At 38.5% G+C, this 56,393-nt stretch overlaps 1 protein-coding gene across 12 annotated transcripts; it reads right to left on the bottom strand.

Annotated features, from left to right (window-relative positions):
* Window positions 1–1,188: 1,188 nt before the first annotated feature.
* ZNF438 (zinc finger protein 438) lies at window positions 1,189–49,043 on the bottom strand. Of its 12 annotated transcripts, none has more exons than XM_050708608.1 (8): window positions 48,949–49,043; window positions 47,720–47,801; window positions 47,171–47,224; window positions 27,708–27,833; window positions 20,513–20,569; window positions 11,767–11,871; window positions 5,239–7,105; window positions 1,190–3,720 (listed from the first exon to the last, which is right to left on the bottom strand). In XM_050708608.1, the coding sequence occupies exons 5-8, from the start codon at window positions 20,538–20,540 to the stop codon at window positions 3,114–3,116; spliced, it is 2,607 nt and encodes an 868-aa protein (XP_050564565.1). In that variant the 5' UTR covers window positions 20,541–20,569; window positions 27,708–27,833; window positions 47,171–47,224; window positions 47,720–47,801; window positions 48,949–49,043; the 3' UTR covers window positions 1,190–3,113. The 12 variants fall into 12 exon arrangements, 9 of the variants coding, with proteins under 9 accessions (XP_035401092.1, XP_035401093.1, XP_050564565.1 ...); XM_050708609.1 differs by lacking the exon at window positions 27,708–27,833 and adding an exon at window positions 23,060–23,475; XM_035545197.2 differs by lacking the exon at window positions 11,767–11,871.
* Window positions 49,044–56,393: the final 7,350 nt, after the last annotated feature.

The raw sequence follows: 56,393 nt of genomic DNA, 5'->3' as shown, positions 1-56,393 counted from the left end.
AGGTGATTTAAGGTCTGTTTTAAATGATGAGCACAATCAAGCCTCTTTAATGGGTTTTGCCCAACTCTTTAAAATGCATACTTGCATGATGGGAATGAACTTTCCTTTGATTTGGTGTTAACTATGGGAAGGAGGGATTGTTCTCACATTTCTGTTTCGCAGAAAACAGCAAGCTCTGATTTTGAAAGTTAAGGGCTTAAACAAAGAACACAACACACTCCTAAATGTAAACACTCTGCTACATTAAATACAGTCTCAATTTCATGTGAAACACTGACTTTAAAATTAGCTATTCCTTTCCAGATATGCCTTATCTTCTCTTCCATCTAACTGGTGAGGGAAAATAAATTTCAACACCTTGTAGGCATTAAAAGATGGGTGTCCCACAAGCATAAGAACAAACAACGTTTTAAAGCAGTTCAGCATACAAAGCAATACCCTAAAGCAATGAAACAAACAAACAAAAAAAACCAAACAAACAAAAAAACCACCACAATTGTGTATTTATGAGAACAGATAGTAAGAAGGAGGTTGTAAAAATTGTAAAAATCAACAGGGACTCTCCCACTTCACCAAGCAGCCCAACCCATGACAATTTTCCTTTTGTCTTTTACTTTTCTCAACTCGTCTTGTAGTTCAACACCAGGCAAAACACCATGCCACAAGAAATGACATACAAAGCTTTTGGCTCATCAAAGCTGCCTTTACTGTTTAAAAATAAAACACATACACAAAATATCCCAACAGCTTCTGGAATCCCATTTGAAGTACCCAACATTTGTAGATCTCGTTCTCACCAACACAATTTCCACAAAAGCGAGGCCACTTGGGGCATTTTAGGAAGGATTCTTTCATCACTGCAATCCCTCTGTTACAGTTTGACCACAAGATGAAGCAAATGGAGTTTGAAACAGCATTGGTGTACTTTTCAGTTTGCCCTGATATTCTCTGATTTCTGCTGAACCACGATCAGTTCACAGAGCCGCAGGGTGGCTGAGGCTGGCAGGGAGCTCTGGGCCCAGCAGGCCCAACCCCTGCTCACGCAGGGCCACCCAGAGCAGGGAGCCCAGGGCCATGTCCAGGCGGCTCCTGAAGGTCTCCGAGGAGACTCCACCGCCTCTCTGGGCAGCCTGTGCCAGGACTCAGTCAGCCTCAACATAAAAAAGTGTTTCCTGACGTTCAGAGGGAACCTCCTGTATTTCAGCTTGTACGCATTGCCTCCTGCCCTGTCACTGGGCAGCACTGAGAGCCTGCCTCTGTCTTCTTCACACCCTCCCTCCACGTATTTATAGATGTTGATAGGATCCCTCCTGAGCCTTTTCTCTTGGCTAACCGGTTCCAGCTCCCATATGAGAGACTCTCCAGTCACTTCATCATTTTCGTGGCCCTTTGTTGGACTTTCTCCAGTACATCCACGTCTCTTGTGCTGGTAGGCCCAGCACTGGACACAGCACTCCCGGTGCGGCCTCACCAGTGCTGAACAGAAGGAAAGGATCACCTCCCTCCACCAGCCCTCAATAACCACTGACCTTCTTTGTGGCAGGGGCATGTTGCTGACTCATGATCAACCTGGTGTCCACCAGGACTCCCCCCAGGTCCTTTTCTACAGTGCCGCTTTCCAGCTGGGAGGCCCCCAGCATGTCCTGGTGCCTGGGGTTGTTCCTCCTCAGGTGCAAGACTTCACACATCTCTTTGTCGAGGTTTCTACCAGACCATCTCTCCAGCCTGTTGAGGTCCCTCTGGATGGCAGCACAGCCCTCTGGTGTATTGCCACTCCCCCCAGTTTTGTGCCATCTGCAAGCCTGCTGAGGGTAACCTCCTACACTGTCCCCATTACTGCTTCCAAAATAATTCAGATGAACATAAGGATTTAAGTAACAGCAGTTTAAACACAAATTTCAAACCAGATTTAATGGCTTCAATGAACTTTTCATAAAAAATGAGCTCCAGAACTCCATCTCCTCACAGCCTCAACTTAAATTGTCTCCTTGGGGATGTGCTGAAGTGGTCCATTAGGGGGAACACCACATCCACTAGAGGTGTGTATCCTGGTAAGGAAACTGCTACTGGCTCCTGATATTGGAAGGTGAAGGTGCTGCAGGCCAATCCTACAATACGGTAAATCTGGCAACACAAGTGAAAAAAGCTCATTAGCTGTATCATTGACTCAGAAGCAGGGGAACAATTTTCCTTTGAAGCTGAAGACTGGGCCAACTGCATAGGTACAAAAAGAGATATACCAAGAGTGTTAAAGGCAGAGCCAAAGGTGTTTGCGCTGCTGTCACAGGAGGTGCAAGGAAAATGCTTAAAGTTCAATGTGAATCATGCAACCTATTGCAGAGTGTCAAACTTCCCTGAAGTAACAAACTCAGATTATTTTTAGAACAACCTCTTTTTCTTTTTTTTTCTTTATTTTTTTTTTTTCATAAAGCAGTCAAGCTTTGAGGGTTCCATCTTCACAGGTGGTGACTAACTCTTGTCTTCAATGCAAAGGGCTACAGGCAAAAAAATACATGTAGATTTTTCACTTTAAAGTCCAGAGATCCCTGCTGTTGTAAGGACAGAATATAACTCCTAGAAGACCTGGTGGCTGAAAAGACTGAAATCAAGAAAACAAGATTAAAAGCTTTTAAATTACAGATAATAAAGCTCCTGAACGTAGGCTGCATATATGCACCTTCAAATCATCTACAGAATTGTACAGAAATACCAGTTTAGCATAAAATCTGGAAGCACAGTTGGGACTGAAATTACACTTTCAGCCTGGTTTGCCATTTCATTCAAGATCGGGATTACTTTATATAAACTGATTTATTTCTGCATAACGTACAGCGTAAGGTAATTTGAGTATCTTCTTAATTTTAACCAATAGCATTGAGTATTTACTTCTGCTAAGTTCCTCATACATGAATATTAAATACAGTATTTCATAACCAGCCTGCACGTACCCATCTGGAAAGACAGTGGATGAATACATTTTCTATTCAACAAAACAAAGGTGAGCAAAGACTGTAATTGCTAACCAAAGAAACCACCATACCAAACAAACCTCTGAAGCAGTAAATCTCACGAGTCAGTTTAGCAATACAGCATAGTAAAACTGCACTTCAATATTAACCATTATTGGAAAGTTCAATAATTCCTTGTTTCGAGACCAAACTAAAGATTGTCCATAAAATAGAAGGGTCTTCACAGTTATGATGACTCTGCCAATGATTACAAAGATCCTCTTTCCTTCCAAATAACTGTTTGCACAAAATGCAGTTATATCCAGCTTTAGACCAAATTTCAATCTTTTTGCTTGGTGTACCACAACCTACATTTTGCATCTCCTTGCCTGCTTCACTGCTTCCTGACTGAGTCACTTCACTTTTAGATAACATATCAGCATTATTCTGATGGTGAAAGTATATCTGTCTTTTCAGTTTTGGAAAAGCATAAAACTCCTCCTCACGGGCATTGCATTTTGCTAAATGTCTTCTTTCATTGCGCTGTTTCCAGAAGTGTGTTGCATGTTTGATGAGTTCCCCCTTAGCTCCTTTACTTCCTTGCAAAACCCCTTCCTTCACTCTTCCCTGGATCTCTTCTCCATGAGAGCACAATAAATGAAACTTCATTTCAGCAAAAGACTGTGCGATGAACTGGCACCGACCACATCTGATCTGTAATTTAACCTCTCCGGCATTATGGAACAGGTCTTCCAAATTGCACTTGTTTCCCCTGTTAAAAACAAAACAAAACAAAACAAAACAAAACAAAACAAACACTATTTCAGCATTAGCCATACACAAAAGAGCTGATAGCTTCTGTCCATACAAGTTCCAAGAAGAGATGACATCCACAAAACAGTCTTTTGATTAAAAACAGGCACTGTTGCTACAGTATCCAATTTATTAGGAACAGATAAAAAAAGAAATAAAATACTAATACGGTTGATTATGAAACAACTGAAGCTGAATGTTATTTGACACTGCTGAGTTTAAGAATTGCCTCTAAAATGGCAAAAAATCTCTGTAAAAATAATCTTTTATGACACTAACCTTTAAAAAAATGTTATTCACCTTTTATTAAAAGTTCCTGACTTAGTGAGGTCAATCCAAATACGCCTAGCCCTGTGCTAGAAAAGTACAAGTGAGAATTACCAGTAGCTGACTACTCACAGAAACTAACTTGCTTGTACCGATTGATCTGAAGTCATTTTAAGCCAAAACTACGGGTCCCACCTCCCACTCAAAGGTGGAAGCAATAAAACTTCAGAGCTTCTTTTCTTTTTTTTTTTTACCTAAAAGTTTGCACCACAGTTTAAAAAAGTTTAAATAGGTCATTTACAACCGGACAACCCCTCTCACTGATTCAGGACAGCTCTGCAGTGTAAAGGGAACAGACACATATAAGAGCTAGCATGTTCCTTCTTTAAGTTAAGGCAATCAAAACCAAACAAAACCAAACAACACAAAAACCTTCTCAAGAACTCTAGGAAAAGGCCCACATATTGCTGTTTATTAATACACATGTAATTACAATAAAGCGTACTTCAATCAAAGCAAAGCACAGTGGGGCAAACAAAAAAGCTAACATTTATACTGTGCCAAGAAAATTCACCTCAAATTCATAATGCAGAAATAAAATAATGCCCTATCCATCTCAATATGGTATATGCTAACTTTTTTACTTGGCAAAGTGATTGCAGAAGCAGAGGTAATCAAGGCACAAGACAGATTAGCTCACAGCACTCCAGAGAAGGAAATGGGATAATGATATTTAATAGTGTAAACAAACTACAAGCTAATACTGGAATATGAATTGCTTTTCACTTATTGCAGTTGGTTTACTTATCTTCTGGGGAAAAAAAATCACAAAATGGGTAGAATAAAAAGGTTCAAAAGACAGCGCAGATTAACAAAAAAAAATAGGAGAAATCAACTGATCAAAATAGCTCTGCTGGTGGCTTGGGTATTACTAGAAGATATGCAAAATTACTTTGGACATTACAGTGTCAGTAATAATTTTTATTCTACAAATCAGCTGAAATATATTGGATTATCTAACGCATTGACTAGATTCCACAAGAGAATATTCAAACCATTAGGAATCTCACTTGGGCAAGAAAACAAAAACAAAACCAAAAAAAAAAAAGGGATGAAAAATCAACAGTTTTCATTGTGGTGATGTTTATGAATTTCCACTGGTAATCTGAAATCCCATTTTTATTAGCATTTAATCAGTGAAAGCACTCACCTTTCTGTTGCTTCTTCTGCCTCTTTTATATTTGTGTCTCTGCTCCTCAGAGCATCTTGCAGCTGTTGCTCACTACTGGAGGGCTCGGTGCTGATAACAACCCTGTGTACTTCCCTTAGGTGACCAAAATAGACTTTTGCATGGCCGAAAACTTTAGCACAGAATTCACAACACACAAGCTTTTTGGGCTTGCCGTCGTTGTGGTGAAGTTTCATGTGCGTGCTCAGGCTTCCAGAATGAATATACGCCTTCCGGCAAATTCGGCAGCTGTAAGGCCGTTTGTTTGTGTGCGTGTTCATGTGGTCCTGAAGGTGGTGTTTGAACTGGAAGTTATGGTTACAAACGTGACATTTATGCCATGGCTTGGGTACAGCTGAATAGGCATTTCTACCTAAATCGATTGATTTAACCGATGTAGTGTCATTATGCTTGTAGCTTAAATATTTACTGGCAAGTGAACTGTTTAAAAAAATATCTCGGTCTAATCGGTCGGGAGACTTTGCCTCTACTACGGCTGCAGAGGTCAGTGGTGCGATAGCCTGCACAACCACCACTGGTTTTGGTCTAATACTACGGTATTTTTTCACTGCCTCTGCTTTTTTGTCTTCAGGTGGCTGAAGATCAGCTTTCACCCTCTCTTTTCCTTCTCGAAATTTATTAACGATGCATTTCCTTCGCTTGGTCTGAAAAGCCAATAAATCATCTGGGGCTCTTCTCTTCCTGCCTCTTCTTTTCGACGGTGTACCATTCAATTTTTTAAGGCTGTCAACATCCACTTTATTGGATGGAGAGAAAGTATTTTCTCGAATGGTTTGTTTGGGGGCTTGTGTAAATGGTACAGCTAATCGTTTATCAGATCCTTTAGAAGGAACATGAAAGGTTTTCACCGAAGCTGGTGTCTTTTCACAGTCAGATCTTATCAAAGGGCCGGATACATCCATAACAGTAGTACTCTGCTTAGATTTACAAAACACTGAATTTTTCATTCTTGAGTAAGGCAAAATAGGAAGTTTTCCTTTTGGTGTTGATGGAGTCATCTGTATCGGACTGCCAAAAACTGCTGGTGAAAGGACAGTAACAGAATTTGCAGAATTTGTGGGTTTTTCTTTTAGTTTCTCAGACATAATGAATGACTCCCTTGTGGTTTCAAGTGCCGTCTTCACAGAGTGCAGACTAAGTTTCATGGGATTACTTGAACTCGCTGGCTTGCTCAAAGAGTCTTTAACTATAGATGGTCCAGAAACGTTATCGGCAGCAGTTTTTGTTTTGTTCACCGAAGGAGATCCAGATTCCACAGAATTACTTTCACTCAGTAAGGTGGCAGCTGTAATTTCAGATGAATCATGGCCTGACAGCATCACTTGGTCTGATGAATCTGAACTAGAACGAGTTTCAGGACAGTCTTCACCTGGGGTAGTCATGGGGGAAGTCTGTGATGAGACCTGTGCTTTGGTAGGAATCTTGTTCTGTGTACCCAAAACAGAGACTTGAGCTGGTTTTTTGTCACTCAGCAGTTTATTTCTCACAGACTGGTACCTAGGGATAGGCAGCTTTAGGTTTTCAGAAAGGGCCATGTTTGATGGCTGGATCGGCTGCGTTACGGCAGGGGTAACATACGGCAAGGCCAAAAGAGAGAAAGTCCCCTCGTGACCAGCAACCTGCATGACGGCGTAGTTTTGAGCTGGCACCATCAGTGGCTTAGAACCTGCAGCTGAAATTTTTGGTGGGTTTTGTTCAGGCACAGATGACTGGAGACAAGAAACCACTCCAGATGTTAAAATTTTTGGTACCATTTTGGGAGCGATGGTCCTAAACTGACCTTTCTTCTGAAAACTTCGTATTATATCCGAAGTAGATTTGTGTTTATCTGTAATAATAAAATAATACAGACATGTAATAAAGCACATGATGTTTCATTTTGAAAAATTACTGTTGCAAAAATAAAATGGCTTACAAAGGATACTATTACATATAAACTTATTAAAAATATTAAGCACCTAAATGACCAATAAATTAACTTTAGAATTGCAGAAGTCCTGTGGACAAAACAAAAATACTCCCTGAAGCATATACATAGGAATATATGTGAAATATATAATGAATATATACATAGGAAAAAAAAATATCTTAATCTAATCTTAAATGTATCTTCCATTCTAGATTAAAAACTACATGACATTTCAGAATGTATGTGCTTATAAGCTTCTTCTGCCCTGGAAAATCTGAGCTAGCGTGGTGTCAGTATTCATTTGGAAGAACTGACTGGAAATGGACAGTATTTAAACCTTTCATGATGCAGAAACTTTCTGAGCACCTGCTCGTTCACGCCTTTTCACTGGCATCATGTTACCTTTCAAAATTTCTTAACATTTAGAATTTGTGGCTTTTATAAGATACAGACTAAAGCTTACCTGATGAAGTTGTTAAAAAATTGTCACTATAATACATTCTAGTGTGCAAAAAAGGACTTAGGATTTACCATTGCTAAAAACCCAATCACACACATTGTTCATACGTTTTTAATGCACACTAGAAAGCACACTAGAAATATTGTTGTAGTAAGTTATTTTTTTTTTTTTCTTGGAATATGCAGTTTATCTAAGTTATAAAACAGTTCTTTGCTGTTTCTACTTGTGTTGGTAAATGTCACAAATATCTGTAGTAGAGAAAAACATGAGGATAATTAAGGAAAACCAAAACAAAAGGAAAAAGGTGTAAGATTTAATCCACACTCAGCAGCAGAGATAAATGCTAACCTTTTACACACTCCATAAAAAAGGACTTGATATATAGTTAAATTGAACTGCTACCATATCATATAACAGCCCCATTACCCACTCTCAAATAAATTCAATTACCAATGCTTCCAGTTCTCAAAAACTGGGATAGGTTTTCTGAAAAAAACAAAAATAACCCAACAATCTCTCTGAAAATTCATCCACATAGACCCCAGCCATAAATGCAATTTGGGAAGGCAATAATGTATTTCAGGATTAAAAAATAAATGAGAGAAGAACCACATGTGAATAGAACATGTCAAAATAAATGCTGGAATCCCAAAATATTGCAATGAGATACTTCCATAGAGATGTATTCCTTATTGTTTTAAAGGTTTGTATTACAAATGTATTTATACATTCTTCCAGAACTGTGAATTACCACCAGCACTGGAAACTCCAGTAAGTTTATCTTAATACTGGATGTTCTTTCCAGACCTTACACAGCTCGCAACGCACGCTGTAAGTTACAGAGCTATCGCATTTCATGACCACAACTCCTGGACAGACCCACGTGCGCACACATGGTGTGCACATGGGCAGTAAAACCACCGCCTCCAGGACACGCCGGATCGCTGCACAATCCCACAAACGGCCCAGCTCCTCCACAGCAGGTCTGATGCTTCTCCAAAGTCTTTGACCTACAGCATGTTCATACTGTAACTGTGCAGAGCGCGGTGCTTTGATCCTTTTATTGCTATCCAGAGCATCAAAACCCAAGTCTATTATACATCACCTCAGTGCCCCCAATTAAGGGAAACTACCAGGCACCAACTGCACTTCATTCTGCTGGAGGCCTGTAGAGATGTTCAGAAGTTCCAGATATCCTACTGCACACATGAAATCCTGCACAAATACGAAGAGATCCCTACACGTGGGGATAAAGCCAGGCCTAGAAAGTTTGTGTAACCCAGAAAAAGCAGAGACAGTCTACTTTTATTCTCCAAAAGCCAGAAGCACGCACTGTTTTTCACTAAGAACATCTATTTTGTTAATCTTCAGTCACTAAATACATAAAAAAAAATCCTGATCTTTTTGACTGCTAAGATAGCTAATAGTACTGAGAGTTTTTCTGTACCTTCTTGTTGCTGCTTTTAAGGCAACATCTTTAAGAGCTTCTGAGAAGTATTATAATGAAATATATTAATACGAGTATTAACCAAACTGCTTTGGTTAATGTAATGTAAATGTATTAATATAAGTAGTAACCAAACTAGACCCCAAATTTCAAAGCTAGTTACAGGTCAAACTGCACGGCCTGAATGCAGAAGATGATCAAACACGTGTAGTTTTCTTTTAGGGATAGAGTCTGCTCTTATTTTCCAGATTATACTTGCCATTTACTGATATTAAAGACTCTGTCCAAACCAGCAGCTATTTACCTCGCCACTCTAATCAAGATGGAGCAGGTTCCTCTTCTTGTCTGGCTTTGGCCTCTCCCTTTATATTTCAAAATTTCATTCACTGATCTTCATAAACTTTTCAGCAAAGCCAGGACTTCAGCAGCAAACTCCACGTGCTCAGCAAATAATGGAGAATCGCTGTGGATGTGCCACCTCTACAAAGGTGCAGAAATGGCAGCTGCAGCACCATGAACTTTTAATTTGTGGTTAGAAGGAAATATTCATAGTAATAATGCATTACACTGGGTTTGAAAATAAGTATACGCTTCTCAAATACATTGACTTGCCTACTGCAAATTCAGGCAGTAAAATCACTTTTATTTAAAGATATGCATTATTTCCTCAGTAGTCCACAAGAAAGTACACTCGGGAAAATCAACCACAAAACGTTGTTTTAAACAAGGTCCATTTAGATCAACATTCTTCTTCCACAGTTAATATAGTGCTGAGCATTGATATAACTATTTCAAAAGGGATTTTTATACAAACGCTCCTTTTCCGACTGGTGTAATTTTATCATAAATACTTTTTCCAGGCAGGCCATGTTTGGTATCAGCCCTGACTACTTTTTTTTTTTTACTTTTTTTTTTTTCCAAGTTTACATTAGACCGTTTAGTGCAGAAATATTCACTGCAGTGCCTCTGGTATGCAAAGGATACTCAGCTCTGTATTTCCCTCACATCCCACACAGCTGCTGTAGTTAAACAGCTTAGCCAGTGCCTAAATATAGAGATGGGCTAGATGCAGGCTAGCTGTCTGATGATCTTTCAGGCTGCTAAGACTTTGCATGTAGAAAGCTAATTGGAAGACCTGGTAGAAGATTATTTAGCACCTTGGATGAGGAAAAAGGACCCAGCCGATTCACAGCCTGGAGGTCCTACTGAATGCACCAAGCGTGGAAGTGTCACCAGTGACCTAAATTGTTTTTTCTCCCATTTATACTTGGCTAGAAGATTCAACAATACCCCTCAGAAACAGATCACTACAATCATTCATATCTTTGCCACTCTGACACTGAAGATCTTGAAAGACTGGGACATGCTCTGGCTGCCACTGTTCCAGAAGACCACCTGGACACTTAACACACATCTTTCCGTGTTATTCCACCTCTGTTCCACACCACCTTCCAAATTACGTCCATCAGTTCAAAGCGCTCTTTTTTGACAAGGACTTGGCAGTTGTGGCCTGAGGAAGAACCTCCATTCCTATGCAGACGTGAAGTCTTGCAAATAAGAGGGAGAACTGGCAGCTAAGCGAGGCCCTGCATTGGCATTCTTGAGGATGAACCTTGCTTTTAGACCACATTACTTCTACAGGCACATCACCGAAGGCAGCGATTTTTATACTTTCTCCAAAACAATTTCATTAAGAATAAAGGAAATGAATGAACACATTAGATTTGTTATCTGAATGATGTGAAGCTCACTTTAACTGATGTGTTTTCAGTCTTTCAAACAGGCATGCACTTGGAGCAGTAGGTAGACACTTTTAAATAATTAAGTACGAGGTTAAATCAAATGCAATTCAATCCATTTGCTTTAAAAGTCTCTGCTGAAAGATTAATAGTTACCACACTCATACATGTGAATATCAAATCACTCTGATACTTGCAGGATGTCATAAGCTTTCCCCACTTTTAAATTATCTTAAAATTGTACAGGACTGGCCAATGATACACCAATAAAATTCAATGATGCATCAAAGTCTCTGATAGAGCCATGCTGGGAAGGATTCTCTGGAGGAAGGAAAGCCTTCCACAGGGCTGCTGCTCATTCATGGTTCCCTTTCCAAGTCATTCAGGTCTACTTTAGTCCAGCCTAGTTTGCTTCTTTTTCCATTTCCTTTCGTTCTCTCTATACGTACTGCATGCAACATTGTTGAACTCAGACACTGCAGAAAGCATCAGAAGAAATCCTATTTCCCCCCGAGTCTCATCTACTTCAAACATTAAAAAAGTATCAGAATTCCAGAATTTAGAATTAACATCAACACAGAGCATTCCACTGTGTGTTGAATGTTAACTGCTTTTAAAAACCTCTGTAAGCCCACCTCACTTGCTCAGGTGTGTGCTTCATTTGTGTATGAGTGGACAAGTGGCAGAATACACCACAGGAGAAGGATCACCCTGATTTGAAGGGAAAAGCAGAATACAGACCAAAAAGATTTGTGACATTTCAATCTGCGTTTATGTTGCTGAGGCTTTTGCAAACTTCAAAAGGAAGAATATCTGTTCTTCTGGAAAGAAAAAATGTGTAACAACTTTCTAACACAGTAACGCAATACGAGATTTATTTCTGTCAATGCTAGTTAATCACTCATTTTGCCAGATCTCCATACACACTAAATACCTGTGGATACTGTCTTTCCAGCACAAGTTTCTTGTTTTGGCTGACCCAGCATACTTTGTTGGACACAATGTTTCTCTGCAGGATTAGCATGCAAAAAAACACCACCTGCAAAAGTGCTTCAGTCAGTTATAAATAGATGCCAGCAAGAAAGAAAGAAAAAAAAAAAAGACAATATAAAACATCAACTTTCAGTTAATGCATTAAGAAAACTACTGCTTCTTGCTCTTTGCCATTTTTCTATCCTCAAAAAAATGTTTTAAAATCTAATATAATACACGCTGAATACAAGGCAATAGTTTAATAAAGGAGTAAAGATGTTTGATGTGGTAAATAGATGGGATGCTTTAGTTTGAGTGTCATGGCAAATAGTCAACAGTACCAAAACAAAAAGCTCAGAAAAATGAAGTTTCTGTAACTTTACTGAGATTTTTAAACATAAAGGGCTAATATAACATAAATCCTATGCTGACTGACACTTTCCATAACCTCACACAAATCAGAAGTACTGCAGTCACTCTAGAAAACAGATTTTGGCCTTCATAGAGTCATAGAATCATTAAGGTTGGAAAAGACCTTCAGTGGTCATCTTTGATCATCTGGTCCAACCATCACCCTACACACCTGTAAGATGGGAGGTTGGTAGGAAAGCCCACAAGTCAGAAGTGTCCAACACAAAATATTCTGTAAGAATCAATATTCGGTTGTTTCTCTTTGCCAAATATTGACCATTTGGGTAGAAAGTTCCATCATGTGTTTTTGCCGCAGATACTTTATTAAAATTCACTTTAACAGAAAACATCAGCCATCCCCAGGTATGACAACATTTTAAAAAAAATCTAGTAATATTGTACTAGAGAAAGACCTTACATTTGACACAGCAATGTCTCATCTTTCTGAAAAGCTGCCCAAATTCAGCTCAAGTTGTTAAGCTCCTGGCGTAGGTTCAACAGATACTCCAAGCACCTAACTTCTCCGATCACTGCCTTCTATTGAACGCAGTCCTGCTTCAGGCTGACGAGGGTTTTTCCTAGAACTATAGCTTTGGGTCCAAACCCCCAAGCTGGAAACAAAGAAATGGCCTCTCTCTCATTAGCTTTTAATTGCTGGGCTTACACAGTGTGGAAGAAACTAGAATCTAGAGAGGGGCAGCAGGAAAAGGAGAAGAAACCTAGAAATAAGATTTGGAAGGCATCTAGGGCAAGGAATCAGGCTGTGATAGGGAGGTTTCTTCCAACCTAGATGATTCCATGATAAATGGGTAAGGAACATTACTGTTACACGCGATTTGGAGAGGAGAAGAATTTAAACCACAGGGATAATCTTGTATCTTCTATTTCTCATCTTTTAGTGCTTGATTTTTAATGAGTCATATAATTATGTCTACATAGGAGGCCTTTTATGCAATTTAAAATAAATTAGAAAAATAAACAACCTAAGTGTTCTAACGCAAGATTGGAAAACCTCGGTACATCATTTGCACAAAGACTAAGACACAGAATGTACAAATACATCCAGAAAACGTGTCCTGGCATACCATAGGAGGAGCAGGACGAAAAGAGCTTGTTATAATTCTAAAAGGGGAAATGAGACCTCTTAAGGCTATATACAATCATTTTTGATTTTGGCCTCAATATAGTTTGCTAGTTGTGCACTACGCATTTTGCCATTTAGAAAGGCCTTCTTTGCTTTAAACTCTGTAGAGTTTATTATTTTCCAAGATTAAGATTACAGTGGGACACTGCCTGGATTCCTTATGTAGTCTGCAAAAGACTCTTCTGAGCAGAAGAGAGCGTTACTGCAATAAAGTTGCAAAATAAAAATGTATTCTGACATTAACTTCGTTAAAGTGGACATTCAACATTTTTCAAATGTGGGAATAAGCTAAATTGATTTTTGGCATAAACAGTGGTAGTCACGTTGGAGAGAGTTCACGTAGTGATCCAAGAACATAGGTTCATATTTAGGGAAGTTCTTAGCTTTCCTACTTCTTTTTTTTTCTCCTGACAGAGATCCTTGTTGCACTAACAGCCATATCTCAATAAATGCCAATGTTTATACAGATCTACTTCTCACTAAATTAGTACCTGACATAACTAACACACACACACACAAAAAAGAAAAAACAGTAATCCATTCAGTATTCCCAGAATTGTTTTCCTCTGCGTTTGAATGTAGGAACTAGGAACTGCTTCATGATTTACGATTTCTTTCTGCCAATACAGCCTTGCCAGCATCTTGGCCCCTGTATCCCTGTCCTTAAAGAAAAGTGTAATATGAAACAATAACCACACAGAGCAGATCTGTTAATCAAAAGTTAACACATCAAGAAATTATTGCATCTAGATGCTGTATTATCAGCATTAGCAACACTACTAATAAAATTGTTTTGGATTTCTCATAGATTGGGATTTCTTACTGTAGAGTTTTAAATGTTCTGCAGCAGCCTTGAACGTTTACCTCTTTGTATTATCCCAACACAGGTAACTTTTAAAATTTGCAAGAAATCCTATTTCTGTGGGGAACAGCAAGTGGTCAACAACTTTAAGGTAAACTTTGGGTTTTAATTTAAATTGATAGGCCACATCTGGGTAAATCAATATTCAAAAGCAACATCTTATGCAAAACGTGGCCAAAGCAAGGCTTAACACGACCTCTTATAAAAAAGCCATTTATGTGCTACTGTACAAAGGCATAAAGTCTTGAAGTCTTTCCTAAATGTCAGAACATACACAAGAGATTTTTAAACACTCATTTGCAATTAATTTTAAACCCGTTTATTAACAGATCCATATGTTCTTTTAACACCTCTCATACTGTGTTTGGGAAATTCAAAAGTTTTCATTTATTTATTTATTTTTTGAAGGCATAGTCTTTCAGTTTACAAGTTACCGATTTCATACTAAGGTTAACGTAATTAATAGATTTTAAACAGATCACAACATTTTCATATCAAGAAAGGAAAACTGCCATGAAGAGCTAGACATAAAGCATCTGTTATTTGTAATAACTTTCTCTACAGCTGACAAAATCACACATACCTTTTTCTCTCTAACACAATAAGCATTTGGGAATAATGTTTATGTGGATAAATCCATGGGCTGAGATGGTACCTGGCCTCCTCAACCACAAAAAAGCAAACAAACAAAAACAAAACAAAACAACAAAAACACACCAAAAACGAAAATATTATTTCTTCTCTGTTTAAGAATAGAACACCTCTGTCTGAGAGATGCTGTTACATACATTATCAGAGAGAGCGTGTTTCAGCTTCTATATGCCTCTGAACTAGTTCCAACAATCAACCACATCAAACCTAGAGCGTGTGTTATCCAGCAACCATGCTGCTCTGACATGGCTCAGTTAAGCAGAAGAGAAATGATTTTGGTAACAATGCAGTTCCAGTGTTTATCTTTGTTCTTTTTGCTCAGTCCTGATGTTCAATGCAGGATACCATCCCTGTAGATCTGCAAAACCAGGCTTCAGCAATGCAACCACCTGGGGGAACTAATTGTTCAGAAAATAGATAAAGGGAGGGGATGCAATCACTGGTCATAAACTCATAATTCATAAACCTTCAATCGCATTGTCAATATTAATTAGGTACTCTAAGAGGTGGGGACAAACATTAGTTTCAAAATACTAACTGGATTTTTTAAAATTATTTTCTGGGAGAACGGCCAGTTGAAATTTCTTTAAGTGAGCATCAAGAAAGATACAGACCTAAACAGTAACTCTCATTGTGAAGTTGATGTCAGATGTAAAATACTTTTTAAAACGACTATCAAGATGTCATCAACCTGGACAAAATCCCAATATGCCTAATATAAGTGGCAATTAATAGACTTATTTTTTCGTTAAGTGCAGGAAACAATAATGACCAGGTCTGACTAAAAAAAAAAAAATGAAGACAGAACTCTTCAGAAACTATGCCGCACAAAAAGGTCAAGTAAAACCATTTTATGAATAAGTCATGAAACATCTTCTGACTAGACTCTTGCTCCCCTTTCAAATAAGCTGAGAACAGAATCAATCTTCTTACCGGGAGTTCAACCCTTCTCCTCTCCCTGCGTGGGACAGAAAACACCTACTTCTGATTTCAGTACGGGAATTAAGATTCTTATTCCACAAACATTTTTTTTCCCCCCAAATACTGATGTTCAAATGCAGAGCACAAGAGTGAAATTGTTACTCGTTTTATAGAACATCCATTTTTATGGGAAAATCAAGAGCCTTTATTTCTGAACACAGCCTTATGTAAGACAATACAAATGATGAATTCATCACTTCATCTTATGGATTGTCCGTAGAGCAAACTTATATTACTTGAGACATTACAAGCATCTGTATGGTGACTTCTGTGTTACAAACCTTGAAAAGTGATCCCTCACTGAAGATGAAGAGAGGATCAGAAGATGATCAGACAGGGCCTGGTCTATTTTCAATCTTCCAGTATGAGCGGGTATGCCCCAAATTTATGACCAGAATATAGCACACTTCGTTAAACTTGGATGATTGTTGGAGAGTAGATTCTGAAGGATTTTATAAGGAGTTCATTTCTTTTGAAAATAACCCAAGCCATTTAACTTTTTGAACGGAGAATCTCTAAGGGTTTTACTTGGTCTAGGTGTTCTCGCTCTTCTTTTTTCACAATCAAAATTTCTTCAGAAGACGACTCTATGGCTTTGGTTGAAATATGCAAAAACATTGCCACCTGTAGTCAATTCCACTAATCTTTATTTTTGTTTTAATCTTTAGAGGATCTCCATGGTCCTTTAAACAGATATGGATATATATATATATATTTTTTTTTTTTTTTCAAAGACAAACAAGCCCTGTAAAGCAAATGAAACAAACATCTTCAGGAAGACAACGGTCCTCCTGACTAAGACATTACTTTTCATAACACAAAATTATCATTTGTTGCAGAACCTGAATGTGGCTAGGCCTTTCTGGCAGTAGGATGTAGCAGAAAATATTTAAATTACAGCACCTGAATGCCTTTTTTTTTTTTTAATCACCCACGTGCATAATTCAAATTGCAATGCTTATTGACATTACTATGCTTGCCCATCCTAGCTGCTGTGTTACGTAAGGCAGCACTGGTTCTCAAAAGAACACACTGGGCATGCTGTAAAGGAATTGATTGAATACATTGCTAAGTGATACTGCATCAGCAAACGCTTGTGATGGGTGCCACCATGCAATGGAATTAAAATAGGAACGTAGTCACCAGGAATGTGGGCCAAAGATGACATCCTTAGTTTGCTGTGTGCAGAAATTTCAAATTAAATTCATGCTTAGCTGGAGTGCTCACTGTGCTGAAAGCAGCGCGACGGCTCTTGCGAACAAAAGGAGACCCTGGTTGTGCGAGTCCAGCAGAGGGAGTCGGACGTAACACAAAGCTGCCTCCATCCATCCCTGGAGCTGGGCAAGTCTGTCGTAAGCACTGAAGTCTATCTGAGCCAGTGGGGTTTCATTTATTTATTTATTTAGATATGCAATTCATGTCAAGTAGCCTACGGTAATTTTCAAACCTGTAGGCTAGCCTACAGATCTAATTATTTTGTGACACTAAATACGACTTCTACTGAAAATCCCAAATGTCACGAAATCTTAACACACAGCCTTTAAACAACTTTCCAAAGTGCTATGTTAGTATGGCAAAATATTCTACTGTGCAAACCTTTCACCCAAAGTTTTGTAAAGTCTTGAGAATGTGTGAAAATCTTAACAAAAATTTAAGGCTTCCTGTTAAAATTAAACTTAAACTATCTTCTGTAGCTGTAGTATAATTTTTCTGCAAAATTGTTTTTTAAAATAGTTCAGTGATTGTTTTAATCTAGTTACTACCCTAAATACGTCCGTGTTACTAAACACATCAGTAAATATAACAGATGCTCTTTTTTTTCCACAGACATCTGAAAATGAACCACTGTTACCAACATATTTTCTCATCCCAAGCACTACCCTGAAATCTTTGTCAAACTTCCTTGCTTTCATCATTACTCAGCTCATCACACAAACCATCTGCATAAATAAAGATGTAAGCATCTGCTGTATGGCAAATGGTCTCAGGGGCAGATGTTTTTATCCTTGCATTCATGTCACTGGCTTGGATACATTATTTGAACAGATGTACACAATCTGAAAGTGTCGTGTCCCACAGTGAAATGTCTCCAACTGCTTTCTATCAAAGTGCATAAATGCTATTTGCACCTGCATTTATGTTAATGATAAAAAGGCAGCAGGGGTTCCAGCAAAGTGAGAGTTGATGCTAAGAAAACACATTTACATGGTTAATTGAAGTTTGAGATCTTCTAGCACCAAAAGACCATACTAACACTGATATACAGTGTATTAAACTATACAATGACTTCTTGATATAATGATTTTTTTATTAAAATAAACATATCTAAGGAGCAAAACTCTTATCAGCCTGTTAGTACACTCTTTCAATGTATACTAAAAAAAACAAGTATTAAATCAGTTCCTAGATAAACCAGGACAGCCTTCATTTTCAATAATTGTACAATATACACAATTAATTCACATTAGAATCATTTAGCAGAAGTGTTTTATAAATCTGACTGTGCCACTCATCCAAAGGTATTTTAGACCTCTAAGACTTAATGGTATTGTGTCATTACAGAGCAATATAAAAAACCCCAGCACTTGCTCAAAAGCAAATATCAACACGGGTGTGAACGACAGAACACGTTTCCATGATGATCTAATTTTTTTCCTAGCAATTATGAGATCTTAGAAGTTAAATATTTATCATTACTCAGAAAAGTGCATCTCTTTGCACTGCGTTTCAATTCATCATTATATACATGATCATCACCTTATACAATTATTTTAAGCTGAGGAAAATCCATGTCCTGAAGGGGTGTGTATCGCATGACAGAACTCCTGCTATTACGTGACAAACAGTAGCAGTGAAGGGTTTATGTTGTCACTCAAAGAACTCGCACTAACCATTACTTCCACACTCAACTGAAAAATAAAAAGCACTCACAGTACAGAAAGGCTGACAAAAATGCTATCCTGAATGTAACTAACTGATGGATAGGTTCTACTTCCAATACCATTCATTTTCAAACCTTTTATTTGTAAGAAATGTACCAATGTTATTGTTGCACATAAATCATTATAAATTGTTAATAGCCTCAATATTTTCAGTGTCATAACATTTAAAGAAGCAAGGGTTATGCTTCACACAAGAACAAAAAAGAGTGGTAGTCAAAGAATACAAAAAATATACTGAGATTAATACATTTGTAGACACCATAATTTCACAGTGATATAGCTCTTGGTTAGGATCTGGTTATGATTTCCAACATGACACCCCACTTCCAAAGTTTAGAACATGGCTCTTATCATTCACTCTGGGTGAAAGTGGGTAACAGGCTACTAGCTGGCGTGGATTTTTCTTTAAAAAATGATACATTTCTTTCTTTAAAAACCTTGGAGCATACGAGTCATCAGTTTCAAGTTTGCAAACAGCTTCACAGTCTATATTCTCCTCCTGTTATTCAGAAATTACGTCAACATATAGGTAACGTTCAATTTGACTACATGGGTCAAATTCCTTTAAATAAAAGGAACAATAAAGCTTTTAAGTATTAGAATCAAGTATTTCAGTCACAAGCGTATGGTTGTAGACCCTGCACTGCAGGCTGGATGGCTTTACACGACAGTACGTACTGCTTCCCTTGAAAGAATGGTCCCACTAGGCACAGGACTACATCAGCTGAGATCAATTCACATGGCATCCTCCTGGATTAGCTTCCTCAGAATTATTACAGTATCATAAAAATGCTCAGCCTTTGCAAAACAGGTGAAGTATTAGCATACATGGCAGCAAAAGCTCAAGCTTCCAGATAAGTAATATAGAGTGCTTGTCTTAATTAACGTAAGTACTAACAATGGAAATCTAACTGACAGCCTAAAATGGTTCTGAAGGGTCCATTAGAGCTTATGTCATAAACACCAAACATTCACTTACATTTAGGAATTATCATAAAAATGACATCAAGTTAAAAATCATACTTAAACATTAGCACTGCAACAATGAACAACAGGGAAAGGAGATTATAGTTATGGCCAAACATTTATTTAGAGGCTTGGGTATACACAGTTGCAGTGCAAATATCCTCATCAAAATAACAAGGGAAAAATTCAAGACGCTTACTCTACTGAAAAGTGTATCAACAGAAGATGACTTCTGAAGAGACAAAACACAGAAGAAATGTAGTTGAAAACGAGAACTAATATTAAGGATAGGAATGCTGGAGAAAATACACTTAGAATCTAAAAATAAGTTAATATTTTTTTGTATATGTTAGTTTTAAAGCACAACTTGCACATAGATCTGAGCCCACACTGTATGAGGGTTATTTTCAAACATATAAGGATAAAAATAATTGTAATAAAACCCGAATAATTAATTCTGCTCAAACAAGAACCAGAGTTATAAAGTTTCAACTAGAGGTGGTAACAGCAATTAGCAATGTCCTAAAGAATAAAAAAATCTTAGTTACTGAAATTGTTTAAAGTGGTAAGTATTATTTATAACAGCTTAGTCATAAGAGCTTTGGTTTTTTGAAACCCAAATTAGGGTAGAACAGTAGGCATCACTTATACCTATTATTTAGGCATTTATTAATGAGGATATGATATTATTCCTCCATATTTTGAACTACAAATGTCTAATTTCTCAAAAAGAACAGAAAGTATACTATACCTGCAGAAAAAGTTAGAGGATTCTGCATTATGCCCTCTAATAGATACAGCAACGTTCCTGGAAAGAAGAAATAGAGATACTGAGAAGTTCCAATCCACTTTTAGAAACTAAAGAAAGTTACTAATATTAAAGTATGAACAGACTTGCAAAAATAATCCATTTTGGAGGAAATTTGTTTTTGGTAATGCTCAAGTTTGAATACAGAGAGAACAAATCACATGTAAGGAGGTTACTTATTTTCATATACACAATGGTTTTGTTTGTTTTTAATGTTATTTAAAGCACTTTTCTGTAGTGGCAAATAGATAAAGAAAACGTTGTATTCTTACTTTGAGGTCTCAAACTAGTTTTAAAAGCACTGCATAAAGAAGAAAACTTATCACTGTAACCAAAACGTATTATGAAAGTAATGCAGTCATTCTTTTGCATTTTCATACTTTTTCTTAATTCAATTTAGTGCTTGTAGAAGGTGTCAATGGCTCAAATTAATTCTGATACAGAGAGTACATTCATGGATCAATACAAAACCAAAAACCTCCTTGTATGCACCTTGAACTTGGTGTGAAAGGCCAATATTTGCAGGTGATACTTTAGCTTACTTTCCTTTCATTCACCTATGCAACGAAACGTTCAACGTTATACCAGGTGTTGTACTACATCCAAGCCTTACAAAGCATAATCAAAGACAACAGTGAAGAAAACACAAATCAATTGCATAACGCTGAAAAGTAATTTGATTAATTCAGTATACATTTTCTTCCGACTGCTCTCTTGTCATGAAGATTGACAATTTTTTAGTTACTGTTAACATCCTGTAATACACAATGCAAATGTAATGCCATCACATATGCTATTTCAAGCAATAATGCTACATGTTTACCTTACAGATTAAATATCTCAGAGTGATGAAACTTTATTCAGATGGTGGTAATTTCTGGGTATTAGCAGCTTCTGCTGAAGTGCAGGGATCACGAGCAATGACTCATTTCCACACTAATCTTTTGATTATCCAACTGAACAAAGTAAACTTAGAACGAGCGCATTCAGCAGTTCCGTACTAATTCAGCCTTCAATTTAATTTTCAAAATATATTTAAGTCTATATATGTACTAAGAATGCATTTATGCACCATTAATACCTTTTTCTTCGACAATTCTGTTCTGTACACTCAAAAAAATTAGCCCACTACTGCTATATAATAATAATACATTTTCAGACGTTAAGCTGGTTCATTCCTAAAAACAGAAAGCAAAAACAAAAAGCTCCCTTAAAAAGAAATCAACATTTTTCACCCCTTAAGAAAGGCTGGGTTTCTGTAAAAATAGGACAACAGAATCAGTTTTCCAAAATTATGTTTCAGTATGTAACCAATGTGTGCCTATACCTCATGCAAACCACACCTGAATTTTAAACCAAGCGTTTCTCTGAACTGTTTACATGCATTCTCCATATTTCAATCCTGGGTACAGTTAACTGAGGTTTCTTGTAACTCAACACCCCTGTTAAAGCTGCAGAGGAGGCACCATGAATTCCAACATTCAAACACATTCTGAAGATGCACAGACAACGTAGGACTAACCAACTATTTTCCTTCAAATGTCATAGAGTGGCTTGGGTTGGAAGGGACCTGAAAGCCCATCCAGTTCCAACCCCCCTGCCATGGGCAGGGGCACCTCCCATCAGACCAGGTTGACCAAAGCCCCATCCAGCCTGGCCTTGAACACCTCCAGGGATGGGGCAGCCACAGCTTCTCTGGGCAGCCTGTGCCAGTGCCTCACCACCCTATGAGTAATATCTGACTGCAAGGATTCCCTATAACTGACTGATAAGCAGAATCTTCCATGGATGCTACAATGAATATCAGCTTGCATTTGTGAAGCAAATATTACGCTGCCACCTCTCTTGAGCTTGACATTGGTTCTTATCACAATAATTGATACACAGTTTTTGACATAATAGAGCATTAGATCAAGCGACCACTCAGTCACTGAAGAGCTGCCTATTTCTTTCCAGTGTGATTTCACAGTCAAGAATGAAAGACATAACATAATATAATTACAATGTAAAATTACGTTATTATCTACTTAGATTTTCTTTGTCATAAAATGTTCTGGCTTTTGGAACAGCTGCATCATAGTTTGTTTTGGCTGAATACGACTAGCACATTAGAGACAGGAGTCACACATGGTAATACAACTCTAGTCCTCCTGATGCACTTGGAGGCTTTGGAAAGTTAACAGACAAGTCCACTGACACAGATGGAGCTCAAAAAGCTTTGGGGTTTGTTTGGATCAAGGACTTCCTACCAGCACATATCCCTACCATTTCCCGTGAGCAGACCCAGCTGCGAGAAGATGGCGTTTGTTTATTTTCATGGCCAGTCTAACAGCCAGTACAATCCCACATGAAGAACTTTCCAGATGTGCACTCAAGAGCCCCCTTATGAGCGTAAGTACAAAAAGGTTGTTTTGGGATAAATACAAAAATAAATACCAATTCTGAAGCAATCACCAACCACAAAAATAAGTCTTGATGATGTTTCCTTACTATCATGCAAACGGCAAAAAGCAACGTTGAGGTTCCCGGCAGGAGACGACGGCTCTGTGGGCAACAGCAAAGTACAGAAGAGGCAAAACCAAGGCTGTTTCTAGGATGCTCAACACCAAAGTATGAAAGAAAACTGAGTGTGGCTGCTCCGAGGAGACCTCTCACACAGCGAACAGGTGATGCTCTTTGGTACCCACATCTTCTGTGCTGAGGCACATGCAAAGAAGCTCCTGCCCGTCAGTCAGCGTCTCCTGGCTCGGCTTTGCTGACGAGCGGGAGCAGGAGCGGCTCAGTGGGCCTCTGTCCGTGGTGCTTAAGCAGCCAACCGCTCCTCGGGCAGATGCAGCACACGAAGGGTTCGGCTCAGCTGAACGCAGCTCGGTGCCCTGGTACCACAGACACAAGCTCCTCTGAACCTGCAGGAACGAACGGGCCACACCGATGGAATCTGGGAATGGGAAAACACTTCCAGGGACCAGCGTGGATTTTACATGATTACATTATTTTTTATTTTTTGAATCAACAGTGATCCTTCTGATCGCCGACTAACGCTAGCCCGGCAACCAGTCCCACCAGAACTGTACTATAAATACAACGATAAATGTTCCTCTCTCATTGACAGTTTCTGACATTTTTCAGTCAGGCTGCAAAATGTTTAACAGCTACTCAATATCTAAACACATTTGGTGGTGCCCTACATGTATCCTGCTATCTGATCAAAATGCTCTGGAATTCTGAATGAACAGTACAGAAATTTAAGGGTACAACATCTATACAGCTATCTATACCTAGCCTCAGCAGAACTTTTTTTTCATCTGCTTCTAAGTTTAATTTGTCATGCCTACTTCCCTACAAAACATGCCAATGTTCAAAAAAGCCAACCTTAAAAACAAACTTATTAACTGAATTTTGTACCTGTTTTACACTTGTACACCCAGAGTAAGTTGTATGTTGGCCACCACTTGAGGATATCCCATTGTTTTTGTCGAATAATGAAACTGAAATCATTCTTACAGTCTTCCTTGTTTATTAACGGACTTTGCAGCACTCATACAATACCAATACCAGTTCTTTTCCAACACAAAAGATGATATCGAGTATTTCTATGTGGCATTATCATCAATTTTACTCCACCTAACCCAACGATAAAACTTAAAATTCTATATAATCTTAAAATCTGTTTTGTTCAGCTTGTAACCTTACAATAGGACAATAAAAAATAATCTAAATGCAGTACTCCAAAGCTCAAAATAGTTCCTTTGGAATCTGCTGTTGATGGGTCAGAGATAAAAATCTACTACCAAGATTTTCAAGTAAGTGGAGTTAAAGTTGGACAGAATTGAAAAATTTAATGCCACAAAATAAGCTATCAAGCTACTACTCCTTACATTACCTTGGAATGAAAAGATAGATACCAGAAGAAACAAAAATATCAAATAAAGTGAAAAAAAATCTTAGAACTACCCTGTAAATTAGTCTTTAACAATCAAAGGAAACAGAGCGTGTAATAATTTAGAAGTAATCTTCACAGAAAGATACCCACAGGTCTTTTATATGAAATTGGTGTCCTGATAGACACACTGGCTCTGAATATCAGGTGAACCCAATTAACCTAATTTGATGCTTGTCCATACTGGGACATTTATTTTAGATGTTACACAAAATCCTTTAGGATACTAGAGAGAAAATGATAAATAGGCTGTAAAGGTTATGACATTAATTTTACTGTCATTCTCATGCTTTAAGCAGGCATCAAAACTAAAAATCTCATCCTCTGGGAAGGGAGAACTATCTGAAAGTAATTACAGTACTTATTATCATAACAGTATTAAACTAAACCACTGTGACCCTAACTGAATTTATTTTTGGTACCTTTTGTTAAAAGAACAAAGCTTCTCGATGATGACTATACCTTCCAATGCAGTGAACATTAGTTCAGGTACCAGAAGAAAGCATTAACTCAGATCTTATAATTTCATATTAGGCTTAATTACATGCCTAGTTTTAAATTAAAACTTGCAAAGAAGCATTAGTTAAATAATATTAAGTAATTTCATTTCAGAAGGAAAACATTTAGCCAAAAAGAAAAAATTAAATATTTAACACAGTTTAGAAAATATGTTCTCCTAACAGAAGCCTATGAAATGTCAAATTATATTTAAAAAGCAATTTCATTCACTTCATTTTTCACACCTGTTCTTTCCCATACTGTGCCATCTTGTAAATGACAGTTCCATTCAATCATTATTTCCCAAAATTTAGAAACTTTTTAAAAACCAAGTTCCCCAGAAAGTATGAATTAGTAATAGCTTCCAGGAAATTTAGCAACATCTGTAAGTATTTAAAGGCTGAGTTAGACCTGAAGTAAGATTAAACCATTGAAGCTATGAAATATGACAAAAACGCTGAGGAAATAAAAATGACACACACAAAAATTGACTAGTGTAACACACAAAGGTATTTGTTCAAGCAACTGTTTTTGCCAAAAGCCTACAGTGCTTGGCTACTGTATAAATCATATGCAAGGCATTAAGCCAATTTGTTTTTTAAAAAAAGAAAAAAGGCCAAAAGACAATAGCTAGGCAATAGACTATTTGCATTTCTGAAAACCTGCAAAAATATTCCGTATTTCACTATCCAAGTCTTCAGTCACATAAGTCTTATTTGTTCTTATTCAAAATTTTCTATTTTAATTGTATTTTCACAATAGGATTTCGTCCTACATCAGTAGCTCCTCATCCTACAACTATATATCCAAAGAGATATACACACACTAAACCAGCAGCTTTCTTACAAGAGAAATTACACACTGCTTATGTTTCCATACCTAGGTAATTAATCAGGGCGAAATGTGTGTCTGTAGCAGAATTCTTTTGGCTGAGACCATTAGGTGACTTCAGCAGACAGCCAAAAAGAAACAGAAGCCTCACTGCAACTGGTCATTTTTCCCAGTACAAACCCATCAGAACTTAATCCCAGGCTATTTTTAAATTTTTGATCATCCTATGTGATGGGCCAGTCAGAGCACGTTTCCTGAACTTCAAGCCTTACATGCACCGAATGCCTGGACAAAAATTCTTCACTTCATACCCTGTTACGTGATCTATATAATGGTTCTCTGGCACGCCTGCATTATGCCCATCTGTCAGAGTGGAACTGTGCCTACACAACAGGTTCCATGCTACTTTCAATAATATCGTGTTGATAATAAAAGCTTACTTACAAAACAATACAGCGCATCTTCAGCTTTCAGCTACATCTTTTGGCTTAAAAGAAAAACCAAAGGAAGGTGATTGTTTTCCTTGAGGAGGGAAATCTTTTCAAACCAACTTCTTTTTCAATTGCATGAATAAAGACTAGCGCACACACTGCTAGCAACAAGGACACTCCATGATTTTATTTATTTAATTTATTTATTTATTTATTTTTACTGTTGCACACAGCTCAGGAGTCACAATAATTCTGATTTTACAATTATTACCACCTCCAAGAGAGCAAGCTCAAGGACCTGAGAAGAATTATACAGAAGTTTCTTGAAAGTGTGCATGGGAGAAGACAGCAACATCAATTGAACGAAGGAGTAATATCGGTTCATCATTTTATGAAATGTGGACAGGAGAAATCGTAGCTGAACAGTCTTTACGACTGTAAATTACCCTATTTTCCATTTGAAAAAACAGCATTCTGAAAAATTAAAAAGAGCAAAGAACAGCAAGGTTGCTACTATGCCTAGCATTAGACAATTCACAGAACATCAAGAAATAATGCTTTGCTTTCCTCTAAATTTCCACAGATTGCCATTTCGTATTTTCAATAGTAAACTTCTCAGTAGTACTGCTTTGGACACCGTGAACTGAAGTCTGGATGTAGAGAGACACCTTTGCTATAATGCTCTATTACAAAGTTAAGGCTTCTGATTTTAAAGTAGCCCTGGATCTTACTGTTATGAAAGTAAATGTGAAGTGATGAATCAGTAAAAATTGCTACACTTTGTCCTTGATTCTGAGGGCAGCTGGAAACAAGTCTTGGAAAACAAACTCATTTTTGCAAGATAGTACATGAAATCTACACTGTCCATATTTCTAACAATATACATTCAAATTATTATTTTTTTTTAAATCAAGAGAGACAAACATCTAACACTCTTATTTGGCCACGAGTACTCCAGAATTTACTTTGAAATTCAAACTGAGCAATTCTTTCTTCTACTGCTTCCCCCTGTGTTATCCTAGCCCTTAACTAACTCATTTATTGTTTTGGTCCAAATCTCTACGACGTTTTGCCACAGTTCTCAATAATGCAGTTTCACAAGACAGAATCTATATATCTTACTGTTCTGTTATTAATATGTAACGTCACTCACGGTGGAACTGCAGTACACCGTTACGGTTTTCAGCCACAATACAGTTGGCAATGCCTGATTAAATTGTGAGACTTTTTGACTTTATTGATGTTCACAATTAATGACCGTTTTGGCCAAATAAGCACAGAACACATCATTTATTTTCCACTACGTATTTGTTGCAGTACCTTTGCTTTGTTTTCAGTTAAACAATATCGCAAGTACTAAACAGTGACTGCATTACAGTCAGAGCACAGCTTACACAGGGTCAGACGAACACCTGTCATTGTGCACACCGGTACTCACAGGATCATCCGGGCTGGCAGGGCCCCGGCAGGTCATCCAGTTCGACTCCCCTGCTCAAGGCAGGGTCAGCACAGAGCTTAGGGCTTTGTCCAGATGAGTCTTGAAAATCTCCAGCTCAACAGATGCCTTTCAGAAATTAAATGACATTTACCACTTGACCACAAAGGATGACCTGAAAACCACAGTAACATTGAGCCTATGCCTATAGGACAGATTGTTCCAGCAATTCCTGCTCCAAGGCTTTCACCACGCTTCAGAATTAGCTGTAAAGGTACTCAAAAATTCCTGCATTTCACGCTATGCTGAAGGATTACATAGAATTTGACTTTATGAGAGGCAGAGAGAAAAGAAACTTTGTAATAGTGCCACATCTACTTTTTTTTTTTGCTCTTACACTAAAGATAAACAGGTTATTTTAAAGACCAGAATGAGGTTAATGTGTGACAAAAGTACTAACAAAAATAATTAAAGATTACTAAAGGAAAGAACAAGAAAACTGAACTTGCATACTACTTGCTCACCCCAGCCCTGCCATCTTCCTCAGCTTTGACAGCGGAGGAATAAACTATTACTGGCAACTTAATAACACTTTTCTGGTGAAAATTAAGTTTTAGGATGCTGTTAATTATCAGTTTAGATTACAGAAATAACCAACTATCAGTTTAGATTACAGAAATAACCAACCAGGGCTGTAATTTTCAGCATTACAGAGCAAGGAGAGCAAGTGTTGTATTTCCTTAATTTGGAAGTCCTGACATATTTTGGAGATATTTGATACCTCACAACGGACTCACACAGTCAAAACGTATTTGAATGTTTCAGATAACAAAGCCATAAAATTCCATTAATATTCTATGGATTAAGACATGAGCGTAGCACATTCACCTGCACAATCCCTGACTGAAGCTTGAAACATGACGTGAAAGTCTTCGCAGAAACGTAGCTGGCCCTCAAATTAGGCGAGGACTCAATGAGAAACAATCAATCCCTAATCACTTCTTCTATTTGGACTGTGGTATTTTGTGTCCTTTGGACACTGCCCTGAATATAACTTGTTGTGCCATTCCGGAAGGATTCTGTACAGGGGTTTTGTTATTTACAGTCTGGAGATGTTGTTGATGCTTTCCTTAGAGGACAGATAACCAACAGCTGACAAAACTTGAGCAAGCAAAACACCACTCCGAACTTCGCAAGGTGAAATGCTTTTGCAATTCTGACTCAAATAAGGGAGTTATTTCTGACTTTACAGCTCCGGGGCTGAATAGTACTAAATTTTGCCATGGTATTACCTGTATGTAAAGTTAGCATCGTTTACGGTTGTTTCTGTAAGAATTTCCACTACGGAGTTTCTTAAAAAAAAGTCAGCTAGACAGCTTCAGTCAGAAAGGTACTTTCTCTACCTGACAAAAACATTTATAACGTTTATGCAGCAACATCCCTCACACAGAAAATATAGTACATTTTTTAAAACCAACTTCAATGTGTCCTATACAAAACAAGCATTCCAGAGCTAGGGAAAAAAAAAAGAAAAATAGAAGGAACATACCATTATATGGAAAAGACGACAAATTGAGAAGGCAAACCTGTGTCTGATCAAGCAACAGATTACCTAGGCCAAGGTGGTATATATCCCCAGTATGTTAAAATTCAAATTGCCTATCAACTAATCACTTTTAGGAGGTTTGGTTGTTCAAGATCCAAAAAAAGGGCTCACCTTATCACCAAGCACACTACATCCTACACACTACTAGGCTTTATAGTTTCCCTCAACAAAAAAGCTCTTAGTAAAAGTTATGTACTGGAGCATTTGGTTTCTTATTTTGAAGGAGGCACAGCTGGTCCTTGCAGATTACACTGCGCTGAAAAATAACCCAGGTAACTGATCAGGTGTTGTACTAAGAACTGCTTCAACTGCTTTCATGCTATGCTGATTCCACCTCCAAATTTTGTATACAACATTGCTAACCTGGACTGTGCTTCAGGGTTAAGGACCTTTTTTCTGGAGAGCTGAGTGCCTACTACACTTTAACACTACATACTTTCAAAACCAGAGATGCAAATATAATAGTTGGATTTTCTTAACGATGCAGAACATTAAAAACATCGTCCAACTAGGAATTATAACCTATGTTTCCTAAACACAGTCCTATCACCATTCACCAGAAAGAGGGACTTAACAGACCACACTTGGTGACTGGCCTAAGCAACTCAATCCCATACGAATTCCACCTTTTCTGTTTCCTCAGCATATAATAAGCTATTCTGCATTGGAAGAATCCAACGTTAAGTTTACAAATTAGAACAATCTCACTGAAACACCCTCTCAAAACTCACAGTTCCAAATTTAATGCAAAATTAAAAGGCTAGGTTGTATATAAATCCTGTGATAAGCACCTGTTGTGGGTTAATCCCAGCAGACACTCACTTCCTCCTTAACTAGTAGGACCAAGTAAGAGGAAAAGAAGAATAAAAGCAAGAAAACTTGAGGGTTGGGATAAAAAATTTTTAATAAGTGAAGAAGTGGAATGAGAAGAACACAGAGCAACACAAGTGACGCAAAGGCAATCACTCACCACCTCCCACGGGTAGACAGACACCCAGCCGGTTCCTGAGCAGAAGATGGCAGCCTCCCTGAGCTCCTCTTCTTCCCCCTTTTCATTGCTCAGCATGACGTTACATGGCATGGAATATCTCTCTGGCCAGTTCGGGTCACCTGCCCAGTTGTGTCCCCTCCCAACCCTGCATACCCCCCACTCTACTCACTGGGAGGACAGTGTGAGAAACAGAGAAGGCCTCGATGCTCTGCAAACTGCTCAGCCACCGCAAAAACACGGCTGTGTTGGCAGCATTGTTTTGGTCGCAGATCTAAACCACAGCCCCATACAGGCTGCTCTGAAGAAACTGAACTCCATCCCAGCTGGATCCAGTATAGCATTAAAGAGCACTGCATAACTTCTGTTGTTGTAGATAAAAAATCCCCAACACACAATAGATTTATTCAAACTTATTTTGCAAATTTAAGACCAGTTCAACTTCCACAGCTGCAGAACCCTGGGGAAGATCACAGCAAGAGAAGCAACCACCCAGCTGTGTGCTGAGCACATCCAGAGGCAGCAGCACCCTCCCTCCCTGCTGCTGTACCCAAACCATTACATACAGACCCCAGCAGAGCAGTTCAGCTGTTGTGCCTGCATTCTTTGCTCAAACAGTCACATCCATCTCCTCTTCTGGGAAAGGACGCATCCCTTTGAAGGATTCTCCCGCCTGGAACGCCCCAATTCCCTCATTTCAAGCTCCCAGAGGTCTGATCCGACTGACAAAGCAACTGCTGGGCCAAAGGGTCTGATATTTATTTTAAGAGCATGAAACAGTATATTTTTTAGACAACCTGGTATAAACACATTTCCTAATACCAACTGGAAAATGTAGAGAGACAAAAATATTCCACGGGCTTATCCAGGTTTGGTGATGTTGCGTGATTGATTAGCATCCAGGAGCAGCACAGAACAGCATCTGTTGTTCAAACTGGTGAGCCACTCGCCATGTAGCGTGCAGGACAAGATTTGCAGACAAAGCATAAGCATGTTCTATGAATTACTTAAATATCCTTTTTGTAGGATTTATAACCGTCTGTCAGCACGTTACTTACTGATGAAACATACCTGCTCATTACAAAAAACCTTCACGCAGATAAACACGCAAAAGAATAAATTGAATTCTAACCTGTCCTACTTCACTGCCTTCATTCACTTATCTTATGTTGATTTTATTGTGCAAATAGTCCTTGCCAATATCATTTTCATTTCTGTATCCGCCACCCTGCTTGTTGATTGAAAAACATTAAAGGCACAAAGCTTCAAAGGCAATGGGACATCCTTAATGAAGTGTCCCCCAAACATGCTCATGGAGGGAAAAAAAAAGGAAATAAACATGTCAAAATTATTCCTGGCCACTGTCCCAACAACCAGCTGTGGTGCTCAGACAATGCTAACCCTGGGAACATTCTTCTTTCTCTACGGGCCTCCAGCTTTGCCTTCTGTTCCTAAGGATATCTGTATTCCTAACTCACTCAGTTTAATCTCAAACTAAGCAAGACCAAGCTGAATTAGTACTTCAAGAGAAAAACAATTAAGCATGACCAAGATTTTAAAGCAACCAGGCTTTTGTGGCGTGACAACCAGTACATTTTCAACCATTTCTCACAAAAATCATGCTATTTGTGGAACACCTATGCTGCCTAAATCATTTCAATCCTTCAAGTTCTGAAACTGAACTTCCACCTGCTTAGGGTAATTAAATATATATATTTTTTTGATAGTGGGACTAACTCCCATGTTATGACCAAATTCAAACTTTGATAGTGATGTTCAGTGTCTCTAAGTTTCATCAGAGTTTAAAGTATCATACAGATACTTTACAGATACAATCATAGAATGGGTTGGGTTGGAAGGGACCATAAAAGATCATCCATTTCCACCCACGCACCCCCCGTCATCCCTGGAGGTGTTCAAGGCCAGGCTGGATGGGGCTTTGAGCTACCTGGTCGGGTGGGAGGCGCCCCTGCCATGGGCAGGGGGGTTGGAATTACACGATCTTTAAGGTCCCTTCCAACACAAACCATTCCACGATTCTCTAAAAGACAGTTGTGTTCTGATTTTTTTTGGGGGGACAAACAGCACGTATTCTGAGATTCTCCCATCAGGCGTCTTCTGACCTAGGGTAAATCCAAGAGAACTGGAAAAGTCTATCTATTTTGAGCACCAGTGGTAAATAACCTAAGTCTATCAGAATGCTAGTCAACATTTTAGCAGTACTTGAATTATACATAATAAAATATCAAGTCACTCAAAAAAGCAACATAAAAATTGCAAAATTACAAATCTAGTCAGAAGGCACTCTGTAACTAAACTTCAGTCTGCAAACTTTGAAAGTGAGAAACCACTGCACCTAAAACCAAAATGTGTGCAGTTCTACAAAGCATGCCATTACACCTGCTGTGGTATGTTTGTTTACACATTACTTTTTATAGCCTGTTTCAAACTGAGGCAGGTAATATTGCCTTAGATAAGTTAAATGAATTAATTACTATCAAATCCTAGACGTATGTAAATTACTGTTATGACAAAATGCATACATGTCTACTCAAGGACAGAACTTGCAGAACTCTGAATAAAAACACAGTTGACTACATTGTCTGAAAGCTTAAAAACCCATCTAATTTGAATTATTCCTTAATTTTATTATAGCTTGTTAAAACCAAACCCACCTTTTCTCCTCACTAAACACACTGAGATTAGGCCCAGTTCTTCCCTGCATCACAACCACGTGCATCACTTGGCCTCCAGCATATTGGAGACATCTAAATCAAAGTTTTCTTTAAGTTAAACCACTAGAAGATCAACATGCACACACACAGAGGACCACACAAGGTCAACATCATGAGTGTACATCCTTTAACTTGTCTTCTGCACAAAAAGCAGGATGTAATTTGCATAGGACTCTGAAACCACATTCTTTTCAAAGAAAATTCATCACTACTGAGGGAATTTTCTACTGCAAAAGGTGAAATTTCTAATGGAGAGCCACGTCCATTACAATCTCAGCACTGCACAAAGTAAATTCAAAACAGGTTACCTTTAATTACAATACAACATGCAATTCCTCACTGTCTTCATCTGAGCAGGAGTGAAATTAAACAGGAAAAAGGAAAGAAGGTCTCTACATCCTATCAGACAGCAAACAGGCTTGCTTCACTACAGTTGTACTCACTTTCAACTGGGTTCACCGGTTTTTTCATAACAAAGTCAAAAGCAAGCCGTTTTGAAAAAAAGCTTTAACCAAAAGCACCACCTTGCTGCACAGGACGCCCAGAACTCCTGCCACGTGTTTAACACATACCCAAGCACACGTGTTAAGCAAGCACTCTTCAGATGAAATTTCCTATGAAATCTCAGGCACCTGGAGATCAAATAAAGGCAATGATAAATGGGAAAAGGTTTAATTTCAAGATATCAGCAGTATCTTTGACCTGTTTAGTTATACTCACTTGGTGCTTTATGGTCCCCACCCCTGTATAATACAGTAGCCATATATATGACTACCGTATCAATAGGTTATGCCGGAATCTGTGTTTAAGTAATACATGGGTAAGAACCTCTGAGCTCCACAACAAAAATATGCACATCTGATAGCCACGTTACCAACTACCTGACAAAGCAGTTAAGAACTGGGCGGCATACTGACTGCATTCCAGTTATAACTACAGCATCATACTCATGAAAACTTCCCAATAAAAATTAAAGGAGACATTTCCATTAAAATACACTCATCTTAAACTTCACTAGCAGAGCAGCACAGTTAACAGGAACACCAACTGGTCTAACTTCTATTTATATAGAAAAGCCCAGGCTTTGGTATGTATGAGAAAAACTAAGAAAAGGGCTGGAACTGCTAGCATTTATTACCTTTATTTATTTCTTCCAAGTATAACTGCACTGAGCTCAAACACAGTTATGCATTCACCATACTTGTCAGTCACTCAATTACTGGGAAAACTTCTGATTATCTGAGTTACAAGCATAATACTGCATCTAAATTAAGCAGAATTACTTGCAGCCTGAGAATTTCACACAGCAGCCAATTAAATGCATGAAATAATACAACAAGGATTATAACAAAGAAATGCCTGTAGCAGGGTAATAAGCTAGCGCTCTTGAATGAAGTATCAGAACTTGGGTTTATCATCAACCCAACCGTGCACAGAACCTCCAGCTACCATCTCTGACATTGTTATTAAAAAAGTTTCTGTATCAGCACATTATAACTCCTCACACCCTAAAACACCACTTGCATCTTGCTGGACACTGAGAAAATGGCATAAAGGGGATGGACAGCAAGCTTCACTCGCATTCTGACAGGTGCCTCCTCCAGGTGAAAGCTGAAGAGCAGCTTGAACCTAGCACACAAACTTTCAGTGCCTTTGCAGAACAGATCACTTCAGATCCCACACCTCTGAAGCCATCATTTTTCAGCAGTACACAGTTACTTGTATTAAAAAGGAAAAGAAAACCTTGTGTTTACTGTTTATAAACCTCAAATTGAAAATCAGAAAGAAAATCAGAAGAAATACGGGATAATTGGACTACATGTCAACAACAGAACTGAGTAATATCCTCTAGATTTTTTTTTATAAGATACGCAGCTACAGCAAAGAAATCAAAAGCAAAAAATAATCCTGAAAGCTCAACTAAGTAGTTCTACATTTAAGCAAGCTTAAAATGATTTGCCAATTACATGGTCAGAAGTGAGACGCTACAGTCAAAATCTGTCTTTTTAATATCATAACCTATTTTCCAAATGAATTAAGAAAAGAATATTTAATGTGAACTAGAAGTCATTCAACGAAGATTCAGCAAATTCTAAACCCACACACTTCATTTGTCACGTATTTGGCTGCTAAATCTGACTCTGAAAGACTGATGTGTTACCTTATTATTATTTTTTAAAAGGATTTCTCTTGGGATTGCACAGCAAGGAATGAGTGTGTAGCCTATCTTACACAGGAAGGAGAGATTTTTATCCTTAAAAACAGGAGGTTCGCCCACATGATCACCTGGGACAGACTTGGCCAGTGCAAGCAGGCTAGGAGGTTATAGGAGCCTGGGAATGTTTAACATCAAGAAAGTAATTACAGCCCAGCAAGATCAGAAGGAATTACACAGGAAATGTGAACAGTAACCCTTTCATGCCAAAAAAAATCATGAAAAATAGAGCTCTCTGCTGCCAAACTACAAGGCTGTACAAACCTATTGCAAAATGCAGGAATGGAAAAAACACTACATATGACTAGGCTATAAATTCCCAATGATGTGATAAAGCTATACTTCCAAGAACAGAAGAAAACCTCTGGCCTTTCCTGTTGCCATGCACATGCTCTGTAATTAAAGCTCAGAAGAAACATGAAAACATTTCCAGCACCACGTAAGAATGGTACGTTGCCTCTTCTAAATTTTTTCTTTTAATTTGATGCTGACCAAACAGCCTCCTCCCTAGAAGGTGGTCAAACATCTTGTTCTTATTTAGTCATGGGAAACTGCCTTCCAAAACAAATAGCACATTATCCAAGCAAGAATACTAACTCTCAGTTATCTATTTTGTAAAACTCAATCTCCCAAATTCTGAAATACACCCCATAGCTCAATGCAATGGGTTCAACTTATCCTATGCATTTGATGGTAGAAGGATTTCTATTCTCTAGAGACACAAATGGAATTTGAGTAGTCTGAGTGTAACGCAATCCACTTACAAAGCCTTCAAGTGCCAGTTTGGAAACTGAACAAGATCATACATATGAGCTCTTCAAACAGACCTGCAAAACATTTTTATTAAGGAAGAGACTTTTTTTTTTTTAAGCTCTCCACTAAAGAAAATTGTACTACTTTAGATCTATTAATAGGTAATGCTACAAAGTATCAGCAAATAACCCTGATCAGACAAGAGACAAGCAATAAATCACCCAAGCGTGGTTTTTTTTATGAATTTGCTGATTAAAAGTTATGAATATATTTTCATTATATTAAACAAAAATAAGATCCCCTACAGTGAGTATGAATGTATAACATATCTCCCCAAAAATGGGATATAAAAATATTTTTCTGATTTAAAAAAATAAATCTATTTATCTTATTTACACAACATGCTTCTTTGTCATTTCAGTTATGAATCAGAACAGCACTACCACTGTGATCACAAACTACATTTGCAGTGCATCTCCATACCAGCACTTTAGCTTTTCCTCCATCTTGTCACCCAGATAATCCCCTCTAGTTCCACTTATTACAGAAGTCTTTCTTCATCTATTCTACTTTATTGTCATTTTATTTCCTTTTCCTTGCCTTCAACTCTAAGATGTGTCTTTGTCATCACAAAGTGCATGAAGAACCAACTCCTTCATGACTGATACCTATCTTCAGCTGACCGTTCAGTGGAACCACTAACTAAACAAACACAGCTTATGGAAACACCAAAATATTAAAAATAAATACACAAGTACATGAGAATTTTGAATTGCGGGCATGCAAACAGGGCATATATGGTGTAAGGAAGAACTAAATCAAGGCCAAAAAGTCATTGCACATTATGGTTTGCACAAGTAGCTAACTGCCATCCTTTAGGAGACAAAACTGAAATATGAAACAATTATTTCCTATTTTACTGAGATGGAGGCTGAAAAAGGAGCAAGCACCATGGCCTCATTTTGGAGGCAAAGGACACTACAATAAAGTTCCACTTTCTCCTGTGCAAAACCTAATCCCACTTCTAAGGGTTGGTGATTTGCAAAACCAAGCCAAGCTCTCCCCAGTCAATACACGTTCTTCTGAGATTACAGTCACTGCTCCTAAACGTCTGCCTCCACAGAAGACTAATTTGTCAGCAGTACAATGTCTGTACAATATATTATCCAAAAAAGTGCAACCGTAGATGCAGCTACACTAAATTTTCCATGGCTACAAACTTGATCCAAATCTGTCCACAACAGATTACACTGCAGATCAGTCAGAAAAGTATTTCCGTATTGCAGCAAGACGCTCTGTCTTCAAAAGGACCTGTGCACATCACGCACAAATATTTCCAGCGATGCTGCCATCACTTTTTCAGCTGAACTATGACAGTGCCAACCTGGATAAAACCTCTTGGTAGTCCAGCAAGGTTAGCTGACCAGGCTGAAGGTCTGCTTGCTGGAAGCCAAGAGCCAACTTGTAGGCCTCTTACCATGCAGATGAACTGATGGCGACAGCGCTGGGAAACGTTTCCTGGACCTCCCTCGTGCAGGCAACACAGCAGAAGCTGAGGATCCCCTTCAATACACACATCTTTAACTGACTCTTCTCTGGACTCTGAAGCTGCGTTGTGGCTCACCAGCATGCACTGCTAACAGGAAATTCTTCTGCAAATCAACCCAATTTTCCTCCTGACCTCTTTAGAGGACCTCTTTAGAATTTTTATCTGAAAAGCGGTAATTTACCACCGTAAATGGAGAGGTTACTGGCATTCGTTTTATTTCCAGAAAGAAATACAGCTAATTTTAAGTGAGGACAGTAAGGAATGTCCTATTCTGGGCCTGTGAACCCAGTTTATAATGAAAAAGGGAATTCCAAAGATACTGTTTTTGAAATTTATTAGGCTTCTAAATTTGCTTAGAGATTTCAACACGTTTAAAACTTTCGCTTTTGGGGGCACCTACAGACAGTCAACTCCACGTGTCAGCCTTCCCATGTAGCCCGGTCCATATTGCAAGTCAAGACACTAAATATTTTCTCCATCTCAGTATAAAACAGTTTGCCAAATATAATTACCAAAGACTGAATTGCTTCCCTCAGATATCTGCACCACATATAAATAAGTAACAGGCAAAGACTGCTAAAGAAAACCTGTAACTGTTATCTGTAAATACCCTCCAAGAAAGTATGTATGGTTATGCTGTGCCAATCAAGTCCCAAAAAATTGCATAGGTTAGTATTATCCATTAACATTTAATTCCTAATAAGTATTTTGGAAATGGTCTCTCTCGTGTCTGATGTCTGAATGTTGTAAGGTCACAACTCAAGTAAATTGTTTTCGTTAATGAACAGCACTCATTTTTAAAAATATAATTCCAGTCACACGAGAAAAGGCTTACACTGCCCAGAATAACTATTTCTGCCATTACTGAAGTGTCCCAGGGTTAAGAAGGACACAGGACACTTAGCCTGCTCTATTTCCTTGACAAAGCAGGGCAGTTCCAACAGTAAATAGATGTCACATTATGACATTATTCTGATTTCATGCATTTTCCATGCTCCGATCAAAGCCCATTACTCCAAAACTTCTGTAGATCAATGTTGTTGTTGTCTTTTTTTTCCTCCTGTTTTCTGAAATGAACAGCTTCCTGAAACTGGAATAGATGTATACAGAACAAATAATTGTATACTGAAGAGTTTCCATCAACTTACTTAATAGTCTTCTTAGTCTAAAGAATTCTCCTGCTTCTCAAAAGTTGATCAGAAAAATCTCTCAAAGATTCCCAAATTCTATAAATGCTGTTTCATTAAAAAAAAAAAAAGAAAAGTAGCTGTTCTATTTTAGTCTTGCAGAGGCAAATAAGCTTATGTGTACTGAAATTTGAAAAAAGTCACATTCCAATGAGCATCAATATTACATAATTTGAAGATTTTTTATACACAAAATGCCTCCGAAAAGGTTTTAAAACTATTACCATTAGATCAATTACGTATCACTAACCAAAGGCTTTTATGAGAAATAGAGTGTGCCTGAAAACCAGCTTACTTTTATGCCAAAGGCTACTGCTAGCGGTACAGTGCACTGTTTAAAGATATGGTCAGTTCCTGCTTCTACTGCTATGCACAGATCAGATGTAAAACAGAATTGTACGCTATTTTCCCTTCTGTGACCTACCAACATCAGAAACAAATTATTTGTATATTTCAAATGTTACCAACTGTTAAATGCATGAAAGATACAGGAATGTCACAAAGTGAAAACACTACTTACTCACTAGTGTACTTTTTTTTTTTTTCCTCAAGGAAATGTGTTTTTCTGCTTGCCTGAAGCAAGACCACAGAACTACCAAGGGGCTGCTCTCAACATTCTAGTAGGTCTTACCCACTATCTGTAAGGACCAAAACCAGACCTCAAAACTGTACACAAGCACCCAGACCTTACATTATTACATGCATGTAAATGTATTACATTTACATATTCCTGTAAATTTAAGGAATATTTACCCTAAATTTGTCAACTCTTCAAAAGGTCTCAGAAAAGCTGCATTTTGCTCTCCCAGCATACCACCAAGTTTGAGCAGAAATTATGAATTAATGTGTTCCAAACAGAATAATTATTATTGTTCTATAAAGAACATGACAATTATTCTGAATAACTAACAGTATATAAAAGCATTATCACAGGTTATGATAGAAGTTATGGTTTAAAAAATAATTTCAATTTCTTAATACAATCTCTGGCAACTGAAAAAACCCTCAGCTGCCCAGCACTTGCTCCATAAGTAATAAGAAGCCTCTCGGTAGCTGTACCTAGACTCCATTTGGCTTCAGCTAACAGAGAAGATACAGAAACCAGCTCCCCTTGCAATAGACAGCCATCTTCACAGCACACTAGTATATAAAGGCAAGTTTAACACTTACATAGCATTCTGAAAAATAAACACGGGTATGACCCTTGCAAGCCTTGATCTAGCCTAAAAGGAATCTATGGTTTCATGCTTCTTTTATAGTGAAATTTCATCAGGTAATAGAAACCTTTAAAAAAAATTGTGATTAAATGATCAAGAATAAAGTCTTTAAATACAGAATCTGTAATTTATAGTTTTTCTGCAGTGTCTGCAGTAAACAAAGGGATTTGACAGCCAGGTGAAAAATACCCAGCAGAAATTAGGTACAAGACAGACATAAATGATGCTAATCAAATTGTGTTAGTTTCAGCATCTCATCTTAAGCAGAAGAGCATTCCTTCAACTGGTCAGAACTGTAAAATCATGCACTCGACAGGATTTACCTGCAGTCTGGATAAACATCACAGCGGTTGTTGACAAAAACTTGGCTTCCTTTTAGGGAATCAAAAAGACTTCACTCAATCCTCTTGGACCAGATGTGACCACAGTTATTTAAGGGCTTGTCACTTTGTCACTAAAAATTGACAACCTAGCCAAGAAATTCAAAATGCTACAGCTAAAAAGCAAGCTGGTTTGTCCCGTTTCCTTTTAGCATGACATCTACATTGTTCATCGGCAAAAAATAAGGAAGACTTGTTCCCAAATGTGAACTGCATATTCCAATCATGACCTTATAAGCCCTGAGGAGAACTGAGCAAGTATACTACATATCTTGCAGATATGAAGCTTCTGACAACTCATTCCACTGCCCTATTTGCCTTTAAAAAAAAAGTCAGACTTTTCCATTATATTCTGATTAAGCGCACAATACTACATATATTCCTTCTGTTTCAAATCTCATCTCTCCTGAAAATGACAACAGTTGCTACAATCACCCCATTAGAGCCAAAAGACCCAAAGCAGGAGGCAGCATGGTTTTTATAAAGCACAAGATTAAGAAGCATTATCTCAAGGAAAATCAGAAGATTTATTACTATCTTCCTCTTCAGATTACTGTATAAGCAACGCTTTTTCATCACAGGAAAAAAAAATTCCTCAGGCTCCACAAAGTATTAAGTACATCATTATCCATGTAAGACAACAGAGTTGGCACAACTCTCAAATATAGCACCCTGTGATCAAAACCACTGCAAATTAGTCTGTGCTTATGTTCTCACAGTCTACAAACTGTACTGCTGCAACAGATAACAGATATTCTTGAAGTGCACATAGGTGATGAGCAAAAAAAAAAAAGATAAGAGAAAGATAAACAAGCAACCATTCCACTAACAAGTTACACAGTGTTTTCAGAATTGTCTCTATCAAGAGAAAGATAAAATACTTCCAGTCCAAAAAATAAAAATAAAAAGGCAGTAACTTTTGAAGCATTCTTCTCATTACAAAAGCAAAAAGAAAGAAACCAAGGCAACAACCTTCCCCAGGATCCCACATACATCTGGCACCCACTTGCTTATGAAAAGACTGGCAACATGTAGCAGTGGCTTTTAAATGCATGTTTTTGAAAAAGTGATGATCCCTGAAAAGTAAAGCTTACTATTTAGATGTTCCGACCATAAGTAACAGTTAAAGTTGACCATTATTTTAGGCTTATCATCCTGACGGAGTACCTCTTAATTACTGAAGTTTTTTCTGTCTTGACAGGGGAATTCTGTGTTTAAGAATCACACAGAGAAAACGTTTCAGTACAAATCTTGGCTGCTCTAAACCAGAAAAATATCCCACAGGTCACTGAGCTACCATCTCTAAGATGAGTTCCCCATAATTAAGGCATCAATTATAATTCCGCAGGCATGTGCTGTTTTATAAATAAACTCCACAACATGAGCTAGAGGAAAGAATGCCTGTGTCAACGCACCAAGCCTTGCAACATGGCAAGGTTTGAACTGAATGCCAACTCTGAATGTTATAGCACGGATTCTATCACGGAAAAAAATAGGAGGAAGTCTTCCCCCTTACTGCCTTCCCACCCAGATTCCCACAAGCTTTCTGAATCGTTTTATTCCTGTCACAGCACCTCCCCGACATCTGCTCTTTGCTACTCTAGAGCCAAATACAACAAGTTTAAGTCAGACTGTTGCTAAATACACACAAAAAAGTAAGAACTGCACCCTCCATTAAATGGATTGAAAAGGACATGGCAGTGGGAATGAGCAAACGCTGATCCTATAGTCTTTTCCTGCTGAACACTGCTTTTTAAGCTTTTGTTTATCACTGGGGTTTGTATCTGAGCTTGTAAGAGCCTGTAAATGTAGTTTCTAGGACTTGAACCATACCAAGAGAGAAAACTGGCACAGAGACAAGCACGTTCGTTTAATAAAGATACCCCCACTGCTATCTTTCATGATTTTTTACACAGTTGCTAGAAGTTGGCTGGATGACACCAAAAGCCAGTGTTAGCTCATCTCACCCTCCCGAAAACCTCCATCACTCCAGGTACAGAATAAACTCGTGAACTGACTTGGATTAAAGTACTTCAGGAACACCTACTCAAGGCGTGAGTCCAGGCAACAGAAAAATCAACGCCGAATAGAACAATGTCTCACAGAACCATTAGGGTTGGAAAAGCCCTCCAAGATCATCTGGTCCAACCATGCCCCTACACCAACGTCACCCACTAAACCACGTCCCTAAGCACCACGTCCAACCTTTCCTTAACACCCCCAGGGACGGTGACTCCACCACCTCCCTGGGCAACTCGTTCCAATGCCTAGCCAGTCTCACTTTCTATAAGAAAACTCCTAAATTAAAATCATCCCTGGAATGCAGAGCTCACTGTTTTATCAACATTAATATATCCTTTCTCCATTTGCCAACCTAATTTCCCAGAATGTTCCCGTACTCTTGTATCACGAACCAACAGAATAAAAGCTCCTGAATTACTTTTTTCAAACCATTCATCATTCTGGGTATTTGTGTTACATTTCATCTTTTTTTTGCCTTTGAAAGGTTAAACAACCTAACTTTTTTCAATTTCTCTTCATACAAGCAATTTTCCACCCCCATACACACCACTCCTTTAGCTTTTTCCCTCAATCTGCTCTCCTCCACACCTCCCCTTTTCCAGGAGGTATCCAGCACCACATGCTATACGACGGCATGATACTGATTTTTACCATAGTTTTTCATTTTCTATACTATTTTCCACCACACATTTTACCTAAGCTAATGTTTGTTTACTCTGATTTCAAGTATAAAGACAGCTCAGAAGTTAACCAAACTCTCAGGAACAAGATTCTTCGCTCACAGTCCCCTGCTTTGAAAATGTGCTATCATGAATGTTTGAAGTCCCATTATTTCAGGCCAGGTAGCTTTGCTCTCCTCTTCTTCAGCATAATTCCTTGCTCATTTCTAACCCATTACAGTCCCCAAATCTCTGTTATATGCTTATTAGAATACCTTTCCAGAAAGAAAATGACTGATTTATGAGAAGATAAAGACAAAATAAGCAAAGGTAACTGCAGAATTGCAGACTTTTCACCATCAGGACTTCCGTTAGGCAGTAACTGTGCTTCTGCATAAGAACAACTCCATAATGCGATACAGCAGACTTGCCCTTTGAAAAAATTTAAGATTTTAATAGACAACGTAACACGTGTATATATGAAAGAGAACATTCTACATCCCACTAACCTTACAAGAACTACAGTAAACACCCGAGTTACCTTAATAAAACATCATAGATACTATATTGTCCGTTAAAGGGAAAATATCCAGTCAAAATTAGGCAAAACTTTCCAAGAAAAAGGCACATCTGAAGCTGTGAAGTCACAACTGCCTATGGCTACTTTTCTCTGAAAGCTAAAAAAAAAAAAAAAAGAATCAAAACATCTCAATTGTTTTTCCTCTGACAGGAACAGTATTGTGAAGTTTGTTTAATATTGCCATTTAGGGAAAAACATAATAGTGATTGACCCAACTCTCTGTTCCTAAACACTTTACTAGAAAGAACAAACCATTTTTGAAAATAACAGAAAACAGCTGAAGGCATTTGGGTGGTCTCAGTTTCAGTCCTGAAATGCAGATCAGTACTTCCTTTCCAAATCCAGTAACAATTCATCTTCCTTCTTCAGTAAAGCCTCCAAATTGCTTATGACAACAGCAATAAATCCCACTAAATATCCATATTACTAATTTAGGAGATTTTACTGACAGATTGGTAACTTAAAAGTGCTTGGTTCATCAGACACAGAGCATATCTGCACAACAAGCTATGCAGCTTTTTATAGACTGGTCCTTTTGGATTCTCTAACAGTATTTTGGGGGGTTCACGTACTTTTAAGAGAGTGCATGTCATTAACAGAGACGTTGAACGTTGGATTGAACACTGATATTTAAACTCTACTGTCTCACTTCCTAAAAATATGAATCTACCTTATTTCTTCACCACCTGCTCTGTTTTAACTGAGCTAACAAAGACCAAGAACTGTCAGAATCTCATGTCTTCGTGTATGTAGTGGTACTTCACTGAAACAGCAGCCTGATACAAACCTGAGATTTACAGGCACTCACAGAAAACTGACAGACTGTAACCTCACTTAAGGAGGTAAAACCACTCAGGGAAGGCCAAAAAAAGCCTGACATTAAGTTTTGTACTATTGCTATTTAAAATCAATGACACGAAGAATTCTGAAACAACTTACAAATCAGTAACAGGAAAAACCCTGCTTTCTATTTCTCATCCAAAAGAATCACAAACGTACACATAAGAAAAGCAAAGTGGCAAAGAAGCATGACTACAGCAAAAATCACATCGGTTTAAACTGTAATCTGTCACCATATATAATTTATGAGACTGTTCTTCCTAAGCAACAGTCCTTAGAAAAGCAGAGTTCCTTTCAGTTGTCACTTGTAATGGTCAAGTAACAAACCAAGTAGTCAGAAGATGCACCCTTAGGGCTTTGTTTGGTTTGGTTTCTGCTGTTTTAAAGAGGGCAAGTGAAACCATTAAATAACTCCTACAGATATTCCAACCTTCACTTACTGGTAACATCCAACTTCGTGCGGGAGACTGAGTAGGGAAGTGTTTCTGGCTGACCTGCCAAATTCAACCAAACAGCAAAAATCCTCTATGAACTTAGAAGCCGCCTATCATCCCAAACCAATTCCACTGAGAGGTCCAGGTAAGCGTTTCAGGTGTGGTGTCATTCTCCTGACAACCCTTGCACCATTTAAATCAAACATTTTCTGAGCTGCTTTTCCATCTCAACGCACCTGCCTGTCTCAGCAAGAAGCCAAGCAGGCCACAAGAACGCTCCTGTTCTTTCCACCTTCCTGCCTCCTCAGAGACTTACTGTGACAGGGGCATTTTAGCAGGACTGGGACACTGCAGCTCAAAAGCTTGTCTCAGCACGTGACCCCTCTCTGGCATTAAACATGATTATGTTTTCTAAACCAACAGTCTTGTTCTTGGCCTTTCTGAAAAATAACACAGGACTAAGCCACAGAATGAAACTACAGGACACATACAGAGACGTTAACATCCCATCGCATCCACCAAAAGTTACACTTAGAAAAAAAAAAGTAAATAGAGATATAAACATTACTCACAGTACTCAGTACTGCAGAATTTTACACTTTATACAATCCCATGAAAAAAGCTTAACCACAAACAAAGTGACCACAATGCATCACAGCTCCGAAAGATGCACTGAGCTATGTATTACTTCCTTTCCATTTGTGCACTGCTTGTAAGCATATTGACAGCTCAATGCTAAGCCTGTTTCAGTAGCAGGACTCTGGCCAGCCTGCCCTCAGGCAGGACTTTCAGTACAGTACACCCTTCAATAAAATGGCAAAAAAGAACCAAGAATAGAAAGAATATTTCACAAGCTTATGTGAGGAAATGGTTCTTTCCTAAAGCAGTAAAAAGACTGAAGCGACAAACCAAAAACAGCCTCTACTTGTTAAATGCACAGCACAGTCGTACCACTGTTAGATGCATGGTGTTTTGATTACACTTTTGGTATTAATTAGCAAGAATTATCAAATTATGATGTATCGCTACACAAACTGTGATAACGTTTCCTAAAACATTTAATTACGTTATAAATACCCAGGAAATCAGTCCTTTAATAAAAAAAATGCTTGAATACCACTCCCACTGAGTTTAATCAGCTTATTAAGGACAAACCAATACCTGCAAACATTGTGCTATAGGAATTCAAAGACACAATTAACAAACATCACGTGAGGAATAGGATGGTTTCTACCCAGCTGTTCTGTGCGTTTTCATGAAGTAATATAGAGAAAATAAAAGATGACATGATTCTACAAATACCATTTTAAGTTAACAGTAAGAACCCGTTTGCTATGCCAGCAAGAGAAAGCAGGGAAGCAAAAAGTGACTGTAAGTTTTTATTTCCAAAATCTTTTTAAAAAAATCATTAAAGCTGTACACCATAGGTATTTTTAATATTTACGTTGTACAGTAGTTCACACTTCATTCAACTCTGATAATAACAATATGCAAATATACTTCATAAGGGCTCAAGTATTATCCAAGCATAACTGTTCTGTTATTTGTTAATATTTGTCTTGTAAAAACGTATGTTCATATTTTATTTTATTTTTTTAAGTAAAAAATGCGTTCTGGTTCTCCATAAGTCAATGTTTCATTTTTATCGTTATAATTAAGTCTAAGCAAATAAGGACGAAAATCTTAACTTGACTGCAGATAAGGATAAGCATTACAAAATCTTTTAGTGCTGCTGAACCAATATTTTCTATGGAAATTTTGAACACAGTTCCATTGGAATATACCAATATACCTTGACGACATTATAGAAATGATTCAAAAAAACTCAACACCATCATGTAAAGCATGGAAACAAAAACTGTCGATGTAAAGAGGAAATTGCATAAATTGAGTGAATCTTTCTTTGACCCCATTTGAACAGAACATAGAACACAAGATTCTGAAAGACTTTGAGGTATTTTCTCAGTCCACTTTTACAATAGTATAGAAGCACACAAACCATAGGAACAGGACATTCTAAAATTTCCATTCAAAGAATGCAGAACTAAAATGCATCAGCTACATAAGGCTGTCAGCATCTAATTTTTTAACCTAAGCTAAACACACAGTAGATTACTAGAATTGAAAGGAGGTAAGCTAGCTAGATCTACCATTAGAAAGAGGTGCTTCTTATGAAGTATCTGAATACTGAATTCAAACCATACCTTACAATATGCAATCTCTTTGTGCTCAGGCAAATACAGATTAAAAAAAATAGAATATTCTGCAAGGATATTAAGTGTATTCTTTCAGAGTACCCACCTTTCACATCCTGTTCCTGCTACGGCCAATAAAATACTTCATCCGTCTTAATCCCTGTTTTGAAGAAAACAAAAAACAGAAAGTCCCAGTATCTCAGGAAATGTATTTAGCAAAGGATAGAAAATCATATTAAATAAGAGAGGCATAAATTTTAGAGAGCAGTAAATAAACAAGAATTCTGCTAAAACATATTTGTTCTCAATAGATCAAATAGAATGACATCTTCTTTGAGGCTTACCATATGTTTACAGTGATTTGAATTAGAAATTACAGTAATAAATACTTCAATTAATATTGTTAAAGTAACTGATGAAGTTAACACATTCCTGATTTGACCATTTATTTTTTTTAAACTGTAAGTTTCTATAATTGTAACTGTACTAATGTTTTCAGCAAGCTTCAGATCGAAGTTGTACTTCCGTCACTTGACCATGCATTTCATTTTGACCTGACAACATCCAACTCATTAGGTACAAATAAATGCATGAAACTATCACCATTTTCATATAAAGATTTAAAACATTAAACCACTTCCATAAACAATATTACCTCTTCAGATACAAATGCTGGTAACACCCCAAGTCACTGATGAAGAACATTCTGTTGGTCTAACGCAGCATAATCATTGAACCTGTACATTAAAAACACATATATATATATCAGTTACTAAGTATATCTGAGGTTTCATATGAGAAAGTCAAAATACCTCATCGTACACTGTTTTTGCTATTTCCAACATTCTCACAAATGAGAAACTGATGCATAGGAAACTAGTGTTTCCTTCTTGAATACTTCGAAAAACACCTTAGTTACAGAATATCTGGTTACCTCAAAGTTTATTACTTTAGCAGCTCGAGCAAAGGTTAAAAACATTCGGATACAGTGTTAGTTTTATTCTGATGCCCCAGCTACCTTTCAAGAAAACCTTATACTGGATCATTACAAAAAATATTAAAAACTTGCACCATAGCTACTATAAAATTTTTCCTTCCTTTTCCTTTCTGATTTTTGAGAAACTTTAACCTTGAAAAAAGTCAGATTCTTTTAGCAAATGAGTCAGAAAAAAGATATGCTCTCATCCCTTAAATGTACACTTTGTTTTGCATAAAAATAGCTTAAAAAAAATAACTACACATAAAACTAGTACTAGAAATACATTGGTATGGTAAGATTAGACTAAAAAAACAGGCAGCTCAGTATCTTGGTTGCCGAACGGCCTTGTGAAAAACAAGCTGTGCACAAGAGCTACTGAGATTCGAGGGAGCTGTGCATTTACCTCATCTTATCCTTCTATTCGGTCTTTTATTATGGAATAATAATACGAAGGACCATTATTAACGGCACGTTACAGGTTGAAATAAATGAATACAAGCGAATTTAGGACTGCAATTCCTGAACTACGCCAGGTACGCCGCGCAGCAGCGAAGGACTGACAGTTGCCTGTGACTTGAGGTTATTAAATAGCTGCAGATACAGCTAAAACGGATAAAATAAAGCAGCTGAGCGCCCAGCAGCGACGTGAGGCGCACCGGACTGCCCTGAGAGGCAAGATTTGGCACCCAGGTTGCAATGCAGGCACGGAACCGGGCAAGCCTCTGGCCAGGGGGTGCCTCTGGGGCCAAGCTCCCTCAGGGGAGGCTCCATCCCACCCGGCAGGGCGCCCGCCAGCCCCGCCGCCTCCACACGGCCCCGCCGCCCCCTCACAGCCCCGCCGCCCCCCCTCAGGCGCGGGCCCCCCCCGCCCCGTCCCGTCCCGCCGCGGGGGGCAGGGAACTCACACGCGAGCCCCCTCCGCCTGCTGCGTCACGCCTCCGCGACGTCACAGCGGCGGCGCGCGGCGGCGTCACCCGCCGAGGGAGTCCCGGCGCGGCGCAGGCGCGGTGGTAGCGCCTCGCGGCCGGGTGGGGTGGGGGGAGGGGGTTGGCGGGAAAGGCGCTGAGGGGGCGGTGGGGACGTGGGGGGGGGCGGGTACGGGGTTGGCGGCTGCTGGTGGCGTGTGGTGGGGCGCTGCTGGGGGGGCCGGCTCCCCCGGCGGGCATTGACTGCCGTTCGTGCCTCCCCTTCCACATCAGCCATTGCTTCCGGGGAGGCTGAGGGCAGCACGCATCTGCCTGACACAGTGCCTCAACTTCCCACATACCTGACATGGCACCTCGCCTTCCCCACACACCTGACATGGTGTCTTGCCTTCCCACTTACCTGACATGGCGCCTCGCCTTCCCCATGCCCGAGGTGGTGCCTCGCCATCCCACATACCTGACGTGATGCCTCCCTCACCTTCCCATGCACCTGACACGGCACCTTGTCTTCCCACATACCTGACATGGTGCCTCACCTTCCTCACGCCTGACATGGCGCCTTGCTTCCCCCACGCGCCTGACATGGTGCCTCGCCCCCCACACACACCTGACATGGCGCTCCTCATCCCCACACCTGACACGGTGCCTCACGTTTCCACATACCTGACATGGCACCTCATCTTCCTCACTCCTGACACGGCCACACACCTGACACGGCGCCTCGCCTTCCCACACACCTGCCATGGCGCCTTGCCTTCCCACATACCTGACATGGCACCTCACCTTCCCACATACCTGACGGGGCACCACGCCTTCCTCACACCTCACGTTGCGCCTCGCCTTCCCCACACCACTGGGGATGTGGAGGGAGCCCGGCTGCCAGCTGGCCCCGGAGCTGAGGGGCTTCAAAAGGGTGGTTGGTAAAAGGAGGCTGTGGAAAGCACAGGGGTTGTTCTGGGAAACGGGCAGGAAGGACCTGCAAACGCTTGGTCAGAGGGAAAGAGGGGAATAAAAGTGTCACGGAAACAGGGCACCGTGGAATTTAAGGGGAGGCTGAAGGGAGGGATGAGTTAGGTAGGAGGGAGATCAGAAAGTGCAAATGGAGGAAGTGCAGGATACGTAGATGAGCAAAAAACACTCAGAGAAAAAGATTTTTTTCTTATTATTATTCCTCTAACCTTCTGTTCTTCAACAAAGCCGATGCTTGCAGGGGGAAATAAATGACTTCTACCTGCAGGATTTCAAAGATTAATGGAGCCACCTGCTTTCCCAGAACCATCCTGTGATACAGGGCTGTCTCCATCATCACAGCCTGCTCTCTTGTATGTGCTCTGCCAGGACGCCCTGACCTCCTGTGAGCCCACACCTAGCACAGCTGTTTTGTTGTGCCGTAGTGGTTGCTGAAAAGGGGGATGACAAGGACCCACCAGCCACTGCTGGAACAACGAGTATGGGAATTTGCACTGGCACAGCTCCTGGGAAGTGGGAGCAGGAGAAATGGGGTTGGGCTAAACATTTAATTCTGCTGTCTTTAGCTATCATGTGCTTAGAATTACACCGCTGCTGTGGTGTTTAAGTCCATCAGAAATGGCAAAAATAGGGGTCAGAGTAGAAGAGGATACAAGGAACAATGGAATTCTTTCCAAATTTCCACATCTCTCCACATGTACCTGAGGCTGAAATTTGAACTTTGCCTTTCCAAACCACAAATGAAGCATAATTAGCATATGATGGTTGCTGATTTATTGCATGCCACTTGGAGAGACATAAAACATTCATTCTGGTGTGCAAATGTGTTTGTGCCTTTACTAGCTATTAATTTTCATTAAAAAATATAATAAAATACTACAATGGATTTATCTGTTGTCAGTGAGAGAAAAAAAGATACCTGATGATGATGGTGAGACAGTATAAACTTCCAGTGTGGACTGTTTTATTCACAGAAAAGATCAGTTACTTCTAGTAGAGCACATTCATTTTCCTAAAACCACATTTCACAATAAACTATAAGAACTTTGTAGCAGTGGTAATTTTTCTTAGTCTAGAATATCACTTTTTAAAACAATACTGGGAAAAAATCATTTTAACTCTTGTTGAAGGTAACATTTTGTGTGGAGTAGCACATCAGCATCATAGTTTATGATACTCTGAACTACTGCTTTTTGAATATTTTATGGAAAAGTGTGCCAGGGATCTCAATTCCACTTTATAAGTTTGTTTTGAGAATGACATTTTCTTAGAAGCAATATAAGTTTATACTTACCATAGAAGTTAAATAGAACTTGATAACCAATGTACAGTCACTACAACAGAAAAAAAATTAAAGCAGTAGTACCTGATGAAGTTATTACTTTCTCTTTTAACAAACTGTGATGGACAGAGATAATAATTGTTTTAAAGATTGCATTGGTAATCATTTAGAATAAATAAATAAATGTAAAGAAATTTCTCCTCCATCCTTTGTATAAATTATAAGAATGGTAATGGACTATCACGTACAATAAACTGAAAAGTGTGCCTACATAATTAAAAATTTTATGATCATATGAGAAACTTTCATATAGTATAAACTTGCACTCCTTAGAAGAGTATTAGTAACTTAGGGTTATAAACTGGCAAAAAAATTAATGGTACTAAATCTCACATTCTTTTTTCATGCTTAGCAAAGTAGTATATTTTCAGAATTAAATCAATAGATATGTTTGCACAGTAATGCTTTTGCCATATATCAACACAAATAGGAATGCCAATACACTGTAATAAAAAGTGAACCACTGTGTTCTGTAGTGCTATGAAATGAAGCCTTTATGGGGAGAGTAACTTGCACAGACAACTGTAATACCTCCCTCCCTCCATAACCAGTGAAGCTTTAGAACATTAGCTTGCTAAATTTAGTGTACATGGAGGAATTTTATACCACATTTAGGGAAAATCCCGAACACTCACAGTAAGGGTTTACTGCACAGAATTAGGTTGGTTTAGACCAGGTAGAGTATAGTTTGGGTTAGTTCGGGGTTAGATAATTAAGCATGGAGTACTGCAGCAGCCTTTGACAACACCATTTTTGTAAAGATTAAGGTATTTCAATTCACTGCAGTAGAGCACAGGCTCAAAGAGTTTGGGGAGCTTGGGCAACACCAAACACAAGCATTGAAAAACCTCTAAGTACCAGGCTTCTCCTGCATCCCTCAGATTAGGCTTTCCGGTGACTATTTGTACCCCTTAAATACCTAAGACTGTTAGGCTTTAATGACCTAAGACTGTTAGGCTTTAATGTCTCGACTGCAGTTCCCCTAGTTTTGAAAAAGCAGTGATAATTCTGACTTATGGTGAAGATGCATTAATAAATATGAGGAAAAGTCTTTGAAGTTGAAAAATATAATGAGGTTTAAGTCTATTCCTTTTTGTCATCATTAGACTGTCAAACTTATAAATGCTGAAACACTGCTCTTGGGAGTGAGGGGAGAAATGTTACTTAAGATAAAGAAGGCAAGATCCTCAACTAAGGAGAACAAACAAGATAAATGAAGGGGGTGGGGGGGAAGGATTCCCAGAAAGAGTATATCTAAAAAGATGCAACTTGGTAAAATGAGAAGAAAGAAATAAATGCTTGGAATTGGAATTCCCAGTAACTGGAAGGGCAGTTACCAAGAAAGACCTTCTCATAAAGTTCAAAGTCAATGGGTGTTAAGAGAACACGTCAGAGATGTCTGGTCTGCAGTTTATCTCCTGACGTCTCAAATGGATCAATGGTGCACTGTGAGTTTCTGTTTCTTCTCCTCGACTGTAAGAGGGACCTATGGCAACTCACTCAGGTGAATCCCACCTCTGCAGCCCTCCGACACCGCTGGTGTAAGGGGATGGCTGAATGAGGGTTTTCAGATCTTGATCTAATCTTAAAACGGACTGCACAAGAAGACTGGGACTGGGCAAAGATCCAGACGTGAATTAGATGATAGACTTCAGTCTGCTGAAGTGGAAGAAGATGGACTTGCAGGAGTAGGAGGGGTCAAATTTAGGGACAGTAAGCATAATAGTCTTGCACACAAAAGCACATCCCATTCCAAATTCTGGAATTGATCCAAAATACTTAATTTTCATATTTCCCCTTTTGTAACTATATATTTGCAGACTAAAGGTCAACATTTTTTTATTATTATCTTCATTCGCACAGAAGCTGAGAATCCATCACTGCTAGCGTGTAGCCCAGTAGCCAAAATGACAATGGTCATAAGTGGTGGATCACCCACCTAACAATAAAAAGAAAGCAAACACATGGCAATTGCTCATTTAGTGAACCTTTGGTTCTGTTAAAAAAAAAAAAAAAAAAAAAAAAAAAAAGATGGGGACACATAAGTGAGAACTGTATCATAATACATAAGTGTATAAAAGCTAAAATAATATTAGTTGACATTTCCTACCTTCTCAGGATGTGATTTCTCAACCTCTAATATTCTTTCAACATAGCTTTTATGTTGTGATATGTGGAAGGCCAGAATTTATGTCCATTATTATTGCTTCATACAAGAGAGTAGGAACATATTTTAAGTATTTATTATTCTTCTTTTGAGGTGACACTTTCAAAAGCTTCTAAGAAATCATAAAGTAAAAAAAATCTCTCTTTGAACTGATTTTTTACCAGCTTAGAATGACTGATTTTTCAAAGACAGCAATAGATTTCAGCAACATGAAAGGTTTGACTGGTGATGCCAAATAAAAATTATTTTTTTAAAAAAAACAACAAGCTGCTTGTTCTAAAGTTTTCATTTTATGCCCAACAAGTTGATCTCTGTCCTTCAAGGTAATAAAATACTGTGACAAGCCAAGAACACATAGTTCTTGTCTCTTTTTTTTTGTTGTTTTTCTAAATGAGAAGCCAAGGAAACCCGCATGACTGAGAGGAAACCTGCAGGCTTGCAAGTAGGAGGAAGTAAGCTCAATTCTCTCAGCATCAGTCTTCTCTTCTCTTCTCTTCTCTTCTCTTCTCTTCTCTTCTCTTCTCTTCTCTTCTCTTCTCTTCTCTTCTCTTCTCTTCTCTTCTCTTATTACAGCTGTGGACTAAGAAGGTTCTACAAAGAATTATATCAATGTGAAGTAAAAAAAAAAAAGCAGAACATTTTGGAAATAGAAAAATAAGAGTCAGATGTAAGTATGTAAAGAAAAAAAATAAAAAATGAGAAATGAACTAATACTTAATATATGGGGAAAATAAATTTTTGTAAACAGAATAAAGAGAAGAAAAGGGAAACTGAAAATAGGCACAAGAAATTGGTGGAAAAGAGAAACTGAAAATAGGCACTGAAAATAGTTAAATGAGAAGGACAGAAATGAATGATTCAGCAGTAGCAATGAGAATGTTTTGTATCCATTTGGAAAGCAATTTCCATAAAGGCTGGACAACTTGGAAGTACCAAAAGGTTAATAAAAATGGTTGCTCCTAAAAAGTAGTTAAAGAAACATTTGAAAAATGGGTAGAGTCAGAAGTCAGTCGGACAGTCCAGCTGCTATGCATCCTAAGGGATAAAGGGTATTTGTTAAAAAACTTCCTGTAGCACTTGTCAATGAAGCCTGAAAAGAGGGATGCAAATAGTAGAAGACTGAAAAAATCCCAATATGGTATCTTTTTTTTCCACAGAAAGAGTAGAAATTACATTGTAATTGCAATCCAATAAATAATACTTCATATATCTTATTCTAGAAATGAAGGATACTAATAGATAATACTGTACTTTAGAGTCTGAAGTATTACACTCTTATTTAATTTAGGAGGAAATTCTCCACTCAGAGGGTGGTGAGACCCTGGCACAGGCTGCCCAGAGAAGCTGTGGATGCCCCATCCCTGGAGGTGTTCAAGGCCAGGCTGGATGGGGCTTTGGTCAACCTGGTCTAGTGGGAGGCGTCCCTGCCCATGGCAGGGGGGTTGGAACTGGATGGGCTTTAAGGTCCCTCCTAAACCAAACCATCCTGTGATTCTTTTGGCTTAGAATTTTGAGTTAGTTCATGAAGTCAACACATTGATAGTGAAGAGATGCTTCAATAAATCATGAAAATAGACCCCTTGGGATGAAGAATACAGCTCAGAAAGAGACATGTCAAGGCAGTGGCTAGAGCAGGAATCCTGCATGGATACCTCTCCTTTGAACACCTGGTGATCCATGGTGATGATGCACTACTAGCTTTCTAGACTCTGTTCTCATAAAAAGCCTCATTTGTGTGTGTTTTTGCAGCATGTTTGGGCTGTAGTACAAGGATATGCCTCTGTCTGTTTCAGTATAAGATAATGCAGAAGACCTGCTCTTTGGGTCTTCACTTCTTGCAGGAACTTGTCCCAAGATACAGGCTGCAGGGCACGTACTGGAAGTACGAAGGTAGCATACATACAGCACTGTCTAGCAGAGCTTCAGTATTCAGGGTAAGGGAATTGCTCTTGAATCACAAGATTCAAGGAATTGCTCTTGAATCACAAGATAAACCATGTAATGGTTTATCTTGTAATGAAAATGACATCTCCTGGGTTGCTTCTGGACTTGATTCACATCATCCTACATCATCCTATCTGTCTCTGCAAAATGTGTGGGCGCTGTATGTGTGGGAGACTTTACTGAGAGGAATTTTTTTCTGTTTTGTTTTAACCTCAAGAAATTTAAAATATTTCATTAATACCTCTTCAAGTAGTTCTTACATAATATTTCTTTTCTCTCATTGTAAAGAAATCATTCAAGTACTTTCTCTGTACGGTACCCAGTGAGCAAGAAAACTACATTTTCCTTTTCCACTGAGGCGAGGAAGCCCTACTGCTATTGCAGGGGTTTGCAGAGGACCCCGGCCAATCTGTTCGGCTCAGACTGTTAAATAAGATGGAGACTCCTCTTACAGGCAAACCAGATAGGGGAGGGGTCCTGGTACGGAACAGCTGAGTGTCACTGAGCTATGGGCAGTCTTATTTGGAAAGTTTTTTTTCTTGTCTGCTCTACATAATGTGTATTTAAAGTTGTGTTTATTGTTGTTTTCTTTTACCATTACTGGCAATCTGTAACTTCTACATCCCTTGATTCTGTGTACTCACTACACAAGAGAGTTATAAATACAACTAAATTTATTTGGTTGACTTCTGTGTTTATACAGCTCCCAGTGAAGTGAGGCCACTGAACTAGAGAACCAACTCTCCAACCGGTTCTCAAACACTGCAGCATCACACTGTCATTCTTGGCACAGGAAGCATGACCTCTTGTCCCACAGTGGCCAGGCATATTACCAAGAGCTTTTATCATAGCCGAATACTCCACATTTAATTAGTAATATTTTTTCACAGCCATGCTTCTACAGGGCATTTTTCTTTTTTGTTTCCATGAATACATCTATGGCCCACAAATAGAAGAAAGAAATCAAAGGTCCTCATAAAAGTTTGCATTTCTGGAAAAATA

Source organism: Cygnus atratus, chromosome 2 (assembly GCF_013377495.2).
Source record: "Cygnus atratus isolate AKBS03 ecotype Queensland, Australia chromosome 2, CAtr_DNAZoo_HiC_assembly, whole genome shotgun sequence".
Taxonomy (NCBI): Eukaryota; Metazoa; Chordata; class Aves; order Anseriformes; family Anatidae; genus Cygnus; species Cygnus atratus.
Note: the sequence above shows the minus strand (reverse complement) of the source record. Positions and strands in the feature narration are given on the sequence as shown.

Bases quoted from the DNA above. Each gene is read 5' to 3' on its own strand.
- ZNF438 (XM_050708608.1), bottom strand. From the start codon at position 20,540: ATGCAGAATCCTCTAACTTTTTCTGCAG. The intron at 11,872-20,512 runs GTATAGTATACT...GCACTTTTGCAG, and splicing joins TCCTCTAACTTTTTCTGCAG to GTGGTGTTTTTTTGCATGCT. The intron at 3,721-5,238 runs GTGAGTGCTTTC...TGTTTTTAACAG, and splicing joins GCAGAAGAAGCAACAGAAAG to GGGAAACAAGTGCAATTTGG.